We start from the raw sequence: 57,919 nt of genomic DNA, 5'->3' as shown, positions 1-57,919 counted from the left end.
ATAATAAATTTCGCCTTGATGGAAGAATATTACCTTTCTATGCCTAACTATCGAATTATTTTCACAGTATTTATCGCCTACCCCAGAAATGAAAGTTGGATCATATTTTCATGTAAAATCACCTCAATTCAAGCTCACAAATATTTATAGTTTTTAATAATTTAGGTCTTAATATTCAAAATTCATGATTATACTCTTTTATAACGGTATATGAGAAAGTAAGGTATGCCTAACATTGGTTTGGCGATGAGCCTTTAGCCCGCCAGCTCCACTTTGCACCCCATCGATTGCGATTGACCGGGGGACAACTGCTCACATGCGAGACACGCCACTTTTAGGAGCAACATGGCCTCCCCTTAGGCACGATATCCCAAGCTCAAAGTACTCTCATCGGGTCTGCTCATGACCATCCTATTTGAATGCTTACCCTCGATGGGTCGTTTTCTTGTCGATCTTCTTGGGAGCATTTCTAAGAGAAATCCCCCATTCAGCACTGGGGTCGCCACATCTGGCATCTGACGATCATCACTTGCATCTCTTTCTTCGTTTGGAGACTCATGTATCGTGGCCTCCAACTGATGATCGGGTGACTCGTATCGGTCACTCCCTCAGTTAGTGTTGCCATTGTTGCCCTACATCTCCCTAGACTGAGACTATGGAGCACCTTTTCTTCCATAGTGAGACAGCCCTACACTATTGGCACCAAATTACACATCATTGGCGATCAGTACTATGTATCCCTTATAACTCACTATTAGAGTGTTTTGGCAAGATTTTTCTCTCGCCAACACACTCTAAATGGAGTCCATTCCTTCACGTCACCATAGCTTACTTACTATGGGAGATCTGGAAAGGGCAAAATTCTTCTCATTTTGTAGGGACCCCCATGCGAGCACTGGATATCATGCGACGAGTTCAGTAGTGGATAAGACGCACTCACCATCACATACCACCCCTCGCCCGCAGCTTAGTCCTCACATGTGATCTCCTTCGCACTTGGGGCATTTCGGTGACCTTCGCCCCCATCACCATTCATCTACAGCTTGTCCATTGGCACCCACTACCAATTGGCGTCCTCAAGTTGAATGTGGATGGTGCGGCTAAAGGGAACCCAGGACCCCCCGGAGGGGGCGGTATCCTCCACGATCACATAGGGAGTATTCTCTTTTCCTTTTCATCTTTTATGGTATCCAAACTAACACAGCAGCCAAGGCTATGGCGATTTGTAATGGTTTGCTCCTCTACGAGGCACGAAACCTTCACAATGTCATCGTAGAATTGGACTCAAAGGTGTTAGTAAACATGATCCGTGAAGGTACATGCTCCCAGTGGTGAGTACAGCAAGTGTGGCAGGACATCGTACGGTGCTGCCCCCGCTTGATCAGCATTAGTCACTAGTTGCGCAAGGGCAACCAGATTGCGGATGTCCTTGCCAACGATGTGGTATGCACTCGAGCCCCTTCTACTCTCTACTCCTCCTAGCAGGAACTACCTCAGGCAGCTCGTAGTAGTCACCGCATTGAGTGCCTTGGCTTGTCGGATCTTCCTACGTGTCGCACCCTATCGAAGGATAACCCCCGCACTGGTGTATGGCATGGAGCATTAGAGGGGACAACGCTCCTCCTCTCACCTGACCGATGTACATGCCACGCACCTCAACTCTGACACCTATTGAAGGTGAGAAAAGCTCTGAACACTCCATGCACCATCACCGCTGCAGGGGACCCTACGCAAGACTGGCACAAACGGCCTTCTCCAAGCACCTCCTAGGTACACTAATGTATGTTTTCTTTTACTACACCATGGGCATGGACGAGTAGGATCCGAGTGTAATTGGGATATTTATGCTCGCTCCCCGCCTATAAACGCTGAAATGAACAATCCACTTCATATATACAATCCCCACTAGGTGGCGTCCAGTGCACAGCTGGATCAGTCTACGAGCACAATCGCAAGGTTAGACGTACCCGGCATCTTGTATTTTTCCAAATAATCAATAAAAAAGGTATGTCTGACATGAAATAAAAATATTTAAGGGTCTCAATCAATCTGTCTAAAATATAATTTTCTTTTGAATATTTGATATGTTTTCATTAATTATATTCTTTAAAGTATTTTAAATGATACAAAAATAGATTAATCGACTTTCCATTCAATAAGATATTTGATCACACGTCAGTTTTGTTCTGAAAGTGTTTTTGTAAAATATTTATAGATTATCAAGATACTAGATCTGAGTTTGTGGGTTGTATTATGAAAACGTTCTCACTTATGCATTATCAAGTATTAAAGGTTATTCATAAACTTTATCTAGTTATCTGTAAATCAAGTTAAAACAAATTCTTTTTTCAAGATTTCTCAATGCTTTACTCATTATTTTCCAACTTCTATCAATATTGGAATTATAATTTGACTAGAATTTCCAGGAAATTTTTCAATACTTTAATCCTTTTTGGGAACATTACATATATTTCTGCTACATGTTTTTCATTTTTAAAATTTTTTAATCCCCATGAACCAAATAAAATCCCATAATATACATCAAAATATAAAGTATATGTTCTCTATATGTTAAGGGCTTTGACAAAAGAAAACAAAACATAATGTTTGAATCTTAAGATAAAAAATTTAATAAATATGATTATATTCAAAAAATATAAAATATAAAATTTTATCTGCTCATCAAACTGAATAAAAATCAGTTTCACAATCGCAAGGTTAGACGTACCCGGCATCGTGATAATCCTGTTATTAAATTTTACCAAGATAAAAGGCTTTCATGTTATCTGTGATCCGTTGTCAAGGGGACTGGTTTCCTACATTCCATACTACCTCTAATGAGATTTTTGGTGATCATATCAAGAATAAATTATTATATTCTTATATAATTTTATTTTCATGAATTTTATCAGGAAATTATATTATTTTTTAGAAAATAACACGTTTGACAACTTTCATTATGCCTCGATATTCAGTAAATATTAAAATTACATCTTATGGTCAGATGGACCCATGTATTTTTAGCTTCTCACACAACTCTAACAAAAATAATTATTAACAACTCCTTGAATGGTCAAATCGCCAAGCTCTTAGCCTTCTAGTTATATTTTTAGTTATCCTCCAAGCTCTGAATACAATATTTCTCTGTGAAATTCCCCTTTTTTCTCAATTAATTCATACCTCAATGATTATTGTAAAATGTCTGATTTTATTTATTGATTAAAAAAATGTAGTCAATTTTAAGTTTTTTCCTTTCAAAAAATAACTGAGTTTAAAATGAATTCAAAATCAAACCTTATGGGTACGTATCAAGTCTCTTTATGTCTTAATCAGCAACTAAATATACATCTTCTTTAATTATAAATAAATGTAAAACTATATTCAATTTCTTTAAAATTTGAGGTATTTATACACTATTAGTCATATTATTAATTATGATATGAAATAAAGATATTGAATATCATAATATCTGCCCACCCAGTTCATTGGGACTTTTTACTAGACTCTTAGTGGAGTTAGTTATACCACTACTTCAAATAAGATTCAATGATTGTCATTTAACTCCAAGTATTCAAGAGCAGTGCACATAAGTAATATAACATAAATTCATGGCCTCATGTCTATGACTAGGTAAAAGTAATTTAAAGAGTTTTATATAATAAATTGTTTCCATATTTATTTTGATGACATACTTGTACATTTCTACTTTATTTTAAAAAAATATATATATATGTGTGGTATATATGTTGAGGTATTTGTACTCTTTTAGGTGAAGTAGTCATCCTATTGTCCTATATATCTATTTAAGCCTGATATCTTGAAAATAACAAAATATAATACTCATAAAACAATAAATTAAATTATATATAATTTGAATAAAAAATATGTAAAGTGATTATGATTCACGATTTAATTATACAAAAAATATTTAATAAGACTTATCCCCTTGATTTTGGTATTATCAAATAAATCTCAGCCCTACAACACCCTAAATTCAGATACAAGGGCTAAGAACCATGTTTCTATTATATGTAAATTTATATTTCCCCTTATTGTATCCCATATAGAATTTGGTCCCAAATCATTGTTCACAATCTGAGTGCATCCGTTTTCTCAGTTCCCTTTTATCTAGGGAAATTTTTTAATCGAGAGAGCAGCAAGTCAGATACAGTTATCTAGAGAATTAAAAGAACAATAAAGAAAACAGTCTTGACCTCTTAACTGGTGTGATAATGAAGTTCATGTGTTAAATATAAAATTCACCATGTTAATTGTTATTCATGACCAGGATTTTGAAAATATCCAGGATCCAAAGCTTTCTAATGCCAATAGTCACGTCCAGAAATTTCTTATTTAGAAAATATCACAATATATTTTATAAATTTCATGTGCTTACCAACTTTGCCATCTGCCACATCTAACTCCCCCCGATTTTCATGTCGATAGTGTCGACTTCCCTAGATATTTGCCGCCTGATCTATTAGAGCCTGAAAAAAAATGCATAGTTGACTAGTTAGATGAACTTATATAGAGGTTATTTAAGAGTCTAACTTTGGTAATTTATGCAAACAAAAAAATTTGGAACTTTGGAAAAAAAAGCTTTCCTGAGTTTGTCTATAGCAGCCATATATTTGATTTGAAAGGTAAAGCATGTCTATAACTTTCTTAGCCTTATCAAATTACAGGAAAATTAAAATAGATTAATAAAATAAAGAAGAAAACATAACAGGGTGTGGCACTTGAGACAGAGCATCAGCCAAAATAGCATGTGGCCAGGACACAAGCCAGAAGTTAGTGCCTAAAGAGAAAGTCCATAACAGTTGCATATGATGCAACACTCAAGCAGCTGTGGAAGCATAATAAGGGAACATGACCAGCAAGCACCAGCACTCAAACAGGTGCACGACATAGTGACGGAAGCAAATTCTGGTGTTAATATTAAATGTTGTTGTAATTAATTTTCCTACAATTAAATAAATTTTTAAAATATAGAAACTTACTCAAGTGTCTAGCATGAGTAAAGTCGTCTCCACAGGGACTGCCCTTTAGTTATGGATTCAATAATCGAGTTGTTATTTATCAAGATAAAGTGATATTACTAAGATAATAGGTATAAGAAGAGATAAGTAATAAGTATAGGGAATATTATTTTAATAAGATAATTAGAGAAGATAGAATATCAAATATCATATGTACATATATTTTATAGGTACTAAGAATAATAAGGAATGAAGATAATAGATATTATATTTACCAAGGATAATAATAGAGTTAGTGAAAAGATAGATAATAATTTAATAAGATTAAGTAGTTTAGTAAGAATAAATTAGAATAAGAAGAAGTTAAATAGATAGGTAAAGACTTAGAAATTATCTAAGTATAGTATACGAAGTAAGTATAATTATATAGAGATATTAAGAAGGGGTAAAGGGCTAATAATAGTATTTAAGAGTATTTATGTTACAATAGATTAGGCTAGAATTATAGGGTACTACATATATAGGCAAGATATTTATGACAGGATTAATATAAGTAGTTATAGATGTTTTATATGATTTATATATATATTTAGATTTTTAGTTGATTAAATGAACTAATGGGTTGATTTAGTCCAAATAGGATTTTATATATAGTTTATATAATATTTATATGATTTTTATATATTCTGTATATTCATGTATAATCGAATTCCAGAATTACTAGGTCGATTTAGACGAACACCCGAGAGATGTTTGGCCTAATGCCCAATAGGAGATCGAAAACTGAAGATAGATGCGTATTATTTTATTAGTAGTAAGTTTTTTATGTATTTTATATAGATTTTATAATAAAATCGAAGACAAAAGGGTGTTTCTGTCTAATACATGTGAGGTGTGTAACGGAATACCCGATAGAAGAGAAGAATATGTATTTAAATTTTTATAAGATCGTGAAAATAGAACTTAGGCAAATCGCAGAACATTAATTGAACACATGAGGTGTTCAATGCAGTGTCACAAAGAAGATGCGGTGAGAATTTCAACTAAAACTCGATCACGATGTCAATTATATGAGATTTTAAGAATCCAGAGTAAATCAAAACACGAAAATCAACTGAACAGAATCATGAAGAACCTGCATCGCCCTGATTCAAAAAGAAGGGGTGGCGGCGCCGATTGCCACCGCTGAGCTTTGGTTCAGGGATCCCCTTTCTCTTCTCCTCCGTCTGGGTGCGCATCCAAGCTGCTCCAATCCTTCTTCGGTGCAGTCCTGAGCTCCAAGAACACTCAGAGGGTTGTCACGCCCCTCCTTCTGCTCTCACCACTGCCGAAAGGGATCCCCACCGTCCTGTGGACTAATGGTCAAAAGAAATCCCAAATTAGGGGTTCTCGGCCCCATTTAATGGCATGGGTGGAACCTCCTAGGACATCCGATGGAGGGGGACAGCCTTGAGGGTCCTCCCAGGCCATTAGATGGCTTGGCAGTCCCCCTCGCCGGCCTACAATCATCTCCGGTCAGCGGCGTCGACGGCCAGGGGCACAAATGGACGAAACTGCCCCTGGCTGTCCGGTCCTCTTTATAAACATCCAACGACGTACCCCCCCTCCTCCCCCGTCTTATGGTCTATCCCTCTTATCACAGTAGTGGAGCCCTCTTATGGTGTATCCCCACTCCTGCCCCATCAACGCCCCGTCAGCCACTCACGTCAGCCTTTATTTTCATATGATTTGCTTGATAGTGGGCCTGCGTTCTACGTCAGCGCCCAATAGCCAATCAGAGGGCCTGAAATAGATAAAAATAGTTAAATGAACTGAATAGATCTCCATCGTCCGATCTTCTTTAAGAAGATCAGACGGCTGAGATCATATCTGCCTCTTAAAATGGCCCGAAAAGAGACTGGCTTCGAGCCAGGTTGGCTCGAAGCCTGGTCTTTTGTTTTTCTTTTGTTTCTTGAGATTGCGGCCCATTGGGTCATGATTGCTTGGTCATCCAGTGGCCCAGTGACGTAACACGGTAATATTGGGATAGTCAGCTCATGTTACAACACAGGAGATAATGGAATACACCAAATTTTATGTATGCACGATTTAATAAGATGCTCTTGGTGAGAAGATAAGGTACACTATTGAATGAGAACTATGATTCAATTTGACTTACGAAAAGAAGACCATCATGACAGGACTCCCAATGACCCGTGAAGATCACTAAATGACTATGTCGCAAGGAGTACAACGACCAATAGGCATCCAGGACTTTCTATATCAAGTAATGCAGATAGAAACCACAAGAAAATCCTAGCTCTCAACAAAGGTGGATATCCTATGTTATGTATGGTAAATTCCCGGCAAAGGAACGGATAGCAGGAAACGGCACTACAACAGGTAATAATACTGATGAGGGAAGGGAGCAAAGGTACTTATTTTCGGCGAGGACGACTATCACTGCGTACAATGGCGTGAAGTACATACGCCAAATGAAGATGGAATGACACTTGGATAGGCAGGACGCACGAGCTAGGCCGATGCAACACAAGACCGACACAAGTGTGGGTGAGTGTATCTTGTCATGGTCATGGGGTAGAACACGCGTGGAGCAGCGGCTGTGCACGGGGTGCCGTGTGAGGAAGAGTGACGGTGGGCAACAGCAGCACGCACGGCAGTGTGCGGTGGTGGCCAGGGGCCGTGGGCGACGCGCACAATGGTGCGCGTGTGCGCGCGATGGTGCGCGTGCGCGCGCAGCGAGATGCGGCGTGCAGCTACAGACGGTGGCGTGCGGCGCACCGAGGCAAGCGGTTGCACGTAGTGATGGCTGGATGCATGCGCTGAGCTGTGTTCAACTGAGCAACAATGGCGGCTCACAGCGGCAGATAGTGGCGACGATGGCGACGTCGAAGCAGCGGCTGAGGGTCACGCACGAGTGTCAATGGAGACGACGAGGGTGATCCTGGCCGGGCTCATCCCCAAGAAGCCTTCTTGAACCCTTCTTGAATCAGCTAACCGCTGCAAGAAATGTATTCCCAAGAAGAAATCTGCGCAAGAACCTTGCAAACTGATGGAGAAATCAAGAATGTCATTGATCTGCTCCAAGAACACGATGTGTGTCCAAGATGCGGGCGTCGATGACGGCGGTTCTTCCACGGAGTGATCTCAACGTGGTGAAACTGGCGCGTGCGGCGAGGAATCCACAATCTCGATCCGTGTAGATCTACAAATGCTACTACTCTCTTTCTAGGAAAAGAGAAAACATGAGTTTTAAGAATAAAGATACTTTTCAATTTTCAAATGACAACCTAAGCCGTCCTTGGCATGCCACCCCTTTATTTAGTAGAGGGAGGATGCCTAAGTAGGCTACCAAAGGGGAAACCTGTCGCGAGACGAGAATCCCCTTAGCGGGCTAACAAAGAAGAGAGTGAACGAAAACATCGGATAAGGCCCAAAACACGGTGGCCCGATCCAAAAATATCCAGAAAATCAAAATAAAATAAAAAAATTACATACTTACTAAGATCAGCTACGCCGAGTATTTGAAGTCGGGGTCACAAACGTCGGCTCGAACGGTGTGGTGTGGTTGACGTTGTCCTGTGTTGGTGTCAGTGCGATGGTCCCCCATCACCCGGCCCGCGCGACAATAATATAGACTATGGGCTGTAAATCCCATATGGAAAATTTTTAATTCAAGAAACACTATATAAATGTCAGAGTATATTATCAATTGAATCAAAAACAAAATCATGCCTCTCATGCGTGCAATTTGACTTATGTGGGCCTCTCGGTGGGCATGTTCTTCTTGTGGGCCGGCTGGGCATGCCTGTCGGGCACTACCCCTTGCCGTCTATGGGTTGGCTTGAGCCTTACGCTCGCTGGAATATGGCTGGCTTGGGATATAAGCAATTGGTTGGCTCCTTAGCAGGCCCAATAAATCTTCTTTTATATTTATATATATGTTTATTTCATTAATTTTCTCTATTTCTTTATTCTCTTATTTCTCCAACGTCCTTTTCTTCTCTGCAATAGCATACATACTAAATATAGCATTAGAAAATTAAAAAGGTCTTAAATATATTTTTACTAACAAATATTTAAAGTTGTAAAACATGCATACAAATGACATTAAAATGCATCATTTTATTGTTTGCTCTATTTAGTGCATGAAATGTAAAATTATTATCAAATTGGAGAAAATACACATGAAATGATCACAAAATGACTTTAAAATATGTATAATTAGACGACACATTTTGGGTTTATCACATAGGATATCATCACTACACAAGCATGTGCAGTCAAATAGCCTCCGTAAAGAGACCAATGGCAGAGCATGGAGCTCACGCATACTCAGTGAAGAGCAAAGGCTAAGCCCAAGGAATGAGGATCTACAATCACAATCTAATGCGGCATCATCTTAAATAATCAGTCACAAGCCATGGATTTGGCCTTCATGTTGGGTTCTGTGCCTTGGTTCAACCATGGAAAACATGATTTCCATGTTCCGGAATCATGTAATCGATTTTTTATCAATCATTAAAATAATACATCTTAAGTACCTTATGGGGATTTTTTTCCACCCCTGCCTTTGCCACTCTAAGATTGTTCTGAAGCCATTCACGTGCCTGGCCTGTAGAAGTATCCACACGAACATGTTAGCCTTGGATATCCACTTCTTCTTCAACTCTTCTTGAAAATCTTGACAATCTTCTCCCATGAAGACGCTTTCCTTGGTTGAGCATAGAAGAGAGTAGAGTGGAGATAGGGGGACTCTCAATTATGGATGGCCTAAGTGCTTCAAATGAATGTCCCTTCCCTATTTATATTTTACATTAAGTTTTTCTCAAAAACCCATAAAGTAAAATATATCCACCAATGCCCTTATGATCTCATGTGTGTGACCATCAAGGCCCATGTATCATTCTAGTTAATAACTTAGTGGCATGTATCAATTATTGATCAACCTTGTTAATTAACTATATCAACATATAGATTAATTAACTAAGGATTGATTTAACCCAATTGATAGGTTATGTTTCTAGCCCATGGGTTGCCAAGCTACACATCGTGCTCTAGAAGATACTGACAAGTGTTTGAATTGTGTCATGGAACCTTTACCATCATCAGCTATCGTATATGTGTAATTCATCATCCGCATGAGACTCTCGAAAGACTTGGGCTATGGTTGATCGTCAAACCCTACTCCATCATTTGATTAGTACTGATGCATAATGGGGATCATTGGAGAATGCCTAATCCAATATCCTTACTACTCTGGCCAAGGATTTTCTGCGTCATCTTCCTTAAGTCAATCTCCTCTTATACTGAGAGCGAATGATCCTGTCTCGACTACTCAATCACCTCTGTGAGTTTCTTACTACACCCGAGCTAGGACTTATTTGATTCCCATGATTAGAGGCTCGTAAGTTGTAGTCAAAATGTAGTCTTCCATCCACGAGATGTCCTTGGTGTCTCAGGTAAATGGATCACTTACACAACCATGACATGAATCAACCTGATTGGCGTTTAGGTATCATACCATTCAGGGATTCATATGGATCAATTCAGTGAATTCTTTCTCCAAAGAGCACATGTTTTATGTCCTTAGAGTCACCACACTAATAGCCATCGGATCAGCTATAATTTCTATATAAGTAGGATCAGTCAGTGTTATTCTATCCGGATAATTCGATGTGCATCTCAACTATCCATCGAATAGGAATATTTAGAATACATGTATAAAGACTACTGATTGTTGTATTGTGATCTCATCATAATTTACTAAGGTCATTGTACATATTCATGGACTTCATTAGAAACCTTTCACTGAAATAATAATGAAAGTAATATGTTATTCAATGAACTTGAATAAAAATGGTGGTGTGATTGGCTTGATGGTCAAATAATATCCATTATAAGAGTGGGTCCATGGCTGTGATTTAATTATGTACATTGGGCCCTTCCTGTAGGTAGATCAGATATCTGGGGATAAACTTGTACTTCTCCAACCCTAGCTCTCATCCTTGTCCACTAGATAGTGGATTATGGTGATGGTAAGACCAATAGCCATCTAATGGTTTGAATGAGATGAACATAATATGGCATATATCATCCATAACCAATTTAGGGCTCTCATCGACCTTTAAAAAAAATTCTTGTCGTATCATCATCTTTCAAGAAAGGAAAAGGGGAATGGCGAAAGACAATTGATGATTCTTTGAGGGCCATTGGAGGGTGGTGAAAACATTATAGGAGCTCAAGACAATCAAGGAAGCTCCAAAGCAGCTCGTGGAAGATCATGTAGCACCATTACTAAGGACAAAAGCTACGGAGGCACAACAGTGTTAGCGCATGGTGATCGGTCCGCCTATTCATGCTTACCATAATCAGCATGACTTGATTTTCTTATAAACTTATTTTGGTAGATATTTCGATCGTAATGCTTACATTAGTGCATAGACTTAAACTTAATCAAGTCTGAAGTCATATTTTGAATCCAACTTCATAGAATATTTTGAATCCAACTTATTTTGATCAAACATCATGTTTTACGCTAAAATTCAGTTGATTATCTCTAACTTTTTGTATTTTCAAATTAAAAAATATCATACATAACTCCTCAAACTTATATTTTACAATATTCATTGTTCCCATAGCTAATACACCCCCTTCATTTTCCATTAAAACACACAACTGTGTATTAATTATGCTTTATTAACCCTCTGTTGATCTTTCTCTTCTCTGTATTTTATCTATCGTAGCTTCTTCATAACTCAATGTAACAGCCTCTGTGGATATAACCTCACTCACCACTATATATCCGTGTTGAGTTTAAACAACAATTATAGCGCAGTTTTTGGTTAAATAAAATTGAAAACACATCAACACACTAATACACACCACAATTTGCTATTATCAGTGTTCCATAGGAGGTCAACAAGCTCCAGAAGACAATGATGTGATGTAAACATCTGACCTTTTATTAATCATGTGATTAAGTATTCTAAAAGTGTGATCAGCGCTAAGGGACGGGGGAAATATTTTACAGGTTGTTAATTTGAGAAAAGGGTTTAGATTCAAGAGTTGTGGTGTTCATCAAGCGTCTATCCTTCAGACTATTTGCTCTATTTTCTAGGATCTATGACATTGTCTTTTGGGTTATTTTAATCTATCAATTATTTCAAATGAGCACTAATGCGGCTCTGAAACTAATATCAATCAAATGGATCACCAACCGGAGTTCAGTAAAAATGACATTATTGGAGGATTTTGGTTAGTATTATTAGTTAGTGTGAAAATTCGATGTTCTCACATTTCTCAGCATAATATTTCCTTTTCTACGACTGTTGTGAGCCAATTCGTGGCCAACACATGTACAACACAGCACGAATTGTGGTGTATTCTATCCTATGATAAGCAAAGAGCAACTTAGCAGAGATTTCTCATACTGTAATTCTGGTATGTTGGATCAACGAATTGTTAGTTGTTATTTATTAGCTATAACATTTCCAAAACGGGGATTTTATTCTTTGCATGCCTTCACATCTTGGAATCATATCTTTCAGATGATTTATATACAATCCACAGGATGGTAATCACCAGAGACTTCAAAAGGCAACTGCCAGTGCAAGTTGTTAAGTTCATTATTTTCACACTCTACAACACCTGAGCACCTTACACAAAGAAGACTTAAAAACTAAAATCTCTCAAATGAAGTTAATAGGTTAGAGAACATTTCTGACACCAGTTTCATGAGAAAGAAAGGAAAAAAGAGGGTCTCTTCCTATTTCAAGATACAAGAGAGTCCCAAAACATAACTCCCTATATTGAACAATCTTGTTGGCTGAATTTCACCGAGGACCAGGGTGGCCATTTATCTGTATTTTCTACAAATAACAATTGATCAGTTCATAAAATTCTCTGCTTCTAGGTTGAATACAGGCCAATATCAAATCTTGAAAACTACATTTATTGGTAAGGAGCTGATGTAACACGATGCACCGAGATCGAACGGCTCACGTTACACCATAAGGGGAGGAGGGCTAATCATTAGAGCGGCGGTGCAGGGCGGCCGGGTTAGTAACAGTGACGGATTGAGCTTCGGCTATGGCTCGCTATCGGCAACAAAGATGGGTGTCAGCGGCGAGAGCAGCGGGTGTTCTTCATGCGGCGACATGTACTTCGCGGCGGTGAACTAGCGGTGACATGACCTCCGGCAGACGTCTCCCTTGAAGCTACTCTAGGAGACCGTAACAGTAGGCACGGGACGGCGCAAAGGTGCAGCGACATAGGGCGGCTGTAACAGAGATTGCATCGGACTTCAATGACAGCGATGTGTGTGTGTCGCTACGATGATGATGAAGGTGGTAAAGCTAGCTATCGGCAAACGAAGGTAGGCAACGACGATGACAGCAGAGGCTGTTATTTTTGCGGCGGCATGTACTTCGCGGTGGTGAGCTGGCGGTGGGGGGACGTCTAGCGATCGCTCCCCTTGAAAGTACTCTAGAGAACACTAGGCGCATGTGTGGCACAGGTTTTAATGCGGTGTAGGGAGACGCGTCGGGACGGGCAAGCACGTCAGCACGGTCAGGCACGTCAACGCAAGGTATGCGTCGCGACACAAGTAGGCACGGCGGTGCAGTTATGCGCGGTGGCGCAAGTACACATGACGACGGGCTCGGCGGCGAGGTCGGTAGGGAGGACAGCGACAAGCACAGGTAGGCGTGGCGACGGGGGTAGGCATGACGGTGAGCGCAACGGCAAGCGTGGCAACAGGACATGGTGGCGGCTGCAACTACGGCTGCGAATGCAGCTACGGCTTCCGTTGCGGCTTCGGCTGTGGCAATGGCTGCGGCTGTCGCTGCCGCTGCGGCTTCCGTTACGGCTTTGGCTGTGGCTGTGGCCGTAGGCTAGCGGCTACAGCCGTGGCAGGCGGCGGTCGACCATGGACGACGGATGCGGCCGCAGTTGCTGCTGGCGCGGCCGCGGCCGGCTGCGACCGTCGCGGTCGCAGCTTGCACCTGCGGCCACGACCAGCTGCGGCCGTGGCTTGTCGTCGCGACCGGCTGCGGCCCTAACCAACTGCGTCCGCCACCTACATCTGCGGCCCTTGCCGCCGCCGTCGGGTGCGACCGCGAGTGGCTGCTCAACCGTGACTGCTTGCGGCAGAGAAACCCGCGAGTGGCGACCGTGGCGGCAGCCGCGCTCCGGCAAGGGTGTGATGAAATCCGAATTTCCCTTCTCTCTATAAAGGGGCATTTCCGTAAATATATCAAACTCTAAAACTAATAAAAAAACACCTAAAATAAACCAGAAAAACCAAGGGACTACATTTTTTCAATCTTTTTACTTCTTCCCTCTCTTACGATGGGCAACCCCTTGATAAGCTCGAAATGTACGTGTTAAATGTCGTTATTTAGGGGTTTTTCGAACTTGATCACTAAAATTTGTTTGTCACTTAATGCTTGAGTGCGGGGTCGAACCCTAGGGAGGCGATAGAGAAATTCAATTTTCCTCAAATTAGGGATTAGCACTTTAGGTTTTAACAGGTATAATTTTTTAGGTTTTAACAGATTTTATGATTATTTAGCAATTCTTGATAAGAATTACTAACTAATCCACTACTATATTGTTTAAGTATTCAATTGATATTAGATTTTTAGAATTTTCTCCCAATTATTTGACCCCAAGAGCTAGTCACTGTTCTCAATTATTTTACCCAAAACATAATTCAGATGAATTAAGTTTTAGGGTTGACTAGTGAATATTACCAAGCATTTTTGCCCCAAATTTAACTCTCATGAACTAGATTTGAAGGCTAGCTAATGAATTTGGCCTTAGTTCTAGGCAATTTAATCAACTCCAAGTGCTCAATTGAAATTAATCTGTAAGATTTACTAAGCTTTGTACTTAGGGAATTGCAATCTTCTCTCAATTCTTCTAATATTTATTGAAATATCCTTTCTAACCAGTCATGGTGGTGAGTCGTTGACTCGCACGATTTCAACCTAAACTAGGTGAGCTCTGACCTTGATTGCTTCACAGATTGTTAATGGAAGAATTCCCCAACTACGTAGTCACTAGATTTAACAAAACAAGCCTGTAATTTTGCCCCTTTTTCGTTTGAAATTCACTGATACCGTAATGAACAATTCATACGTAATTTTCAAAATCAACGTGATTGGAATCAGATTTTAGTAAAATTAAAATTCAAATCAACTTCAGATCTATTTAACTACGCAATTGAAACTTAAACTATTCTAAAACGAGCTTAATTTCAGAATTAAGAAAGCTAAAATAAAAATTTGGGGAAAACGGCGAACGTGAACAGAATCACTAAATCGGGTAAAATTGAATGTAAAATTAATTGTAAAATGCGTTCAGAATAAACCTAGAAGTACCAGGAATGCCAGAGAATCGATCTGGGCAAACTTTGAGCAACGAACACCGAAGATTTTCCACGAATTTGTCTTGAAAATGCTGAAAATTACGGCGACGGATCTATGAACTTCTTCCCCAAATCGAGCTCCAAATCCTTCCTGGTTGAATCTTGAGTCTTCGAGGAGGCTAGGCGATCAATCCTTGAGCTTAAAAATCAAGAATGGGGGTTAGAAATGATCCCTTCATCCTCTTATAGCCGGAAATCGGAAGAATTCGTTCTTCCGATTTCCATAGTTCTTTCTTTTATTTGTTTTGTAAACAGGTCGCGCGGAGAGTTCGGATAGGCCCACGTGGTGCGCTGTGTGTCGTGCGCACGGTTGGGCGTGCGTGTGAAACGCACACGGCAGTTGACGATGGTTTTAATAGATCTGTCTTCTGATAGGTGCACGACGCGCCGCACCGGTGCGAGTTAAGTCGGACCTGATTCTTCCACATCGTGGCACGTGCAGTGCGCACCGTGCTGCACATGATGCGCGACATGCACGACGCGCGTGCGTGCGTGTCACGCACTGAAGGCTGAGCGCGGCTTCTGATTGGTTCACGCTCTCCTCGGTGTGTTCCCCTGCGCACTAAACACACGATTAGCGATTAAACTGGCCCAATAAGGACCAGTTTTATTTAAAAAAGGTTTTTAACCTAAAAACACATAAAATAAAATCTAAAAAATGTTTATTAATGCCAAAAAATGATTTTATTACTTTTTAAATTTTGTTTATTTGTTTCTTTTCTTTTCATTTATAAAATCTATAAATTTTGTTTATTTAAAAACGTTTAAAATGTATAAACTGACCTAATAATTTATCCAAAGTGTTATTTCACTTGAAATTTAAGGAAATTCTTCTTTTAACCTAAAATCATGATAACATGCATTAAAAATTAATGTTTTTAAGCATTCAAAGCCCAAAAATATGATGAAATTAGCACTTATTTAGCTCCTATTTGCATGTTATCGGGGAAATATGGGCCTTCCCTTTTAGAAACAAAGGGAAGAAGGTCCAAAAAGGTTTCATAGAGGGCCCTAATAAGAGAAAGTTCTACATACACGCCCATACATGGGCTTGCACAAAACTGTAGGACTGTATCGGGGTCCTAACAAGTGCGAACAAAAACAAAGAAACTATGTCTATGGGTATTGATGGTCCCCCATCAGGAGCAGACGACTTACCTACATTGCATGCATCAAGATGTATACTGATGCATGAACCCAATGATTGGTCTCCAACCAGTAAAGTTGATGGTTTCAAGAGGTTGAGATGACATGAGATGAAACAAAAATTGATCAAAAAGCCACCTCCTTACAATGAAAATTCTCACAAAATAGTCAATCTAATTCTCACTTTAACTAATTTATCATTTAAGTGTTTTGAAAGGATAAACATCAATATATGCAAACATGAAAAACTAAATTTTATTTTTTTAAAATTGTTATCATATGTCAATGTCGTATGTTTCATCTATCAATACTAATAATTCAGATTCATAAGGGTGTAAAACATATGGCACCAGGCAGTAGAATTTTTTCATGATATCTTGCTATTGAAAATAAAGATATTCCCAATAATTGCATGGGATTTTTTTTAGATTCCTTCTTTACATTCTCCCTGTGTTCATATTATATCTTACATATCAAGCTCGAACGTTGTTACCTGGTTATTTTTATAAGATCAATAACCTTCTCCTTTTAGAAAACTAAAGGGAGAATTTATAGAAATTGAATGGAATATTTTTCTTCCAACAAATTTTAACAACTATATATTCAGCAGAAGTAATGGTTTTTTAAGTAGGCTATCTGGACAAAAGTAAATCAAAGAGTTTTACCAGTCTCAGCTGATAAAGAAAATTCTCACAATCGAGAAGGCCTCTATAAAAACTAACATCAAGGGAAAATGATGTAGTAGATCCAAGATAGAATTTGTTCAACTCCAGGGGGATGCTTTTCCTTCGTGGATATTATCACAAGGACCTATCCAGGCCCTATAAAGTATATTAACTACAAACTAGAGATCCTACGTAAATAGATCTATAATGGAACCAAGCGACCACTGTGTTGAGTCAAAAGAAGAAAAGTTAGATTAAACACAAAAGAAATGCCTACCTTGAAATTCAAGGGTTGGGAGTAGAAGGTCCAACATCTCTGGCGTTTGTCCAATGGATTGGGGGTTCCATCCTCCATCCTCTTCTTGTCTATCTATTCCAAGTTGGGAGTAGAATGTGCAGCTATGTTTATCAGTCTGAAAGTCAGAGAGGTTTCCTACTTTGAGTTGTATCCTCTGCTTGGAGATGTGGAGCTCAGCAAATTTCTCTTCCTCTAGCATCTTAAGCTCAAGCTCAAGCTCAAGCTTTAAAGAAAAAACTTTCTGAGGAGAGAATCACATCCCTCCTGCATAAGCAGTGGCCATCATCAAAATGGGGAACTGTTGGGAGTCAACATCCTACATAGAAAGATTAAACCGGAGAAGCAGCAGTACGGTAACCCTCCATAGCTTTTAATACAGTGACAGACACTTTGTATCAGAGTTCAACAATTTGTATCAGAGCTGAAGTTTACGGCTCAAATCTCAGTGGGAACATTTTTGCATTATGCCAAGTCCAAGTAGGCCAGTAACAAGCATTGAAGGAGAAAGTTGGCAGACAACATTCTACCTAGACCAATTAAAGAAGAAAACTAGCTCTCCTGCTATCGACTATAGGTTTTAGCACAGTGATAGGCACTTAACTCCCGCAGTGATATGATACTAAGGTGAGCACTGCAGAAGATGGGGGTGATAAACAGTGTTATACTTCTCGCCCCCATCTTCTGCAATGGCCGCCTGAGTACCATACCACCTGTTTCCTCGTTTGCTTTCAGTGCCTTTTATTTAAGAACAAGGTGGAGCAAACCTGAGTTCCTATGCATCGGCAATATTTCTTCTGTGTAGCTCAATTCTTTTTTGAAAAAGACTCCTATGTAGCTCAATGATCCATTTACCATCCCACGACCAAAGAAACTGGCCTAAAAAATTTTAATTTCATACCTTTCCAAGAATTTGTGGATGGTTCAGGAAGCGTCATCACTTCCGATTCATAATGCAACGGCATCTGCCCTGACGCCTTGCATGGATGGGCACAAATGATGTGCTATGCCGTCTATCTTAAGGGACACGCCATTCCTCTCCTACATGTTCTCTGTCCGCTAATTTGTCTGCATCATCCTTGGTTTTCACTTCTTCCAAAAGAAATAATCATCGCCAAAGATATATTTTTACCTAGTCTTGGCTGGCACCTACCTTGGGCAAGATGTAGACAAGCTGACTGTTCTAAGAAAGATCTTTTTAAACATATGAATAAATAAAAAAACCCAGTTACCCTGATTGCCTCCCAGTTACCCTGGGCTAGATGCTGACAAGTTTTCTCGGGTCAAGATTTTGTTCTCTCTAAACAAGAGAAAAAAGAAACCAGGGTAAAATTTCACCTGGCACAGATTATCGTGTACTTTGGGCTAGATGTGGACAAGATAACTCTTCTCAGAGAATTTCTTATTTTTTATCAAAAGAAACAAACGTAGATACAATTTTTCTTGAACCTGGTCGGCACTCTCACCCCCGGTCAGTTGTAAACGACCTGACTCCTGTGGTGAAGCTTTCACTTTTTCTAAAAAGAAGAGGCCAAACCCAAAATTTACTTTCACCTGGCCTAGTTAGCGCACACTTACCATGGGTTAGATAAGATAACTCTTCTGTTAAGGATATTTTTTCTTAAAAAAGGGAAACCAAACCCAAGATAGAACTTCACCTGACTCTGGTTGAAACTCACTTACACTGAGCTAAATGTAATCCCCTTGAACAATTTTCTCCACCAAAAACTTCCCCAAGAAGGAAAACCCCCAGTAGTATAGTGCCTCCACCTCTACTCTTTTTCCCCTGGCCACCATTGCCACCAGCTCTGCCTCCTGTCCCACCTGCAACACTTTCATCAGCCTATATGAGCCCCACGCAGACAAGAAAATCCATATAAAATCCTCCCCAAGCTTGCCTGCAACATCCCAGAAGCCATCAACCTCTCTGCCATCTTCAGCTCCCTCGCCGTCATCTCTCTCTCCTCCATCTCGCTGCGCAAGTCACCTGACCTCAGCCCCAACCACTTCACATCGCATGCTAGATAAACCAAGGAAGTGAAAAAAAGAAAGACAAAAAACTTGGGTCTGAGACAGATAGGAACCATATCTATAAGCTTCCAAGCCCATGGTGGAGCTCCCGAACTTGTATGTGCAGAGTATCTCCAGCCCTGCTGGGTTCCTGAAAAGCCAAAGTCTTCCCGCCACTAATGAAAGTTCCCAAGCTTTAGAGGAACAAGAAGATGGAAAGGCGCAGACCAGTCCACCAATGCCATGATTGGGAGTTTGGGAAATGCCCTAGACAATCGATGTAGCAGAAACCTGTTTCATTGTGAAGTCTGATAAATAAAAATGAAGTTTCAAAAATTTCGTAAGTCATGTTTGTTCCTCAGATTTCAAATAAAAATCTTCCAATATTTACAAAATTTGTAGGATTGGGACAGAAAAAGGAATCGGTACATTTTTTTTTTACTTTCCAGGACCTTGCAATCAATCATAAATTTGGTACACTTTGATGAAGGTCTCTACGAAGGGGAAAGATTTTGAATGAAAGAATGAAATGATACATTGATAGATTAAGAATGTCATGAAGAACACAGTTGATATAGTGACAGTACAGGCTCAGAGAGGTGTCTGTGCACTAGAATAGATCTCATACTGTTCAGTGCTTGGCATTACGTCCAATAATTCCTCCCTCTTTTCCTTCTTGCCAAGTTGGCCTTACGGCCACATCTTCTAGCGTCTTCCCTTAAGGGAGGCTATGTTACGATCCTGACTATGATCAAGGATCAAACAATAATTTGAATTCGAAAACAACAATAACTTGCTATCATATGAATATAATATTGTTGTGGTATATGAAGGATCAATTCTTTCTAGAAAGAACTTGCAGAAAGCTAATACCAGATCCAATATAGTCTTGAACTAGAACATAGAGCAAGAGAGTTGACAGAATAGAGAAATACAGAATGAGAATGGAAAAAAGAAACAAGAACCATAAGGATCTGAAGATCCTTCTCCCTGGATGCAGGCTCCTCTTGCCCTCCATCCTCTGCCCATAATGCTTGAATAAGAATAACTAATTCTTGGAAACAATATCCTCTGTCTCTCATCCTGTCCTTAGTTATAGGCTTGTATTTCTTACTGTACTCTACACATGCTGACGTGGACCTGCCTCTTTTCATCGCTCGCCTTTGGTACATTCTTGAAAATAACCTATCAGGATGTGATACGAACCTTGATCTAGGTTCGTATCGGGAGGAGGTTGGAGGGTGATGCGAGATAGACGTTCCCGGGGTAGGAGAGTCGAAACGGGAATGAGAGGAGGGTCGAACAGAAGAGGCAGGGATCGACCAGGGACGAGCCTCCTGATGACACGGTGAAGGGTTGACGATCGCAGGGACGGGGATCGCTGGAGACCAGAAGGGAACCGAACAGCAGGGATAGGGATCGGATTGGAGGGGAGCTGGCTGGAGATCCGGTGAGACGATCATGGGAATAGGGGATCGCTAGACGGTCAAGGGGACGGGACCGAGACAAGGAGGATTGAGATAATGAGCCAAGAGGCTGATCTTACCATAATTCTTGACTACCCTTCTCAAGGGAGGGCTACACATACTTATAAGAAAAGCAATCTACCCTAAACATGAAATGACGAAAATGCCCCTAATGGGTTAAATTCCTAAGTTACCCTTTGGGGGTAGAGGATCGTATCAGGATGCCTTTCAGAACTCTTGTCCAAGTAGAATCAAAAGCGAATGGGTTAAGAGGAATGAGATGAGAAAGAATCAGAACTCGAGTCCTATCGACTCGTCTCCTGCCTTGCAAGATCAAGGGAATCTCCCTCCTTCGCCCTGAAGTTTCAGCTTCGCATGGAAAATCAAGAAAGGTATCGAATGTCCCTTTTCTTTCCTTCATGCGCTAATTTAAGATTTGCTCCCCCTTTTGCTTATTTGAATCAGTATGAGCTTGTTCGGTGACATGTGGGGAATGGTGCTTTCTTCTCCTGTTACCATGATAGGTTTTATGGAAAAACCTTATAAGGTAATATCTATTTCTAGAGAACAGACGAGAAAATTATAGAAACGCTCCTGGGAGAGGTTGGAGATCACCCCAAAATTATCCGCCAAACCTGAGATGAGGTATTGTTTCGACGTGCCTTTGAAGATTGTAATTAAAGCAAATTCGAAAAATAAAAGCCAACTTATCATAATTCAGAAATTCTTATTTTTCTCATGATAGTGATCACAAAACTGCCAAATCAGAAAAAAATGAGGGAGAGAACATTTATCTTTTATGTATCAATATATGCAGAACGTACTGTCTCCTCTGATTGTTGAGCCCCATTAGCGAAAAGAGTACTTTTAACTTATCCTATTTATCATCTTTTTCCTTTCTTGTAGGGCAGGCAATCAAAAGCTTATGAAACTAGAATTCGAATTTGTTATTAGACGTTGGCCATAATATTGGAATGAACATTTCTTTTCTAAAATGACTATGAAAATCAAATCTCCCAGCTATATCATGGTTGCCCTTCTTTTCTAAATGGTTTTTCACTTTGATGTATCAATATATTCAGAATGCACAGGAATAAGGACCTAACAATCAAATAATATAGCCACGAGATAATTTCACAATAAGATGTAGGTTCAGCTTAAAGAATATAATGTTTATTTTTCATATATTTCTTAAAACATAAATCTTATGAGTCTGATATGTACTTTTCAAGAAAGTACCAAAGAAGGAAAAGGCGGGCGGGTCGACGGACCATTGACCGGACTGCCTGACCAGGGACTCGACCCTATAAATAAGAGGGAGTCATGGTTGGGGGAGGGAGAACGTTTTCTTGATTCAGGCCTGGGATGTTTACGTTGCCGGAGGACCAGAGACACGGAGCTACACAGCAGATCAGGAAAGGGGATTACAACAACGAGGAAGGATCTCCGTCACGGGAAGGGCGAGCCGTCCTATCATCTGATTCTTCTATCTTTCTATCTCTCTCTTCTCTCTTTCTCTCAACATCGGATTCAGACTCACGATTCATGGATATTGGCAAATTCTTGAGTTTCTATTGGAGATAATTGATTGATACAACATAGGTGTATCAGAGTCCTAGGGATTGGTGGGAGAATTAATGCACCGGACTTGTACATCACTGCATTCATCTGATCCTGCATATTGTAATTTTGTTACAAAACTAGAATTTCAATTGCAACGAGAAGCTGAAACTAGTACTAGAGCGAACACTAATTTTATTTTGATGAAAACATAGCATCATTCAACTAATACCTTGTGGCTATGTCCGGGTACCCTTTTGCAGTGATCAAGATGCAGGGAATCTGATTGAAGATTTGATCCTCCACAAGCCGCTGGAAAATCGCATCCTTCAAGAGACCCCAAAAGGAAATTTGTTAACTCTACGTAGAACTCCATGCGGAGGAGTGGAGAGTAAACCAGAGCGAGAGAGCAGTAGGAAGCGAGAGAGGAAGGCAGAGAAGAGAATAAGCCCGCAGGAGGAACCCCACGACGTTTGAAGTTAGGCAGTAGATGATGGCAAAAACCTAAGTAAATTAACTAGAGGATTCCCAATCTTATGAAGGGATACAAATCCCCAGGAAGGAAATTAGAGAACATCCTTATAAACAGAATTTCACAGTAGATTTCAAAGCAACTCACCTTCTCCAGAATGATGATATATCGAGCATCAGATATGAAATCCAGGTTCTGGAGTATGCTAAGGTCACCAGTTATGGCATATCCAGTTGGCCCAAGAGCAGAGCAATCCACAACACCGGACTCTGTATCCTGTTCCACAAGCCAATCATGATATTAAACTAAATCATGATTAATATCCACATGATTATGGTTAGCATAGAACGAAAGTAGAATGAGAAAAAGAAAAAGAAAACATTAAAATTTTAGTACGCTGCAAATGTTGAGTAAAAAAAGTAATTATTTAAGTGGAGCTTCATGGTAAAGAAGGATGGACGAGTAGTTTCAAATGCAATGAAAATCAACAAAGTAGGGATTTTTGTTACGGTTCCTATAAGAATGTATGACAGGAGAAGAAGGAAAGGGCGGGATGTTAGTGGGCCAGCTGGCACTGAGCTGGCCAACTGACTAACAGATTCTTGAATTAGCTTAGAAAGGAAATAAAGGAAGTAGGGGTTATAAATAAAGGAGGTGGCAAGGGAAAGGGGAGGGGGCTTTTGGGACTTCTGGAGCTGGCTATTCTGGGGGGAGCGGGAGCTGCATTCGGCGAGAAGCTCTTCCAGGATCATGGGTGCAGAGGAGATCGGAGGCCCCGTGGGTATTCTATACGACGGAAGCAAGGAGCGTGGAGACAAATTGTGAGTATCTTCTTACTAGAATATTACCATTCGATACAGTATCGTATCATTGGTATCAGAGCTACGATCCTGGCCACAATGATGTTGAAAGAAGTGGAAGCGAGATTGGAAGAGAATGAGGCAGAGTTGGGCGAGCTGAAGGTGGAGCAGAAGAGGATAGCAGATGAAATGAAACTGATCCGCGAAGAGGCCAGAGAAAACGGTGAACTGCTAAGACAAGTGCTGCGTACCCTGGCGACATTGAATCAGGGTAGCACATCTGAAGAACGAGGTCCGGAAGAGGAGATCCCGAGAAGCCATGGCAAGAACAAGAACCAAGTACCGGGGGAAGTCGAGACGAGGAACGACACACGATCTGACAATCGAAATATGGAGCATATCCAACAAGTTAGAAGCAAGATGGAAGCGCCCAAGTTTTGAGGAGACGATGTAGAAGGCTGGGTGAGGGGTATGGAGAGGTTCTTCCAAGTCCAAGAAGTAGTATCGGAAGACCGGATCGATGTGGCAATGGCAAATTTGGAAGCGAGCTCTGCAGTGGTACCTCTGGACCACTGACAGGTACACCTGTCTCGGTTGGAACGATTTCAAGACCCAGATCGGCAAACGGTTCGATGAAACGCTAGCAGATAACATCAAACATCAGTTTATGGATATCAAGCAGACGGGGACAGTGAAGGAGTACCGGAAGGAGTTTGAAAGGCTATCCGTATATCTACCTCCGATGCCAGAAGACATAATGTACGACATATTTTTGAAGGGATTGAAGACAGAGATACAAACAGAGATGGATATCGAAGAATTTGTGGGACTAAGAAGACTTATGGATTTAGCGCTTAAAACAGAGAAACGACTCAAGGCCCTTTGGCAAGCCTGGGAGAACCATAGTCAAAAAGGGAAGACCACCAAATGCGGAGTACGCTACCAGGAGAATCACATTCACTCGGTTCAGTCTACAGGAGCAGGAGGAGGAAGTTATCATCAGAACAAGACTAAAATACAAGAGAACACTCAAGGGACACCAGCGTATAGAAGGAAACTGATGTTAACAGGAGAAGAATTTCAAAAACGCAGAGAGAAGGGCCTCTGTTATAACTGCAACGAGAAATTCGGCCCGGGACATCGATGCAAGAAAACTCTACAAATCTTGATTGTGAGTGAAGAAGATCGGGATAAATCGGATCCAGATACGGATGCCATTGTGGATATAGAGGATAACGACATACCACCAGAGGCCCAACTGCTATCCGCACACGTCTCATTGAACTCTATGTTGGGGTGGACCAACCCAAGGTCCATCAAGCTGAAAGGGGAACTACGAGGCAGGGAAATCACTGTATTAATTGACAGTGGAGCTTCCCATAATTTTCTGAGTACAGCCATTGTGGAGGAATTCCATTTCCGGAGTGATACGTCAGTGCTATTTGAAGTGACATTGGGAAATGGGGAGTCTAGCAAAGGTCAGGGATTATGTGTGGGAGTCCAGTATAACCTTCAAGGCATTGAAATGACTAGCGACTTCTTGCCATTCAAGTTGGGGGGAATTGACATGATCCTAGGCATGGCATGGTTAGCATCCTTGGGATGGACCCATATCCACTGGGAGAGGCATATTCTAAAATTCAGAAGAGGCGACAAGGTGGTGACTTTGAATGGGGACCAGAGCTTATCCAGAACCGATATTAAAAACCACTCTGTTGACAAGGAGCTGATGAGAAGCCAATTATTGATGATCGAATTGTATAAACTAGACACTAGTATCAAGCTGCCTCAAACATCACAAGGTCGTGTTCTAGAAGAGAAGCTCAGGAAGCAATTTTCTAAGGTCTTTGAGCCACTGTCAGAATTACCACCTGCCAGGCCGATCGATCACGCCATACCCCAAGCTCAACCAACCAACCAGAGACCGTACAAATATTCATACTTACAAAAGGACGAGATAGAAAAGATAGTCAGTGAACTTCTAAAGGCGGAATTCATCAGACCATCGCATAGTCCCTTCGCAAGTCCAGTCCTACTAGTCAAGAAAAAAGATGAAGGTTGGCGATTCTGTGTAGACTACAGAGCACTCAACAAAATAACAGTACCCAACCGTTACCCAATACCGGTGGTGGAAGAGTTACTTGATGAGCTACATGGTGCGACAATATTTTCAAAGTTAGATCTCAAGTCAGGATATCATCAGATCAGGATGAAGGAATAAGATATTCCTAAAACTGCGTTTAAGACCCATGAAGGACACTATGAGTTCAAGGTCATGCTGTTTGGATTGATGAATGCCCCAGCAACATTTAAATCGCTTATGAATCACCTGTTCCACCCTTTTCTCAGAAAATTCTTATTAGTATTCTTTGACGATATCTTGATTTACAGTACTTCACAGGAGGAACATGTGGAACACCTACAGAGGGTTTTTCATGTACTGAATGAAAACAACCTTCATATTAACTCCAAGAAGTGCCAATTGGCTTGTGAGCATCTCGAATTTTTGGGGCATTGGATTTCACAACAGGGTGTCATGGCTGATTAAGGCAAGGTACAAGCAATGATGAGCTGGCCAACGCCCATAAATATCAAACAATTGCGTGGGTTCTTGGGATTAATTGGTTACTATCGGAGATTCGTCAAGGAATATTCCTTAAAAGCAGCACCCTTAACAGCATTATTGAAGAAGGATTCTTTCACTTGGAATGATGAGGCGCAGGTAGCATTTGAATTACTAAAAAAAGCTATGAGCTCCACTCCAGTGCTTGCCTTACCAAATTTTGAAATACCTTTTATCATTGAAACTGATGCATCCGGGATCGGAGTGGGGGCTGTTCTCTTGCAGAATGGGCAACCTGTCGCTTATTACAGTCAAGTTCTTCCCAGACGAAGTCAGATCAAGTCAGCCTATGAGAGAGAGTTGATGGCGATTGTATTGTCCGTTCAGAAATGGCGACATTATTTGACTCATATGCCTTTTATTATCCGAACTGACCAGTATAGTCTCAAATATTTGTTATGCCAGAAGCAGATCCCAGAACCCTATAGTAAGTGGGCCTACAAATTACTGGGTTTCAACTTTGAGATTGAGTACAAACCGGGTAAAAGTAATATAGTAGCAGATGCTTTATCTAGAGCACCAATCCTCTCAGAACTCCAGTCATTGCATATATCACACTTACAGCTGTTAGACCACTCTATCATTCAGAAGGAGATTTCACAAGAACCGAAGTTTCAAAAGGTGATTCAAGAACTGGAACTCCGGCCACTATCGCATCCGAAATTCCAGCTACACCATGGTACACTATTGTACAAGGGCAGACTGGTACTAACAGAGAATTCCTCCTTGCTACCCAAAATTTTACTGACGTACCATGATTCAGCATCAGGCGGACATACAGGCTGTAGAAGAACATATAAGAGAATTGCTCAGGACTTGTATTGGCCACACATGAAAGAACACATCAAAGCATATGTGAATCAATGTCATACATGTCAAATTAATAAGATATCTTCTCTTACACCGGCAGGGTTGTTACAACCTCTACCTCTCCCTGAGAAAATCTGGGAAGATATATCCATGGACTTCATAGAGGGATTACCTTCTTCACAGGGGTTTAATTGCATTATGGTAATAGTTGACAGATTGAGCAAATTTAGTCATTTTCTACCCTTGAAGCATCCATTCACAGATGTTGGTGTGGCTGATATTTTTGTCAGAGAAATTGTACGTTTACATGGTATACCCTCATCCATTGTTTCTGACAGAGATAAAGTTTTTATGAGCACTTTCTGGAAGGAGTTATTTCGCCTCCAAGGGACCACGCTACGCATGAGTTCATCATACCACCCGCAAACAGATGGTCAAACAGAAGTGGTAAACAGATACCTGGAAGCATACTTACGCTGTTTCGCATCCGAAAAACCCAAGTCATGGTCTAAGTGGCTACATTGGGCTGAATTCTCCTACAACACATCATGTCATTCGTCTATTCAGATGACTCCGTTCAAGGCTGTTTATGGGCGAGATCCCCCGAAATTGTTGCGTTATGGTTCCCCATCGTCGCCCGTCGAGTCAGTGGACACAATGCTAAAAGAAAGAGACGATATTCTGCACTTACTGAGACACAATTTACTGGCAGCACAATCTAGCATGAAGCGTAAAGCAGATAGCCACAGGAGGGACTTAGAATTCAATGTGGGGGAGCAAGTGTATTTACGGCTAAGGCCATACAGAATGAAATCCCTTGCAAAACGGGTGAATGAGAAACTATCTCCAAAGTACTTTGGTCCCTTCAGGGTTATGCAACGAATTGGACCTGTCGCCTACAAGTTAGAGCTCCCAGCACACTGTTCTCTTCATCCAGTTTTCCACATTTCCAAATTACGGAAAGCTGTTGGCCCCGGCGACATACCTCAGGTTCTTCCTCCAACAATTGCTGATAACATGGAATGGCCTTTATACCCAGCAGAGGTAGTATCGGCCAGACAACGAAATGGACGGGTCGAAGTTTTAATCAAATGGCAAGGGCTTCCAGATGCGGATGCTTCGCGGGAACCACTATCTGTCATTCGCAGGCAATTTCCAGAAATCCACCTTGGGGACAAGGTGGTAGTCGACGAGGGGGGAAATGTTACGGTTCCTATAAGAATGTATGAAAGGAGAAGAAGGAAAGGGCGGGATGTTAGTGGGCCAGCTGGCACTGAGCTGGCCAACTGACTAACAGATTCTTGAATTAGCTTAGAAAGGAAATAAAGGAAGTAGGGGTTATAAATAAAGGAGGTGGCAAGGGAAAGGGGAGGGGGCTTTTGGGACTTCTGGAGCTGGCTATTCTGGGGGGAGCGGGAGCTGCATTCGGCGAGAGGCTCTTCCAGGATCGTGGGTGCAGAGGAGATCGGAGGCCCCGTGGGTATTCTATATGACGGAAGCAAGGAGCGTGGAGACAAATTGTGAGTATCTTCTTACTAGAATATTACCATTCGATACAGTATCGTATCAATTTTCTTGGTTATTCAGAAAATAATTGATTTTTGAACTATTTTGAAGAAAAATTAAGGTTGGGTAAGTAAAATGAAAGAGTCAGAGGGGTAGGATACACCAGAAATTTCAGGCGCCCAGCAATTGCGCCTCTGCTGGAGGCCATGATTCCTAGGCTATGACGCGTGCAGTGCAGCAAGGCTACGATTTCTGCAGCCATCAGGTTCTTCTTAAAAAATAAAAATTAACTAGAGGGAGGAAGGAAAAAAAGCATAAAGGAGACACTGGCCTTGGATGGTTTTGTTCACTTGAGATTGTGAAGCAAAGAAATCTGGTGAGTCGCTCAAAAGCCTGTAAAATAGCTCTCTCTGGGTGACGCATTTTCCCTTCTCCAAAATTTGTAGGCAAAGTTCCATCACCTTCCAAACTGTTAAAAATAATCATGAAAGAACTTTAGCAGGCCAATATTCTGAAAAATCAAAAAAAAAAAATACTCATCACCTCTGACAAATGCCTTTGTTTCCTTGGCCCTCATTAAAGATCTCCTACAAAATGATGTGGAGAGGAAAAGCGAGGACACATCACTCAATAAACCTTGGCGTAGTCCTGCATTACAGCGTTGCCTCTTTACCTGCACGCAATGTATTTTTCTGCTAACCAAAAGTACGAGTGATAAACCAGTATGAGTGATAAACCAGGATCATTTATGCTGATGTGGGCAAATATTATTGCCATATTGATGGCAATAATATTTCATAAATTAATAATTTATCTTAAATCACGCACGTCAGTTTTTAAAAATCAACTTCATAGGCAGAGATAACAGTATGAAATTTCTTCACAAGAACGAATCTAAGAGAGTATGCCAACAACCATAGCACTATCATTATGGAAAACATGCAACTTATAGGAATCTTAATGTGAGTTCATATCGAGGATGGTGATAGAGGAAGCAGGGATCATTGCAGGACAACATAGTTGTAGTCCGAGAGAGAGAGATGATTACAAGGGGAGGTTATTGTCATTGGAAAAATGCACATTGCGCTGTCCATAAAGAAAATTTGTCAACACACCCAAAAACAACTCTTTAGCCAAGCATTTCATTTTAACACCAGTGAAATAGATTTACAAACTTTTATGACTTTTGGGGTGAGAAGACGGCATGAAAATAATTTAGGAATTAGTTTACTGGCTCCATAAATACAGATGCAACTTAGGGAACGGGATAATAACTCTGCCGTTAAAGAGATGCAACTTAGTACACAACTTTTTAAAAAATGGACTCGAGTCAAGATAACTTTCCTTAAACCATTCTAAAGTTGGAACAAAAATTCAGACTAGAAACGATAGTAAGGGAACTAAAAGAATCAATCATTAGGTCTCTTGTCAAGAAAAAAGAATCACGAGAGGGAGAGATGTAAGACCATTGCTAATCATATGTGCAATATTAACAAGAATCAATTTTAAAAAAATTGTACTCCAGTCAAGATAAGTTTCGTTAGGCCATTCTAAAGTTGGAACAAACATTCAGACTAGAAACGATGATAAAGGAACTAAAAGAACAAATAATTAGGTTTCTTGCATGGAAAAAGAAGCACGAGAGTGAGAGATGTCAGACCATTGCCAATCAAATGTCCAGTATCAACAAGCATATAATTTCAAAAAATCGGTATAGCTGAAAACGATCAAAACCAAAAATAGGTTGATAATCAGAGATATGCACCAGGGAGAGATAGGGGACGACAGGTGAAGCAGCTGACAGGAAGCTGAGAAAGGTGAGAACTGAAACCTCTATTCTCGTTCGAACCTGCCCCAGTTGTAAATAGATTCAAAACTATCAAATGAAAGCTACCGATTAGGCAAAAACAGGAAATCAAGAGAAAAATCTCTTCTCCTGTCTCAAGGGTGATCTTAGATAGGAAATTTGAGCCAGAGATAAGGGCAAGAAACCTCAGAAGAAGGTAGGATATCTGCAGAGCAAAGACGTTGGTCGCAGTAGAAAATTGAAGATCTTAAGGTATCTATCTCTTCCTCGACGATGCTCATTCTGGACTCTGGAGTAATCAATCGGACGGAAGTGAAAACGAAAATTTATGAGATTGATGATCGTGCATGGATCATTCAATCATTAATAAAAGAATTCCATGTTGGGTGTTGAAGTATATATAAAAGAAGTTACAGGTCTATGATGTAATATTATTAAAACTAAAATGTTAAAACATAATATTATTAAAACTGCCGTTTTGGCTCAGAGAATGTTAAAACAATTTGATAGGTTTTTAAAACCGAAGTCATGTGAAGAAGCAAGTATAATGCCAATATTATTTGCAAAACTTATGGCACAGTTCTGGGATGGGGATACCGTATTGAGCTTAATCACTCAAGGTTTGGAGAAGAAATTAATGAAAAATATTGGAAATAGAAAGCAAAAAACTGTATTATTGAGTAGAAAACAAGGTATGATTCAACTCATTGCAGACACAGTCATTATTGACTAATGATTACCATGACAAACATCTACATTAATGGGTGATGACCCTTTCTTCCAATAAAAAGTACCACAGAATTTTTTTCACAGCATAGAAAAGGCAATAAATACTTTTACAAGTGAATGGAAAATTTAATTTCCTTGCTCATCAGAGGAGAGACATAAGGGATTTCAGGAAATAAGGGATTAGCCAATTGAAGTACAGAGTAATCTTCACATTCTGTATAATTGGCCTTCTGGAAGATTATCTAAAGCTGCCAATAATTTGACCTCCAATTATACTGTCAGACCTGACTCCACTTATGCATTAATTAGGATGCAACCCAACCGATAAGGACCGTAGTCTAGCCTGCAATAGCTGAACAAGAAAATCAACAAGGAAAGTAGAGATCAACTCGCCTATCTCTAGAAGAATTTTTTCAAAGAACAGAAAAAGGGCCTTGCTAAAGTTACAAGAGCCAGGTCACAAGTGCCTGAAGAAACTGGGTATTTACAATATTCAGAAGATGAAGAAGATGAGTCCCATCCAATCTCAGAGGAAACCTAATGCAGTTGGACAAATATCTAATGTATCAAGGAACTCTTATGGCTGAGCATGCAATTCCCAAATTGGCACCTGAATATCTAATGGTTTGGTAAAATTGTGGCATTCATTCAACATCATAAAGATAAGGTAGTAATCATGAGGGTGCTACCCTCAACTTCATCTTCTATAAGCTACTTCAACTGATTGGTATATCTACCGATTTATTATCATGTTGTGATATGGTTCATGTAGGCATACCTTTATGATTTGCCTAAATATATCTTTCAGTGTTCAAGGATTTACATTTCAATAGAATTTGATTCCTTTATGGTAGCTGATATTGACATTATTCTTGGCTCAGGGTACTTGACTGGTTTCATTGTAATTATAACCACTTGATGGTAAGGATGTTGTTGTAGGATCAGATCCCCACCATACACGCTGATACAGAGCTTAACACAAAAGTGATACTTTTTTGTTGATACTAAGCTGGCTCACCTCAACAGGATTACTTGGTTGACAAAGACTGAATGGATCAACAGGCAGCACATGATGACCACTACATAGGTATACTCCCTTTCCCTAGACTATGGTCCTCTTTGGATAAATTTGGCATTTCCCTAGACTGTAGTATTTCAAAAACTACAGACTTTTCCACCATCTAGGAACGTTCATCGTCATGCTCACCTAATGCTAGGGTATTAGTTAGTTAACATAATACCTTACCGATAATCTCATCTACCCAAAGATGTCTTAGAAGGACTCACACAAGAATTGTTTGACATGACTATCATAAGGCCATCTAATAGTGCTTTCTGTAGTGCCAGACCATTAGTTAAAAAGATGAACTTAGGTTATCACCTATGTATCGATTTCAATTCAATAAATTGACAATTCCTAATTGTTTCCCAATACCTATTGTTGACGAGCTGCTAGAAGAGCCACATAGAATGTTGATTTCTCTAAATCACACCAACTATCAGGACATTATCAAGGATGCATCCTTCTGATAACTACAAAGCATTTAAATCCATGTGAGACGCTTTGAATTTAATATGATGTCTTTTTATTCTCAAATGCCCTAGACACTTTCAAGACAGTCATGAAACTATATCTTAAAAATCTACCTCTGATGTTTTCATTTGGTATTTTTTGATGACATACTTCTCTATATTAAATATTCTCATTAACACGAGAAGCATTTGACAATGGTATTTGCATTATTAGCGAAAGAAGTGTCATGATCGAGCTAAAGAAATGTCAATGTGGACTTCATTCCATCTAATACTTAGGAAATGGGATTTCAACACCTGGAGTGTCTACTGATTCATCCAAAATTGAAGTCATCTCACAATCTAAGTAACATACCACAATAAAGCCATTACGGGGATTTATAGGACTAACTGGGTATTACAAACAATGTGTCCCCAGGTATGCATCTTTGGCCCATCCCTTAATAGCTTTGCTTGAGAAAAGTTCTCACAAAAATACTCTAATGATCTGATTTTCACTACCATTCTCGATGGAAACATATGGGTCAGGTCATTGCAAAAGAAATATTTTTTTATCATTAATGAATTCAACATAAATCATTTCAGGTGTGAACTATCCACTCTCATGTTTGTCATCAAGATACTGTTATTAACGGTATATTTTGATCATTCAAGAACAAGCTTGTGCAGAGTTCATGAGCTTCACTAGAGTTAAGCATGAACTGACTTGAGATGTTAGCTAAAAATGTGATATCTGGCCTAGTGTAGTTGAGTAAATTAAATTCCCACTAGGTATCTATAACATCCCAAGTCAATAAAGTCTTGTGCTTCAACTTAACAGTCCTATAATTGGAATCAATTGGAGAGGGCGCAAGTTTAATTTACCCAGATACATCTACCGTTAATCTTTGCCAAAGACCCACATGAAAGTGGGTGCAGCTGTGGGAGTAGACCATGGGCGCAGTCAGGACGAGAAGAAAGATGCAAAATCAATATTCCTGATCAGGTCAAAAGAGACCACTAGGTGAGTTTGATGTCATACCTTCACCCCCACTATTGATATAAAGGCAAAGATTCAGTTATCCTGGCTGCGCTAGCACGTAGCCAAGCATAGTGGACTCTATAAATTCAATTGGCAATAGACTTACGTGGTGTTCTCTGTCAAGGGGCCAGGCCAACCCCACTACTAATTATGATCAACTCAAACACTCCATTGCAATATCAAAGGCTGCTTGACATGTTGCACAAGATTAAGTCCAACACTACATTAAACTACAAATTCGGCTTTTGCAAGCTTAGTAGCAGGAAAATTGTACCCCAAAACCTGATGGGTGATACTACATTTTTTAGGGAAGCAGGAGGTAGCTTTGTCTTTTGTTGGCGTGTTTTTTGTTGAAATCACTCTCTTTTTTGGAGTTATTGTGGTTGAGCTGGCTCATCCTTGATTATTTTACATTTGGTGCAAGCTTAGCATCATGATTCAAAGAGGAGGTAGCCAGAAGATGGACAACTGCCATGGGCAAGGTTAGTGACGTTAAGGTTGGGTACCAAAATTGGAGGTCTACGTAGCCACCTCAAGGGGTTCAGAAAACAAATGAGGGAGGTGTAAAATAGAAGGAGATCTAATGCCTCATCCCAAATCAAAGTCCTAGATGACATAGAAGATATCATAACCCTATCCTAGGAAGAGGAAAAGGAACGACATGGACATAGGGAGATAATAGGGACGGAAGATATGGTGGAGATGGATTTTAGGCAAAGGTCAAGAGATTTTTTGCTGATTGAAAGTTATGCTAACTTGGTGACCCTTCATCTTATGGTAAGTCAAAAGTATGCGGGAACATAAGCAGTAGGTAGAACACTAACATATTATTTTAAGAACTTCTCAGAAGCCAGAATTTGTGTTAAATAAGTTATTTTAATGCTTTGATTTATGCAATAATATTTATAATTTTTTTCTTACTTAGAATAGGGTAAGTAAGGGTTGAATCCACAAGGAGCAGGTAATGAAGTAAATTTAAATGAAGGAGCAGCTATATTTTAAAATAATTATTTTTGGTTATTTTACATGTTTCTGATTTTTTAAAGAGCAAATCAACTAATTGATGGACAACTAGTCAAAAATATTTTAAACAAATGATATGAATATTTATGTTATTTATAATAAGCTCTAATAATTTATTTTAATTTTTACGAATTATTTTGATTTTTTAGGGCAATAAATAAACTTTTTAGGGACAAATAGAACCTTAGGCCAACTTCCTGTGGTGAAATTGCGACAGAAAACGAGTAGTGCACAAAAAATGCTATAACTTTTGCTACAGGAGGAATTTTTTAGTGGCATTTGATGCGCTTAAAGTTCAGGCTATTCTTCAAAAATTTTACCTAGAGAAAATGGTTAGAAAATTCAAATCAAATATTCAGGAGATCACACAAACTTTGTTCTTACTTCCCCAAGGGGCAAGCGGTGTTGTTTCTCCAAGAATCTTGATCGCCCTTGAACTCTCTCTCTCACACGCTGTTTTAGAACAATAATGTATCAAAGAAATAAGATGTAGTAGGCCTCCAACAACAATTTGGGAGCAGAAAGCTAAGATGAGATATAAAGCAAGGGGAGAAGAGATTAAATAGAAGTGCCCTAACTCTCCCAGCCATTGGATTTAATTCTTAAGGCCTTTCAAATTCAAATTGTGGGTTAGTTCCACAATTCTCGTTTGCATGCGCGTGAACCAACGGGGAATTGCCTTTAGTTGACCTTGTCCTTAAGTAGGTTTGATTGAGATTTTAGAGTGGTCTTGTTGTGTTTTGTGCCTCTTCTTATTATTTATTAGGTGGCTTAGGTTTCTACTTTCCACCCATTTGTATTTCAAATTCATCATTGTATTCACATAAGTTCTGTTTTTCAAATAAACTCCAAGAAGATGTGAGAAATCCACTTGACTCCTTAAATGGTGAATAATGCTAGTGTTAATCTAAAAAAATTGGTCACAAAGAAGTATAAAAGCATACTTTTATTGATCTAATTTGATGTTATTAGTGGCATAAGTTAGTACATATGTTACTGTTCACTCATTTGGGTCATGGTAAATGGCCATCTGAAGGGGGGATGGATTCACCTATAAAGAGGGCTCATACGTAGCTTTCCCTTGGTACCATTGCCTTTTGACCTATTAGTGGATGCCCTTTCTATATGTATGACAAAAGCCTGTTCACATTGCATATTGAGGGGTTTCGAGAAGGCATGCTTCCTAGAGGGTATACCATTACTGTAATACACTTTCAACCTCAAAATTATAAGGATGCCTCCATTGAAGAATCTCTTCATGCTGGAGGATGATTTTGTGGACTGTAAAGTAATTATGCCAAATCAGCCTTTGTGGGGTTCGGGCTATCATCGGAGGAGAGGGCTTTATGTTCTAATACTTTGGTAACAATGATTAGATCATTACTCGGGTACCATTTGTGTCTACTACTAACAATGAAAGGACCTTCCAACATAGATTAGCAACAATTATCAAGAACTTGGACATAAGACTAGAGGGATGGTAGGCTAGGGTATGGTTTAGGTGGCCCATTTGTTGCTACTGCGGTTGGTGCTCTCTATAATTCCTGTATTCGATCTCTCGGTCATTACGGTACCAGCGGGAGTCAAAAAGCTGCTCCGAGGTTTGATGTGTATGTGAGAGTTTCCTTGGAAAGTCTATGGGCTTGGAAAGGGTAGGGGGATGGGCTGCCAGGGGAGATGTGAATTGTAGACCTACCAACCTAAGGGAATTGGGTGTTATGTTTTTTTTTAAAGTGACCCTTTCACTTCTCACAAAGTGGGTGGGCAAAGTTATATTCCAAACTTTTGGAAGATTCAATCTTTCATTATTTGCAAAAGAAGTGCTTGGCTAGTGTTATTGTATGGGAATGTTTATGTGGGTAGAGAAGGGGCTCTATCAGATTGGAGAGTGCAGTATTTTTTGTGTATGCAAAAGTTTATAACCATGTAGGCAACGTCATAGTCTGACCAAAGTTTGGTCTGCTTGGGTGGGACAGAGATTGCCAGTCCAGACTTTTTGGGTGGATCAAACTTCAGGTTCATTTCCGGTTCAATTTTTAGACTGGACCAACGACCATACGATGATTACAGTTATTATTTATATTTTATAGAGTTAAATTATTTACAATCTCTACCTTTCTCGTTCTATCTTTGTCTCTTTCTCTTTCTCCCCTTTTCTCTCTCTTAGTATACTCTTAATCTATCACACTCTCGTTCTCTCTTGCTCTTGTTATTTCTCTCTCCACTCTAGCTCATAGGATGAATTAGCGACCTAAAGGGGAACAAAGGCTAGGATTAAAGCATTTAAAATAACAATGTTGGAACCTTCATCATCCCCCTGACCATATATAACTTTTACAATGCCTTATTTCCTTGACTTGCCATAGTGGATACAATGACTTCAATATCTTAAAGCCTACAAGATTTGTTGTACATAAGACTTTACATTTAAAATACCTGGGCAAGACAAATATCTTCAAGGAACCTGGAAAATATCTTCTTTCTAAATAACTCAGTCGTCCTCTTCGTCATCCGCATGTGCCATTGTCACCTCCTCTAGTTTTAGCCATTCAGATCAGGACATTATCATCAATATCGTCGAAAACTTATAAAACCACTTCACATGTAAAAACTCCAGACAAAATTCATATTTATCTTCATAGAACCCAGAAAAAATTTCATTGAAAAACTTGCATCATCCTCATCTAAAAGACTAAAACTAGAGGAAAAGAAGACGACGCAGGCGGTTGACGAAGACGATGACCAACTAGTCGTCGTAATCTTCATCTAGATTAGGGAACGACAAACATCATTCATCACCCCATTAATCACGGTGACGGTAAAAAAATACCCATGACGGGTGACATGACAGTGATGAAGGGTCTTGGACGTGTGAATTGACGGACGTCTCGGAGGACCTTTGTGAGGAAAATTTTAAAGCATGAAGAAAATGGAAATTTAAAGATTTAAAATTTAAATAATTATTAGAATATTTTAAAATACATTATATTGGATGAAGAAGAGATGCTGCAGTGGCTGACCGCGTGATGCAAATGTGACAGATTTTTAAAAAATCCTTGGATGTATGACGGGACGGAAGGCATGACTAACTTCTTGTCACATCTCCGGCCGTCACCATGCGTCATCCGTCCCGTCACCGGACGTGCTGTGCCCGATAACACTAGATGACGATGAAAACTACGTGTAGCTAGTTCTATAAAAGAATCACATATTTGATAAAAACCGCTTCCTGCTCAAGACCAATTGAATTTCTGGATCGTGGTAGTTAATGCTCTCTCTGGATTTATAATCATCTAGATTTTGGGTCTGTTTTGATTGATTCAGAAGAAGAGGAAAGGAGATGAGGGCTCAACTCCAGATCGTTTCTGGCGGGTGATGAGCTTCTTCTGCTGGCGCGTGCAGGCCGAGGTATTAGATCGTATTCTCTCGATCTGTATCCTTTTTTCTCCGGATTATCGCCATTCGATTGTTCAGTTCGTCAGCGATGATGGCTGCTGTCCGTGAATTTAGCGTCGTAGGAGAATCTGAGACCTATTTCGCGAATTGGGTCGTTGTCCTTTGCACAAACCCTAGTTGATTTCTTTTAACTTGGAGCGGATCATGGAAGGGGATTTCGATTGAGTTCTCTTGTTCTTCCCGATGCTCAGTTGACCTCTGCACTGCAGTTTGAAACCGTAGGGCTTGATTGCTTCGTGCAATGGCTTCGGCGAATTGTACTGATGCGATCTCCCATGATCATCCCTCAAGGTAAGATCTTTCTTTATCGCTCTTTCAAGTTTATGTGGCCTTCATCTTTCTTTTTTGGCCTATACAGGGTTGCTCCGTTGCTGTCTTACAATAGAGACTTCCTCCTGTCCCTACGAGATAAGGAAATCTGCAAGAAACTACCAACTGGGTTCGATCTTTCTCTTCTCAGGTGCCTCTTCGACTGCAATATCTGTGAAAATTTCTTTTGATTTTGAAGCCAGAGAGCTATTTAAAGGTGCATATTCTACCAGTGAAATTGAGGAGGCTGCCAGCCACCCTCCTGAGTGGCAGAGAGGTACAGCCAGCTCGTCTGTTCACGCATCGAGGCGCAGTGAGTTCGGATCTTCGTCTTACGGTAGAGTGGATGGCTCTAGTGGCTACTCTCGAGGAGCGAATTCTCGGTGGGACACTCGTTCTAGTGCTTCAAGTGACAAGGATGGGAGTGCTGCTGTTGAGCATGGTGATTTCTCTTTCTCTATTTTGATCTATAGTTGCTGTTCTTGGATTGTTTGATCTATTGTCACTGCAGTTTATTGATTTCATATATGTCTTTTAACGCTGACTCTGAATCTTAGGGTTGGCCAATGACGACTTAGTCATCTCTGAGAGACGATGAGGATTACTCATCAGACTGTTCACTGATGACGATGATGATGAATTCATCACTGTGGACGTTACTTGTGGATAGATGATGACAAACCCTTATTGTTCTCATCTGCTGTCAGAGTGACAACGATGAAACCATCAGTCATCATCATCCTAGCCACAGATGCATGATGAGGATGATAGTGAATGATTATTGCTCTCGTCTGCCTCCAGAAAGCTCATGACAAAATGTTAAGATCACGCCCGAGTAAGATCAACTTAATGTATACGGACTGGTAGAAATTTCTTGACCGTAGATCTTCACAGAAAGTTAAAGATTACGAAATGTCAAACTTGTTGAAATAAGGTCGATGTCCTCCCACATGGCCTTGTAATTGGGCAAGTTCTTCCACTTGGCCAACACTTGCATGCCATCTCTGTTGAATCGGTAATGAATTATGCATTCAGGATGTACCTGCCACTACAAATTTTCAGACAAGTTAGACGGGATATCCAACATTGAATGATGATCACCAATAGTCTTTTTAAGTTGGGAAATATGAAAAACTGGGTGAGTATCGGTCTAGTAGCCAATGCCTTTTCAAGGATATAAATGCCAATTCTGCTTATGGTGACCACTTGTAAGCATTCTTTTTAAGTAGCAAAGTTAAGGGTGAGCTTTAGTATAATAGTGATGTACAATTTTTTTTTCAAAAAAAAAAAAGAATAGTGATGTACAAATCGTCTGTAATAATTAGTCAATCCCAAAAATCCTCTTAGCTGTTTTACTGTAGTAGGTGTCGGCCAATTCTGGATGGCTTTAATTTTACCAGTGTCGGTAAAGACCCCATTCGCAGACACCTAGTGCCCCAAGAATTCAATCTTGTCCTTGTGGAAATCACATTTTTTTGAGTTTTCTCATAATTGGTTGTCCTGTAGTAATTCCATAACCAGTTTTAGATGTAATTCGTGCTCGGCCAATGATTTGTTGTAGATTAAAGTGTCATAACAAATTACTAATACAAAATTCCGCAAATAGGGCCTGAAGATCGCATTCATTAATCCTTGGAAAGTAGCTGGGTCGTCGAGAGGCCAAAAGGCATAACTAGAAATACATAGTGGCCTTGATGAGTTTCGAACACTGTCTTTTGGATGTCATCTTCAAACATTCATATTTGATAGTAGCCTGACTTTAAGAAGGTTGCCGAGCTTTGGCGGTGTTGTGGGCCATCTGGTTGCACAGAAACGAGGTGTATTTCAGGGGAAGAACGGCTTCTGCAGATGGAGCTATATACGAAGCGGAGGGATTTAAGGCGGCTTGGCTCCTAGGGGTGACAAGCGGAGAGGGGAGGTTTGGAATATGATCAGATTGATGGTCAAGGGACTCTTAGGTCCTGAAAGGAGGTTCACCGATTTGGCGGGTGTTCATCCCTTTTATATTTCAAAAAAAAATAGCCTATCTTAAAGTCTAATTTGGTAAAAATAGTGGCCCAATGGAGTTCCTCCAATAATTCTTTCACAATTGGTGTACGAAACCAATTGGCATATTAATTCTGTTTAAGGCACGGTAGTCAATGAGGATTTTTCAACCACCATCTTTCTTTGTAATCAACAGAGCTGGGCTTGAAAAGGTGCTGGTAGAAGGTCTGATAATATTGGTATTCAACATCTCTTGAATCATTAGTTCAATTTCGTTCTTGTTTAAGAATGAATATCCGTATGATCTCAAATGTACTGGTCTGGAGCCAGGGATGAGATGTATTCAATGATCTTTGTCCCTTTTGGGTGGTAAAACCTTGGCCTGCTTGAACACCGAAGGATATAGGCAATTGTAATTGGAAATAATTTATGAGAGTTTGGAGGGTACCTACCAGTGCTTGATTTGGATTGCAGAGATCATGTAGCCTTCTAAATTGTCTTTTGATCCTAACAATGTCTTATGGTTGAAGATTGGATGCATCTCCATATGGACGAAATTCAGGATCAGATTGCAGCACATATATATGATCTTGCCATAGCACCTTGAGAGAGCAAATTTTAGTTTGAGTAAAACCTGTCTAGGTGTTAGAGTTAACCCTGTCTTGGAGGACTTCACTTAACGTTTATTGAGTCGAGGCTGTCTTTCCCTCCTTGGGGGCTACCAGAAATAAAATGGAATTCTATTAAAGCATAATGACCAAAATAACCCAATAAGGGTTAGGGATTCTAATAGAATCTATTCATGGAATGTATGCAGCTGTGTGAATCATGGTAGATAGAAACTGTGTGTACACAGCTGGACACACCTTCAGTCCAGGCTGTGGAATTTTGTTCTGCATTTTTGGTTTTATAAGAATTTTCAATGGCTAGGAAAATTCTTTATTCATATATTTTCTCAATTTGTTGTTCGCATCTTGCAGAAGTCCCTCCGCAATTTTTGTTTCTGTAACACTACTAATTTTATGACGTCATTTTTCTTTTGTATTCTTATTTGAGTCTGTAAAACTGTCGTCTGACTTCTAGGTGTTGGACTAATCATTGTGTGTTGTTTTGTTAAGGTTTTTCTGGGTAGTTTCTTCTATCTTTCTGATATTTGTTTGTCTTTCCAGTATGCCTAGAATGTTCTGTATCCTGAGCCTTTTTCAAGATTTTTTTTTCATCTGGTGAACTTTTGTCTTAAGAGGATTTCCTGAATGCTTGATCTTTTTACTTCAAGAGAAAGGGCGACAAGAATATATATATATATTTTTCTATGCAATATTCCTTTCTTGGATCCTGACCTGGAAAAGTTGTCTCAATAGACACTCTAATATATATATCTTTTTGAAAAGGAAAGAGGACAGTCACCCCACAAAACGGTGATCATCCCAAGAAGACGCTTCATTTTGGTGTTCAACCTTTTGCTGACTGAACTCATTTTTCATACTTTAAGTTATTTCTGGTCTCAGAAATTAGTTGTTGAATATTTTAGTCATCTAAAATTAAACAAATATTTGATTTGTGGGGATATGTTTTACTCCCTCTTCCTCCACAGACTATGGAAGACGTAGTGCAGTCCAGCATCGAAGGTTGGGGCAGAAGCCAGAGCAAGATGGTCTTCTAGGAAGTGGAGTTTTCCCTAGATCTTCTGGACACCATCAAGGCTGGAGTTCAGCATTGAAAGATAAGGGGGACAGTCATTACCAACTAGACAAGACGAATGAACCGTATCAACCACCACGGCCCCAGAAGGTCAAGTTAATGTCTTCTTTAAGTGTGACCCTTTTTTTAATTCACTCTAAAATATCGTGCTCTATTCATTTGTCCAATGAAATACCTTTCTCTTTTTAAAAGATGGGTACGATACATCTCATTTATGACAAAGCTCTGTCTTTTATGTGGATATTAGTACTTTTCTACATTTGCATGTTCTTATCTCCAATATGATCCCTGCATTTATTTACTTATACTTTCATCTTTTTCAATAAAAACTCACAACTGTCGTCAAATTTTGTAGTCCAGTGAAATACTTCATTTTTTAAATAGGTGGGTGCATTGAATCTTGTAATTAAACGATCCTAAGACTGGACGTTTGTTGAATATTAGTAATTGTTTTTGATATTTTCATCATCTTTTTTCTCCAGTCAGGGCCATATTCTCGCAAAGATGTTACAGATACGTGTAATGATGAAACATTTGGATCTTCTGAATGTTCTGATCAAAAGCGACAAGATGAGGAACGGATGAGGAGAGGTGATTTTTTAAATCTCTTTAACTTATGGACAAGATAAGGGTCTGGATCAGATCAAAAGTCTCCATTTGATCAATTGGATAAACAGACTATCAAATCAGGATCTGGGGGTGTACGATGAGATAGTGATGGAGAGGGAGGGAGGGACAAATGTTGAGAGATTCATTGGGCCACTTGGCCCATTCCACTTATGAGTAGATTGGACGATCTACATATGATTGGTCATCTTGATCTGATTGATGGGTTGATTGCATTCAAGATTCTGGCTGATCAAATGGGACCAGTTAGATATTGAACTGTACTCTCTGATCGATTTAAGTTTTTGGTGAAGATTGATTCTATCTTATTCCCAACCCCAGTATCAGATACTGCGTCCTTTGAATTCTTTCCTTCAGTTATTTTGGCCTTCTAATAATTTCATTTTTTTTAATCCCAGAGTCCTTTGAGCTAATGAGAAAAGAACAAAGAAAGGTTTTGCAAGGGATGCAAAAGAATGTGCCGGGAATGCATGCTGAGAATGATATCAGTTCGCTGCTAGTTGGTTGTCAAATTGATTCAGTGTTAGAAAGCAGAAATGATGAGAAGCTTGAGAGCAATGTTTCCCATTTGGTTTCCAAAGGTGAATGCCCCAATTTGTCTTCGATTGGGAGTAATGCTCCACCAAGGCCATTGGTGCCACCTGGTTTTGCAAGCGCTAGTACAGAAACTTGTATAAGTAAACAGCTTCACAAATCAAGTCTTTCGTCTAAGGTAAGCAGTTGTTGTCTTAATATCTTTTTTGGTTCTGTTTTTTTTTGGCGACTTGACATTGGCAATTTTTTGAACTTTCACTTGACTTATTTTTACTCAAATGGGCTATTTTTGTCGGTCGTATGACTTAATGTGAGCTTCGTATTGACGAATTTCTTTCATTGGTGAGAAATTTCTTAAAGACTCTGGAGCGCCAATAATGAACGGTTGAACCCTATCAATTTAGTACAAAGCCAGACCCCCGAGGTAGATGCACTGGATGAAAAACGTCCAGGTCAAGCCTGGCTAACCATAGTAACTCCAAAAAGAAAGAATGGTGCTGCCGGGAAAATGCCAACAGAGGGCAAACTACCTTTTGCTTCCCTCAAAAAATGCAGTAGCATCCGTTGGGTGTCACTATGCAACGTCCTGCCCTCCAGTGGCTCTCAGGGCTGGCCTCCCCGTTCTTCCCCGTATTCCTCCTAAACCTTGGCCTCTTTTTTATCTCTAGTTGCACATGCGCGAGTTGGCTCCATATGCTGTCTTTTTCCAGCGTCGTGTACTTGCTCACACTTGCAGCCTCATAACACTATTGCTTTACCGCGAAAGGAAAAAATGATGTTCTTGGAGTTGTATAAATCTTTATTAGCTTAATTCAAAAAAAAAAAAATCTTTATTAGCCAATACCTTATCAGGACAGCATTGTGCCATGGTTGTTCATGTTACAAATTAAGCGGGTTTTATTTGACGGCAAACCTGCAGTGAAGAGTGCTCTCCTCTTCCGACAGCTTTACATTGCCTGGATTGTGTGATGATGATCAATCTCCTGAGCATGCGTCATCTGATTCCCTTTAAGTGTCGCGATCCATTCAAGTTGTGGCCAGTGAACTATACTGCTAAGGGATGTGAGTTGGATGGTAATGCCACTAATCGTCATATGAAACAGATGAACCGCCCGATGTATATGAGACAGTAGATGATGAAGTAGGAGACATATTGTGGAAATAAGAATAGAAGACGTCAACCTTGATGTCTGCCAGGAGCGCAGCAAATCTTACCAATGATGAGAGAATTCAGTTTAGCTGTTGTAGCAGTCAATATCCTTGCCTTGGTTCAATAGCCCCAAAAAGAAAAAGGCTATGGCGCAATCAACAACCGGGTATTATCATCTTTTTAGAAAAATAGTAGGGACTGAAAAGTAAATCTCAGGGGTAACATTGATCAAGGCACTTGCTCATACTTAGTCAACTCTGCCCAGTCAACTTGGCAGATCTAGAAAATTCTGCAGATAACAGTCAACTCTGGACAGTCGACCATGCAGGTAAGGCTCTTTGCATCTAAGTGGTGGCAAGTAGGGGTCGATCCTAACGAATGTCAACTGCGAGTTTGGTCAAAATCACATGGGATTAAATGATCACATGGCAGCTACAGAGGAAGATAACCGAGAGCAATGGGTAAATGCTGGTGGTTTGTGGAGTGAGGCAGGTATTTATGATGGCTTGTAAACATGTGCCCAGTCCAATTGAATCCAATCATAGGATTTTTAAGTTTGAAGTAGAAGACTCTGTTGTTTTGAGATGTCATCAGTAGCTAGTGGGAAAATTAATGTACGTGATCTACACTGGGCCAAATATCGACTTTTGACTGGATATCCCGAATCAGTTTATGCCTAACCCTATAGAAGCTCATGAAATTTGCACTGTCCTTTGCTGTACCCAAAAGATACCATTGCTATGGGAGCCTTGATTAGAAAAAATAATAGTGTAGAGCTAACGTCTTACCCATACTTTGATTTATGCTGATGCATTGATGACAGACGCTCCACTTCTGGGTGTTGTGCCGAATCTAATGTATTGGTGCAACAATTTATTCTGTCGTATGCACTCTAGTACTGAATCTGAATTTCGCATCTTGGCTCATGGCTTGTTGGGCATCATGGTTAAAGGGCCAGATTAATGATCTCAAGGTTGGGTACAGTGGGCCAATCAAGGTGTATAATGATGTGTCTGAGATAGATGTGACTCATTTTCTGGTATACCATGACTAGATGAAGCGTGTAGAAGAAGATTGCCACTTTATCAAAGAAAAGACTGTCATGGGTTTATTAGCACATCTCATGTCATTTCCAGGATTCAATGAGCTCATGAGTTAATGAAAGAAGTATCTAGACTGATTTTTATAGTTCATTGGGCAAGTTGAAGATGTATAATATCCATTTACCAGATTTAAGGGATGCCATGTTATGGGGGCCATTTTGTGCTTCTTCTTTATTTTTCTTCCTGTTCAATGTACTCTTGCATTGGCCCCATTTTCTGAATGCACCCTTTCTAGTCTAGTAACCCCATCTACTATCTAAGAAGGGTCTCGTAACCCTAATAAAGTCAATGTTATTTTCTTCTTACTCCCATAGGCTCTATTTTCTAGTGCAGGTTCTCCGGGAGATGTTGCGGCTTCACATACACTTACCACATTTGTAAAAAAAACTGATAAAAAAAACATACACTTAGCACAACCAATGTCTGATCACACATGATTCAGATAAATTATCTACCTTATCAACCGTTGTTAGAGCCTCAATCCTGTGGGCTGCTGTTTAGACCAGCCCCCAAGCTTCTACTCGAGTCCACATGTGAGGGTGCTGGTTATGATCCCAGTCTCCCAGGCCCCTAGAGTGTGTCAATGTGTACTTGAATTGGGAAATAAATATGCTTCTGTGAGTTTGATATTAGACTACCCATGCAGTATCTCATGCTGCTGAAGAACTTGGTATTGAATGGAGTTGATCACAAACATTGTTAAAACGCATTTCTTCAAAAAAAAACCTTGCTAAAATGCATGGAGGTTTATCGGTATGTGGTGGTGTAGGCAAAGGTACTCGTGAAGGAAATGACTTTCTTTTAGGTGGTGGCCGACATTTTTGATATCTCAAATATCATTCAATTAAGCAGCAAGAGCTGTACATCGTAGCTAATAATGACTATAAAATAGTATGTCATTGATTGCTCTTGTGATACTCATTCTTTCTCATACCGCTGGTAAATTTCTCAAATAAGCTATAGGAAACGGTGGATATTGTTTGCGGACCAGTCCTTGTGAACCTTATTTATATCCAGCAGAGGGATCATATAAGCTTTCTTCTTCAGGTCTCGATGAAGAAACCTCAAATTGAGTGGATAGTGTTCGACTGTTTGACTTGGTCGTTGGTGCAAATGTCATATGTAAATTTCTCAAATATGTAAAATTCCAGAAGGCCCTGCTGCATTTGAGAGCTGCCATTGCGGCTTGCAGCACTGCCGCTGCACCTCTATTGCTGATGCTGACGCAAGGAGAGTGCGTTGCTAAGGAGCCTGACCCCACACCTTTAACCGACCTCCCAGTGTTGACATCCTCTGGGTGACCATGGAGTATTGATCGAATTCCTGATTTTTTGTTGGGACATTTTGGTCACTTACCCTTAATATATTCCCTTTTGAATAGGGAAGTCCTCCATTTGGGAGAACAGCAAACAAGGTATCAAAGTGTTCTCTGGTTACACAATCCCTCTCTCCGTGGAGTGCAGCCTTCCTCCTATCCCTCTCCGATTTTGTCCATCCTGTCAGAATGCCTTCTTCTTGATGATGTCCACTCCACCATTGCTCTTAGTATGGTGACGTTGATGCGATCCTCAAAGGATCTGTCAAGGAATTAACAGTATGCTGACTGATCCGTAAGGATCTGTTGTGTTGAAAGGAGGATCTCGTATGAATGATCTCTTCTCACAGAATGTCAGCGACAATGAGAAGATGTAATAATGAACAATGTCAGGAACGAGAATCCAGTCTCAAGAACAAGAAAGGAAAATCAAAGGAGTGAGAAATAGACTGGATAGAAGAATGAAGAACGATGAAGAAAGAATTCTGAAAAGGGAAGAGTGATGAAGAAGACTGGATCGGTTCTTCTTCCTTCATGGATTGGAAAGGATTTCCCGGTGTCCAGTCCTCTGCAGCAGCAACTGAATTCTTGATTCTTCTGACCTTAACTCTCCTCCTTATGTAGGACTCAAAACCTGGTCAAAGTTGTTTGACCACACTTGTTTTCATTTTGATCTTCTTGGCTTGCTTCCTCTGATAGGACCTAGGGGTGTTCCAGTCAGACGTCCACTATGCTGTGTTCTCTTTTCATTTTGTCTTCTCTTTTCTCTCATTTCATATTTCTTTAGATAAGAACCAGGTATCATCAGCTGGTAATATCTGCTTTATATTCGCCAGAAGAAACAGATTGTATTTTATGGTATATTTTTTCCGTTCTATATTTTTCACTTCTACTTTGTCATTTTGTATTGAAATGAAGTTGAAACGGTTATATAACTCTTTGTTTTTATTTTTCACTACATTCAGGTTGACAATAGTGGAAATGATGACAGTTCCCATTTAGCGAGTAATCATCCGATAGTGAATGGCAAGGAATACACACTAAACCTGAAGGACAAATTTGATTCGAGTGACCCAAACTCCTTATCTTCCAACTTGGGGTTCTTTGACCACTCATATTGTGCAGAACGTCCGGCCTGCGATGCTTCTGTTCCATTTGACTCTAAGAAACGAGAAAGTATTCTATGTCGTGATTCAACTGAAAGTAAAACTACAGTTCCTGAGGGTTTGGACACCAGCAGACAAGTGACCTCAGCCTTGATCATGGAGAAGCTTTTTGGTCATGATTTCGAAAAAGACGGAGGGGCACAAGCTCCTAAGGTACTGAAAATTTCATTTCTCATTATTTAACAGATCGTTTGAATGTGTGGTCTCAACATTAGAAAGACGTATTCTTTTGGTTTGTATCATATGATTTTGCCGCTGTGTGACATCAACGTCATCAGCCTTGTTGATGGTGACAACTGCAATGATGTTGCGAAGGTTATAGTTGACATTGTGATGGCATCCTAAACCAGATCTATTAATGGAAATTGATAGATCCTGGGACCAAAACAATGAAACTTCTATATTCAAGGGAATGTGTGCAATATTCAGATAGCTTAGAGAGAACAATAGAGGGATTAGATGGGATCGGGAGTTAGGAGAAGAGAAAGAATGGCGGGAAGATCATTGACCCCAAGTGATTGGGAAACCAAAAGCCACCATTGTGACCATCTGCTAGAGACAAGGGTGAAGTACGGCCACGAGGAGGGTGTAGGAGGGAGAGGATAGGGAGAGATAGAGAGAGAGACACTTAATGAGTTGCAGCCTGCATGTAGGAACAGTTTCCAGCCCTTAGGGTGGGATGCCTGGAAAGCTCGTGGGCTGGTTCCTCTTCATGGTCCAACGAATTTCATTGACATGACCTGGGATCATATCACATTTGTGATTATGGGGATCATATTACATTCCTGACAGAGATTACCATGACATAAATCAGGTCCTTTAACATCTTTTAAGTAAATAGTATTTGTCTATAAAAACAAAGAAGATGTTAGTGATCTTCTCCCCAATAAATTATTCAACTTTAGTCAAACAATGGAAGTTATGATGGACACACAACTCAATGATGTACACAGTATATGAGAAGATTCATTCAAGAACTGCAATGAGTCATTCAGTGACTCCAGAAAGGTTGAATAAATTATTCAACCAAGTATGATACTGATATGTGAAGAAATCAAGAATTGAATTCCTTAACCCTCATTAGGGTACATTACATTACATTGCATTTATAGGAAGGAGGAGAGAATGCAACATGGGCACATTATCATGGGTCATTACAAGGAGATATTAGAAATATGAGAAGAAGCCCATTCGACATGAAAGATTCATTCAAGAACTGAAAATTATGATGGACGCAGAACTCCCAGTGATGTACACAGTGTATGAAATATTCATTCAGGAACTGCAATGAGTCGTTCAGTAATTCCGGAAAGGTTGAATAAATTATTCAACCAAGAATGATACTGATATGTTCTATTCAAGGAAATTTAAAAGAAGAAATAAGAAGAGAGCCGGTCAACGGCCGTTGACCGTGCGTGCAGATTAATGGGGGACGTAACCCCTATAGGTAAGAGAAAGAGGAGAGCAGGACTTGTTTTTATTGAAATCTTGAAGCAGATGGTTATGCCGTCAGAGGGGCTGCAGCAGCAGGAGTCGGCGGGCTGAACCAGAGGGAAGCTCCGCCTTGGAGGGAGGAGCATCTCTACCTCTCTGTGTTGTTCTTATTCCCATCCTATTCTATCTATTGATTGAGTTTATCGACCAACATTGGCGATCTCGTGTTTCTTGAATTCAAAATCGTGGAATGTTTCATTGATACGATCAACGTGTATCAGATATTTTTTATCACAGTTATATGTCATATTTATCAGTTTTTCGTTTTCCAGCTTTTTTCACAATACGTAACCAATAAATTAATAAAATATAAAAAACTATCAATCTGTATTTATGTTTGTCTCTTGAACTTATTTTGATAATCTGCTTGTCTGAGTTTGTTTTCTTGATAGATTAGTTCGTAATTCTGATTGATGGTTGTAGGACTTGTCGTTTCCTGTTAACTGGTACGAAATCTCTCTTTCATTGGATGTATGCATTTATCGCAGCTATTTCAGGATTTTCTCTATCAATTTTTGTTAAATTACACATTCTTTTTGTCACAGAGTTCTATTCCAGATGAGACACTGTGGACTGCCCCTTTATCCTCAAAGTTTGAAAGCTGGTTTCTCGAACACAATAAACCTGAAGACTCTTCACAGGACTCTTCCAGAGTTATCCTTTCCCTCATTGTGGGAACAGAAAAAGATGAGTCTGGGTCAGCTCCTTTTTCAGTGGAGAATCTTCCTGATTCCTTTGGAATATCGGAAACATATCATAGATCATCTGCCGGTTCCAGTATGCTCACCTGCGAAGACCTTGAGCAGTCTATCCTTGCGGAAGTGGAAGGAACAAGCTCTCTTGACGGCGGCACAGTTAATCCAAATGGTGAATTGCCCAGGGCTGATGTAGACAATGAAGCCTCAGAGCATCTATTGACCTTGTTGCAGAAGGGCCCTACCCAATCAAAGGAAGACTACTTGGTTATTGAAGATATGAAATACGGGGACTCCTCTCTCGGTTCTCTTTGCAGTAATCTTCCTGATGAGCCAGGCAAGCCTTTGACGCTTGAAGCTCTATTTGGGTCGGCATTCATGCAAGAACTACACTCAATGGATGCCCCAGTTTCTGGGCTGCGGCCCAAAGTTGACGGCACACTTCCAGGAGATACCACAGTTTCTTCTGAGTTTCCCATCAAACTCGACCTTTCATTGCATGATAGTTTTATCTCTCCAGATGGAAGTGGCAGGAAGGATCCCCCTAGAGAGATAGATGATGTCATAAGGCATAGACCGGAGGCTTTGACATTTTCAGCCATGGATCAGAGTGAGAGATCATCATCCTCATCATCAGCATCTCAGGTGGCATGGCCAGATGTCTCACACCACCGCCTACATGCTCAGCCACTGCTGTCTCGGTTGCATTTTTCACATAGTAACCAGGAGATGACATCAGGCTATCCGTATCAGTTGGAACATTCTACCAGCCATCACCATGATCCTCTGCATCAGTTTTTGTCTAACCCAGATCTCCATCTCCAACAGAGATTTGACCCAAGATTTCACCTCCAGATGTCTCCTCAGGCCATGCCCATGCCAAGGGGCTTTGCTCAACATCCTCTTCAGTATTTCCCCAGGGGTGGGCCTCTGCCTCATGCAGTTGCTAGTTCGCATCTGGAGGCAATGCATCATGCCTTGCCGGGTCATCATAATCAAATGATCTACGGGATGAGGATGCCGGGTAAGCAAAAACCAAACTCATTATGCCATGAACCAATTATTTTAGTGACCCCTTTATTGTGGCGGTATGAACCAGTTCTACTAGATGAAGTGCTACTGGTGCGGCATCATTTGTTCATTGAGCATTTTACCCATCTTTTTATCTCCCTCTGTATATTTGAAGATTTTTTATTCCTTTAACTGAGACACATTATTCTTGATTTATTATTCTTTCCAGCACATGAAAGCCTTCCAGGTGGGTTAGTTCTTGTATAAACCAATCAAATCTAGAACTTTTGTTGTAGTACCTAATTGGGTATGTGAACAGATTACTATTTGACAGGAAGAAATGCAGCCAATTTGGATATTGTTTTCCATCTCACCTTTTGTTCTTCTTTGTTTCGTTCCATTCATGAGAGAAGATGATTTAATCAGAACAACATTATAAATTTGTATGAATATACAGAGATGGATGGACATCTAGTGATCATAATAGATATAGGGAGTGAGGTAAAGTTAGATATGAAGATAGTTAAATCACTATTCTAACTGTCAGACCAATACGTCTGTTCCTTCAAGCTTGTCGGTCGTTTCATTCTCTTCTCTATCCTGAGGTCAGGTGTGATGATTGATGGCAATCTGGAACAGAGTGGATGACTGGTCGTCATCCATCCGCAAACATTGTGTTTTACAGAGTAGATGATCTTTGTTTTACTTCGTTTATAATCTTAATTTTACTTGGTTCGTGTTGTAAAAGTGGCTCTCTATTCCGGCCTGTTCTTTTTTTCCATCCTGTTTCTTTTCCATGCATGACTCACTTGAATTGTCGCTCATTCTCCATGTGAGAAAATAAGTGACTGAATTGTCATTGGGCCTTGGCCCACCAATGGATAAAGAGCCGGTATTTAAATCGGCAAATCCTAACTAAAGATTAGAATATTCTTTATTAAATCTGAATTTGTTCTTATGGTTTGGTGGTGCATGAAGAGTCTGCTCATTACCATTGTAGTTCAAAAAAAAAATGCTGATTTTTGACACTTAATATTATTCAGATACCTTTCCGTTCTGGCATTTAATCCTAAAGAATCATGAAATATGTGTCCAACCCTCTCACATAACTGCCTGAGCATAAACCAATACAAGTTTGTGTAGAAGCTTTACTAATGAGGTTCTTACCATAGGAATGATGGCCATGGATCCCTCTGGGAGACAGATGGAAGCAGAGGCTCAGCTGCATCAGCACCATCATCATCATCATCTGCATCAGCAGCTCAACTCTCATGCTGCCCATCTTAGTGGGGCAGGCCAAGCCAGGTTCTTCAATCCTGAGCTTTCTTCTGCTCCAAGGAACAGGTAGCCCCTCCTGACTTCTCTCCTTCAGACTCAATCACTCTTTTTTTTGTATTTTATCTGCGCTGGTAGCTTCTTATGGTGATGGCTTCCAAGACACCATACACATAACTGGATCACTTGGCCAGTCTTCTTTTTTCCTGGTTGAAGATAAATGAAACAAGAAAAAAGAAAAAAAGGGGTAGAAATTTGATCCTGGTGTTGGGTTCAACTTTGGGAAAGGTATGTGGATTTTGAATAGTCTTGCTGGATTCCTTCATTTGCCATGCCCGAACGAAATAGAATCTGCCTCAAGTCCTCGTAAATATAATAAACATTTGGTCCATCCACATTTGCTCTGTAAAGATGCTCTCTCGAGTTCTGTGTGGAACATGTAGTTATATTTAATAGTCTATTTTCTTGGTCCTTTTGAAGCATACCATGTGGACATATGGAGTGCCATTTAATTATCTGGTTATCTGATGATATCCTGAATCTTTGAGAGGACATGGCTTCAAAGAAATTGAAATATCCCTCTTTTGGCCAAATCAAGACTGATAGGATTCCACGCAAGAATTGCAATATAACTAGTCTTTGGCATTGGAGATAGATTTAATAGAAGTTGAAGATGACAAGGAGTATCCGAGAGAAAATCTGGTCGAATTGGTCGCTTCTCCTGGAGCTTAGAAGATCTCCTGCTCCTGCCGAATAGTCACTCATTTTATTGGAAAAATGAATCGATCGCCCTTAATCAAGGCGTGACTTATTTATAGGATAGTCATTCCCTGCCTCTTCCTAGTTTGAAGAGGCAGTTGCTGGCACCAAAGCATGTGATGGATGACGCCTTCTTTTTACCGTATGATAGGTTTGTGTTTAAACCTTATTCTTTCCCTTCACTTCTCTAAACATACACTCTAGATATTTCACTTTCATGGTTTATAATAACGATATTTTTGAAATAGACCTGCTTTCCAATATGTAGATCCAATGTGAATTGTGTAAAATAGATGAAAGCTTTTTTGGAACTTGTGATGCATTATCTAGTCCATGAAACTAACATTGCCTGTCATCCAGTTGCATACAACCATTTAGAATACCATATCATTATTTTTGGCTTAGGCAAAGTGACTTCCGTTCCTCAGAGTTGAATTCTTCTCCTGTGGTAAACTGTGCGTGACCTCCAATGTCGAGCAACCAACGACAACACATTCACTAAGAAATCCTGTCTTAAATAACAGGTTAAGGTATACACGTATTGGGCCTGGAGCCATGCTCATTAGTCCATAAAAGGAAATAAAGAAAAGATAGACACAGATGACATATAGAAAGGATGGTAAAATGAAACGTATATACATACACCTGCTGACAATAGTCTGGAAGCATCAAACAAGCAGGTGTATGTACTTGATCTGTATTAAATGGTCATCGATCTTCTCCCGAATGAAGTGTTGATCTATCTCAACAAGTTTTGTTTTATCATGTTGGACCAGGTTATGAGCAATCTCAATGACTGACTTCCTATCACAGTACACCACTGGTGGACCGTCTTGTAAGATGGTGAGGTCTTGTAGAATACCTCTGATCCGGAGGGCTTCACTAATGCTTTTGGCTACTGCTCTAAATTCAGCTTCTGCACTGGACCTTTATACTACCTTCTTCTTACACTACCGGGCGACCATGCTCCCCCTAGGAATGTACAGTATCCAGTAGTTGACCAACAATATAATAAAATCCACCATAATCTGCATCAATGTAAATTCAGGCTTCAACTCTTCAACACTTCAAAGACCAAGCCATGTCCAGCAGTTCTTTCAAGTTAGCAAGTGCTTTGAACGCTGCCTGCAGATGAGATTCTCTAGGACAGTGCACGAACTGACTTGAGGAGTCCCAGTGCAAATGCAATATCCGATTTGGCGTGCTGAAGATCGATCACTTTATGTTTGATATTGTCCATGATCGACTGAGGCAGCATCTTCTCAGTCCAAGCTTCAAATTGTCATCAAGGGTACTGATGACAATTTACAGTTATTCATTCCTATTTCCTTCAAAATATCCATAGTATATTTCCTTTGAGAACTGAAGATACCAAGTGGGGAGTATGCAATTTCCATTCCCATTGGAGCAATCCCACAAACTTAATGTCAAGGCTTGAGCAAGGTTCTGACCTGGAACTGTAATCTCTTCCTCATCACCATGAGTGACAATAATACTGCTACCTTCCCACTTATGCGTGTCTTGTCAAACATGGTATGATCTCCATTATTTGATCGATGTCCTGGCCTGAGGATACTTCTCAAACCTTACTTTTGGTGATGTTTTCAGTCCATAAAGTGCTTTCTTCAGCTTGCACACCTTCAATAGTCAGTTCTTGGCCTTCAAGTGATGCTACATCAACTTCCTCTTCATCAGAATCTTCTGCAACTACTGGCAAAGACATAAAGATAGATTCACCCTCATCAGTCTAAATTCTGGGTTCAGACACGTGTCACATGCAAGCTTGAAACATTCCACATTACGAGCAAAAGCTGGAAAGATCTTCCTAAAATTTCAAAAGAAGGGTGTCCCAAGCTAGAGGAAAATAGTTTAACTTGTTCTAGTAGGGGTAGATTGTCCTCCATTCACCATCAGCACTGCAACTACACTATCTTCCATGCAAAGCAAGCTGTCAATCTCTTTGATTTTTCCAGTCCTTCAGTTCAGTTACTTGTCACATACAAAACAACCAGTAGAATCAAGGTTTAAAGTAAGTGGCAAATCTTGTACCAGTTTCTGAGGGGACCTGTGCTTAAGCTGCGGAACATGCCGAATATGTTTCAGAAGTCCTCTATTATCAACTTTAAATATAGAACTACATGCAACTGGGAATATATCCCCTCCTGAAGTTAGTACCTGGCGGTTGCCCACATATGCAAAATATTACACAAATTGTAAGAAAAAAAGCGCGCCATTTGGTCCATTGCCCCAGATCAATGATCAAGCTTGTTGTGTCATATGAATTACAGACGCCAAAGAAAGTAAAATGCTCACCTGTGCATATCAATGAAGTGTTTGTCTAACAGATAAGACTCTTCAATTTCACCAGTTCTTTGAGAGCATAGGTATCATAAGGTGTCATCCCCACTATTAGGTACAGCCCACCCGTAGTTGTGTCCTAAACCTTCACTACATGAGCTTGAGACTGTCTGGATAGTATGTCATGTAGATCCCATTAGGTCTCTCTGTTGTGCCCTTCCTCTTGCAATGTGTGCATACAATTGGCTCCCTGGCTTGCCACGCAGGATTTCCTTTTTTTTGTTGCTGGACATTTACGTCACGTGAAGAAGTCTTGGAGGGTTGCTTTGTAGTACTGTGAAACCCTAACCTAGGTTAGGAGGAAGAAGATGAGATTGAGAGAAGAAGAATAATCCCATAATAGTGAAGGTACATGAGTTGGGTATATATACCCTAGGAGAGAGAAACGAGAATAAGAGGGTAATGGGCTAAACATAGAGGCCCATTACCCATACAAGATATATCTCACTAACAGCCCCCCGCAAGCGAGGTGTGGATGTCGTCCATGCCGAGCTTGGAGACAGCACGTAGCAGGAGGGGGTTGGAGAGGCCTTTGGTCAGAACATCTGCAGCCTGGTCGGCGGAAGGAACAAACTGGAGGTCAAAGATGCCCTCATCCATCCGCTCCTTGAAGAAGTAGCGGTCACGCTCCATATGCTTGATCCGACCAGTCTGGCCAGGGTTCTTGGCCAAGGCAATAGCCGACTTGTTGTCGCAGTAGAAGTGAATCGGGCCGGTATACTTGACGCGAAGTTCGCACAAGATCCCGTAGATCCACTGGCCTTCCGACGCCCCATCGGCAAGGGCACGGAATTCTGCCTCGGCGCTGGAGCGGGACACCTTGTCCTGCTTACTGCTTTTCCAGCTGACAAGGCCACCAAACACGAAGGCGCAATACCCGGTGGTGGATCGGCAGTCGACGACGGACCCAGCAAAATCAGCATCCGTATAAACCTTCACAGTCAGGTCATTGCTCCGTGGGAAGAGTAGGCCCTTCCCGGGGCAGCCTTTCAGGTATGCAAGGATCCGATTGGCGGCCTGGCGATGAATCTCATGCGGAGCGTGCATGAACTGGCTGAGAAGGTTGACGGCGAAGCTGATGTCCGGGCGAGTGTGGGTCAAATACAGAAGCTTCCCCACCAGCTGCTGGTACTGGTAGGGGTTGACCGGTGGAGAATCGCCCCCTTCGCCCAACTTCACGTTGGGATCAATGGGCGTCCGGAGAGGAGAGCAATCAGTCATGCCCATCAGTGCCAGGAGATCAACAGCATACTTCTGCTGAGATAGGAAGATGCCGCGAGACGAGTAGGCAACCTCAAGGCCCAAAAAATAGCGGAGAGGGCCGAGTGCCTTAATCTCAAACTCCCGAGCAAGAGCGAGACCGAGGCGAGAGGCTTCAGCAGTGTCGGAGCCAGTAATCAGCATGTCGTCGACGTAGACCACCAGGATGGCAACCCCGGCCGGCCCGTGACGGAAGAAGATCGTAGCATCACCGTTACTCTGAGTGTAACCTTCAGCGCATGACGGAAGAGAAGCGTCGAACCACATCGCGGAGACTGCTTCAGTCCATACAAGGACTTCCGCAATCTGCAGACTGTGCCCGGAGGACCGAGGGGATACCCGGGGGGGTGGGTCATGTAGACCTCCTCCTCAAGATCGCCATGGAGAAAGGCGTTCTTCATGTCAAACTGCCGGATCAACCACCCATGATGAGCGGCGAGTGCCAAAAGGAGACGGACGGATTCCATCTTCGCCACGGGAGAGAAGGTCTCGAAATAGTCGATGCCGTAGGACTGCGTAAAGCCTCGAGCGACAAGCCGAGACTTGCGACGCTCAAGGGAGCCATCCGCACGGTGCTTCGGGTGTGAACCCACTTGCACCCCACGGCCTTCTTTCCGGGGAGAGGAACGACGCGTCCCAAGTATGGTTTTTTCCAGAGCCCGCATTTCTTCGGCCATAGCCGCCTTCCAATGAGGACAGGCAAGGGCATCGGCCAGGCGGCGTGGGACAGAGACCGAAGTAATGCGGGTCAAGAAGAGACGGTATGAGGGACTCAAGCGGTCGTAGGAGAGGTAATGAGAGAGGGGGTAGAGAGGTGTGCGGGTGCACTGGCGGGCGTAACTG

At 40.6% G+C, this 57,919-nt stretch overlaps 2 protein-coding genes across 14 annotated transcripts; one reads left to right on the top strand and one right to left on the bottom strand.

The window, feature by feature from the left end:
* Positions 1–15,287: 15,287 nt before the first annotated feature.
* On the bottom strand, positions 15,288–30,914 carry SPO11-2 (sporulation 11-2). Of its 12 annotated transcripts, none has more exons than XR_013583377.1 (13): positions 30,757–30,914; positions 30,530–30,613; positions 29,308–29,437; positions 29,096–29,233; positions 28,928–29,016; positions 23,173–23,301; positions 22,786–22,880; positions 19,756–19,818; positions 19,602–19,678; positions 19,416–19,537; positions 19,176–19,341; positions 17,500–17,784; positions 15,288–15,973 (listed from the first exon to the last, which is right to left on the bottom strand). XR_013583377.1 is itself a non-coding variant. In XM_078584524.1 (12 exons), the coding sequence occupies exons 1-11, from the start codon at positions 30,850–30,852 to the stop codon at positions 19,207–19,209; spliced, it is 1,158 nt and encodes a 385-aa protein (XP_078440650.1). In that variant the 5' UTR covers positions 30,853–30,914; the 3' UTR covers positions 15,288–15,973; positions 19,176–19,206. The 12 variants fall into 12 exon arrangements, 8 of the variants coding, with proteins under 8 accessions (XP_078440650.1, XP_078440651.1, XP_078440649.1 ...); XR_013583378.1 differs by having other exon boundaries at positions 19,201–19,341; XM_078584524.1 differs by lacking the exon at positions 17,500–17,784.
* A 7,186-nt stretch (positions 30,915–38,100) lies between these two features.
* LOC144710039 (chorismate synthase) lies at positions 38,101–52,961 on the top strand. Of its 2 annotated transcripts, XM_078583699.1 has the most exons (10): positions 38,102–38,285; positions 38,543–38,624; positions 38,692–38,793; positions 38,876–39,084; positions 42,223–42,419; positions 42,812–42,920; positions 43,355–43,668; positions 48,024–48,377; positions 50,264–51,437; positions 52,597–52,961. In XM_078583699.1, exons 2-10 carry the CDS (start codon positions 38,575–38,577, stop codon positions 52,770–52,772), a joined length of 2,685 nt encoding a protein of 894 aa, XP_078439825.1. In that variant the 5' UTR covers positions 38,102–38,285; positions 38,543–38,574; the 3' UTR covers positions 52,773–52,961. The 2 variants fall into 2 exon arrangements, with proteins under 2 accessions (XP_078439826.1, XP_078439825.1); XM_078583700.1 differs by lacking the exon at positions 48,024–48,377 and having other exon boundaries at positions 38,101–38,285.
* The last annotated feature ends 4,958 nt before the right edge of the window (positions 52,962–57,919 follow it).

This window comes from Wolffia australiana, chromosome 12 (genome assembly GCF_029677425.1).
Source record: "Wolffia australiana isolate 7733 chromosome 12, ASM2967742v1".
Taxonomy (NCBI): Eukaryota; Viridiplantae; Streptophyta; class Magnoliopsida; order Alismatales; family Araceae; genus Wolffia; species Wolffia australiana.
Note: the sequence above shows the minus strand (reverse complement) of the source record. Positions and strands in the feature narration are given on the sequence as shown.

Bases quoted from the DNA above. Each gene is read 5' to 3' on its own strand.
- SPO11-2 (XM_078584524.1), bottom strand. From the start codon at position 30,852: ATGAGCATCGTCGAGGAAGAGATAGATACCTTAAGATCTTCAATTTTC. The intron at 19,819-22,785 runs GTATTAGTTGAA...ACAATGAAACAG, and splicing joins TACCCGGACATAGCCACAAG to GTTTCTGCTACATCGATTGT. The intron at 19,538-19,601 runs GTTCCTATCTGT...TGGTTTATCTAG, and splicing joins CTTGGAAGCTTATAGATATG to CATGCGATGTGAAGTGGTTG.
- LOC144710039 (XM_078583699.1), top strand. From the start codon at position 38,575: ATGGCTTCGGCGAATTGTACTGATGCGATCTCCCATGATCATCCCTCA. The intron at 38,625-38,691 runs GTAAGATCTTTC...TGGCCTATACAG, and splicing joins TCCCATGATCATCCCTCAAG to GGTTGCTCCGTTGCTGTCTT. The intron at 42,921-43,354 runs GTGATTTTTTAA...TTTTAATCCCAG, and splicing joins TGAGGAACGGATGAGGAGAG to AGTCCTTTGAGCTAATGAGA.